General features: G+C 55.4%; 3 protein-coding genes and 1 pseudogene across 3 annotated transcripts; 2 read left to right on the plus strand and 2 right to left on the minus strand.

Annotated features, from left to right (window-relative positions):
- The first annotated feature begins 2353 nt into the window (after positions 1-2353).
- Positions 2354-3517, plus strand: LOC145339815 (actin-1 pseudogene; annotated as a pseudogene).
- Positions 3518-9717: 6200 nt separating this feature from the next.
- Positions 9718-23598, minus strand: rbm8a (RNA binding motif protein 8A). The gene is made up of 7 exons (XM_080184342.1): positions 23517-23598; positions 22686-22742; positions 20986-20988; positions 15342-15419; positions 14197-14333; positions 13055-13191; positions 9718-9846 (listed from the first exon to the last, which is right to left on the minus strand). The coding sequence occupies exons 1-7, from the start codon at positions 23581-23583 to the stop codon at positions 9801-9803; spliced, it is 525 nt and encodes a 174-aa protein (XP_080040468.1). The 5' UTR covers positions 23584-23598; the 3' UTR covers positions 9718-9800.
- Positions 23599-28637: 5039 nt separating this feature from the next.
- Positions 28638-45575, minus strand: LOC145339812 (LIX1-like protein). The gene is made up of 6 exons (XM_080184341.1): positions 45542-45575; positions 38956-39119; positions 38164-38304; positions 33059-33154; positions 31476-31553; positions 28638-29781 (listed from the first exon to the last, which is right to left on the minus strand). Exons 2-6 carry the CDS (start codon positions 39082-39084, stop codon positions 29539-29541), a joined length of 687 nt encoding a protein of 228 aa, XP_080040467.1. The 5' UTR covers positions 39085-39119; positions 45542-45575; the 3' UTR covers positions 28638-29538.
- Positions 45576-46175: 600 nt separating this feature from the next.
- LOC145339814 (DNA-directed RNA polymerase III subunit RPC7-like) lies at positions 46176-60167 on the plus strand. The gene is made up of 7 exons (XM_080184343.1): positions 46176-46435; positions 50640-50769; positions 51738-51806; positions 53446-53502; positions 56530-56603; positions 57397-57507; positions 60081-60167. Exons 1-7 carry the CDS (start codon positions 46313-46315, stop codon positions 60165-60167), a joined length of 651 nt encoding a protein of 216 aa, XP_080040469.1. The 5' UTR covers positions 46176-46312.
- The last annotated feature ends 3397 nt before the right edge of the window (positions 60168-63564 follow it).

A 63564-nucleotide genomic window follows, 5' to 3' on the forward strand; every position in this document is an offset into this window, starting at 1 on the left:
AGTCCTTCCTACCATTCTTCCTATCAAAGTGGACCACCTCACACTTGCCAACATTAAATTCCATTTGCCACTTCCTGGCCCATTCGCCTATCTAGATCCTTCTGCAGACTCTCCACACCCTCCGCACAATTTGCCATTCCACCAATCTTGGTGTCATCAGCAAATTTCGACACCCTGCACTCGAAATGGTGGCCCAGTTGACGACACCCGTGCCCCACTCGTGGATAATAAAAAAAAACTCAAACCAGATGCATGTCATAAAGTTATTCTGAGTCAGGGATCTGGTCTGGGAATTGTAGTCTGAAGCTTCCCGTCTTCACCAAATATGAGGGGGTTGTTTGCTTTCAAGTAGACGCAATGGCATTGTGCTTTAGGTGCTCCACGTGGGATACATACAATCTTCGCTGGCATCATTTAGCAGTCACTTCATTGTCTGTCCCAGCCGTGCAATCGGATTCTGCTTACGCCGTTGGCTAGATGCCAGGGAATCTTCCGATAGCCATCCAACAACTCAAGTTTGCTGATGACACCACCGGAGTGGGGCCGGATCTCAAACAACGACGAGACGGAGAACAGGAACGAGATCGGGAATCCAGTGGGGCGGCAATAATCTCTCCTTCCGTGTCGACAAGACGAAGGAGATCGACTTCAGGAAGGGTAAAGGGGAACCTGCCCCCGTCTACATCAACGGGGACCAAGGGTCGAGAGGCTTCAAGTTTTTAGGTGTCCAGATCCTGGTTCCCCCCCCCACGCCGACACTATACGCCCCACCAATGCCTCTACTTTCTCAGAAGACTAAAGGAAATTTGGCTACGACTCTCACCAACTTTTACAGATGCCCCCCCATAGAAAGCATTCTTTCTGGGTTGTATCACAGCTCGGTCTGGGCTCCTGCTCTGCCCAAGACCACAAGGAACTACAAAAGGGTGGTGAATGTAGCCCCCAATCCCATCACACAAACCCAGCCTCCCATCCATTGACTCCGTCTACACTTCCCACTGCCTCGGGGAAAAGCATAATCAAGGACCCCCCAAGCACCCCGGACATTCTCTCTTCCACCTTCTTCCATCGGGAAAAAGATACAGGCCCTGGGAGTGAGCATAGCCTACATCACAGGCCCTGGGAGTGAGCGAAGCCTGAATCACAGGCCTTGGGAGGGAGCACAGCCTCAATCACAGGCCTTGGGAGTGAGCACAGCCTGAATCACAGGCCCTGGGAGTGAGCACAGCCTGAATCACAGGCCCTGGGAGTGAGCGAAGCCTGAATCACAGGCCCTGGGAGTGAGCGAAGCCTGAATCACAGGCCCTGGGAGTGAGCCCAGCCTGAATCAACAGGCCCTGGGAGTGAGCCCAGCCTGAATCACAGGCCCTGGGAGTGAGCCCAGCCTGAATCACAGGCCCTGGGAGTGAGCCCAGCCTGAATCACAGGCCCTGGGAGTGAGCACAGCCTGAATCACAGGCCCTGGGAGGGAGCACAGCCCCAATCACAGGCCCTGGGAGGGAGCACAGCCCCAATCACAGGCCCTGGGAGTGAGCCCAGCCTGAATCACAGGCCCTGGGAATGAGCGAAGCCTGAATCACAGACCCTGGGAATGAGCGAAGCCTGAATCACAGACCCTGGGAGTGAGCCCAGCCTGAATCACAGGCCCTGGGAGTGAGCCCAGCCTGAATCACAGGCCCTGGGAGTGAGAACAGCCTGGATGCTAGGCGCTGGGAGTGAGCACAGCCTGAATCACAAGCCCTGGGAGTGAGCCCAGCCTGAATCACAGGCCCTGGGAGTGAGCCCAGCCTGAATCACAGGCCCTGGGAGTGAGCCCAGCCTGAATCACAGGCCCTGGGAATGAGCGAAGCCTGAATCACAGACCCTGGGAGTGTGCCCAGCCTGAATCACAGACCCTGGGAGTGAGCCCAGCCTGAATCACAGGCCCTGGGAGTGAGCCCAGCCTGAATCACAGACCCTGGGAGTGTGCCCAGCCTGAATCACAGACCCTGGGAGTGAGCCCAGCCTGAATCAACAGGCCCTGGGAGTGAGAACAGCCTGGATGCTAGGCGCTGGGAGTGAGCACAGCCTGAATCACAGGCCCTGGGAGTGAGCCCAGCCTGGATGCTAGGCCTCGAGTCGTCACTGAGGGCCGGTCTCTGTGACCTCATCGCCTGGGGGGGGGGGGGGGGGGGGGGAGCCGAGGTCAGCTGGGCCATTGTGAGGCGGGGCCGGTTGCCCCCGGCGATGGCCGGGGGTGAGCTGGAGGGGGGCGGCGGGGGGGGGGGCGTTGGGAGTCAGTCTCGGACGGGCTCGAGACAGAGGAGGCCGAGCGTTTGGCTGCCGACCGGAGATTGAGGAAGGCCGCTGGAACATGAGCAAGCCCAGCGCCACGATCCCCCAGGGGGCGCCGGCGTGCCAGGAGAGCTTCGGCGAGACGGCCGCCGTGGTGATCGACAACGGCACCGGCTACACCAAGGCCGGCTTCGCCGGCGACGACAAGCCCCGGGCGGTGGTGCGCTCCCTGGTGGGCGTCCCCAACCACGCCACCGACGAGTTCCACAAGGGGCCCGAGTACTACGCGGGCAACGCCATCCCCAGCGACCCCTGGGTGGTCAAGACGGCGGTGGTGACCAACGGGGTGGTGACGGACTGGGAGGCCCTGGAGATGCTGTGGCACCACGTCTTCTACCAGGAGCTGCGGGTGGCGCCGGAGGAGCACGCGGTGCTGCTCTCCGACGCCCCCCTCTCGCCCAGCACCAACCGGGAGAAGGCAGCCGAGCTCCTGTTTGAGGGTTTTGGCGTGCCCGCCATGTACGTCGCCCACCAGTCGCTGCTGTCGCTCTACTCCACAGGCCGGACCACCGGCCTAATCGTGGAGTCGGGCCTAGGCGTCTCGTACACGGCGCCCATCCACGCCGGCTACACCATGCCCCACGCCACCTTCCGGCTGGACCTGGCGGGGGGGGCGCTGACGGACTACATGGCCAAGCTGCTGGAGGAGTGCGGCAACCCCTTCAGCCCCGAGGAGATGCACATCGTAGGCAACATCAAGGAGATGTGCTGCTACGTGGCGCAGGACTTCAACGAGGAGATGTTGGCCAACGAGAGCGACTACCTGACGGACTACGAGCTCCCCGACGGCCACGTCATCACCATCGGCAACGAGCGCTTCCGCTGCCCCGAGGCCCTCTTCAAGCCTGAGGCGGTAGGCCTCACCGACCCGGGCCTCCACGCCCTGGCCATGAGGAGCCTGCACAAGTGCCAGGCCGACTACCAGGCCGAGCTCCTCAACAACGTGGTGCTGTCGGGCGGCTCCTCCATGTTCCCCGGCTTCGCCGAGCGCATCCAGCGGGAGATGGGCGAGCTGGCGCCCAGCCGGGCCAAGCTCAACGTCTACGCTTCGCCCCAGCGCAAGTTCGCCGTCTGGATCGGGGGCTCCATCACCGCCTGCCTCAGCACCTTCCAGTCCATGTGGGTCAGCCGGCGGGACTACGAGGACAAGGGACCCGCGATCGTCCACCGCAAGTGTTTCTGAGGGATGGCACCCCCTGCCCCGCCGGGGGAGCGGGCGGGAGGAGGGCGGAGAGACGGGGAGGGAGCGAGGGAGAGAGAGAGGGAGAGTGAGAGAGCATTCTAATAAATAAATCAAATTCCAAACCTCAAACCCCGTCCTCGATATCCTCCTTTTAGAAGTTTATTTATTTATTCATGTCACATTAACACCGCAATGAAGTTACTCCCCCACTCCGGTACCTGTTTGAGGGACAATTTAGCACGGCCAATCCACCCTAACCTACACATCTTTGGACACTAAGGGACAATTTAGCACGGCCAATCCACCCTAACCTACACATCTTTGGACACTAAGGGACAATTTAGCACGGCCAATCCACCCTAACCTACACATCTTTGGACACTAAGGGATAATTTAGCATGGCCAATCCACCCTAACCTACACATCTTTGGACACTAAGGGGCAATTTAGCATGGCCAATCCACCCTAACCTACACATCTTGGGACACTAAGGGACAATTTAGCACGGCCAATCCACCCTAACCTGCACATCTTTGGACACTACGGGACAATTTAGCACGGCCAATCCACCCTAACCTGCACATCTTTGGACACTAAGGGACAATTTAGCACGGCTAATCTAGATAATCTGCACATCTTTCAGACTGTGGGAGGAAACTGGAGCACCCGGAGGAAACCCATGTAGACACAGGGAGAATGTGCAGACTTCACACATACAGTGACCGAGCCAGGAATTGAACCCAGGTCCCTGGCGCTGTGAGGCAGCATTGCTAACCCACAGTGGGAGGAAACCGGAGCACCCAGAGGAAACCCACACAGACACGGGGATATTGCAAAGATGTGCAGGTTGGGTTGCATTGGCCATGCTAAATTGCCCTTTAGTGTCCAAAGATGTGCGGGTTAGGGTGGATTGGCCGTGCTAAATTGTCCCTTAGTGTCCAAAGATGTGTAGGTTAGGGTGGATTGGCCGTGCTAAATTGTCCCTTAGTGTCCAAAGATGTGTAGGTTAGGGTGGATTGGCCGTGCTAAATTGTCCCTTAGTGTCCAAAGATGTGTAGGTTAGGGTGGATTGGCCGTGCTAAATTGTCCCTTAGTGTCCAAAGATGTGTAGGTTAGGGTGGATTGGCCGTGCTAAATTGTCCCTTAGTGTCCAAAGATGTGTAGGTTAGGGTGGATTGGCCGTGCTAAATTGTCCCTTAGTGTCCAAAGATGTGTAGGTTAGGGTGGATTGGCCGTGCTAAATTGTCCCTTAGTGTCCAAAGATGTGCGGGTTAGGGTGGATTGGCCGTGCTAAATTGTCCCTTAGTGTCCAAAGATGTGTAGGTTAGGGTGGATTGGCCATGCTAAATTGTCCCTTAGTGTCCAAAGATGTGCAGGTTAGGGTGGATTGGCCGTGCTAAATTGTCCTTTAGTGTAACCCAAACAGGAGTGTGGCGACTCAGGGGTTTTCACAGTAACTTCATTGCAGTGTTAATGTCAGCCCACTTGCGACAATATTCTTTTTACTGTATGTTTTTCTTTAATTCATTAGTGGGACACGGGCATCGCTGGCTGGGTCCTGCATTTATTGCCCACCCCTAGTTGCCCCTTGGAGGGGCAGTTGAGAGCCAACCACACGCTCTCTGGAGTCCCGTGGAGGCCAGACCGGGGTAAGGACGGCAGATTTCCTTCCCTAAAGGAGGGGTTTTTCCCCACAATCCGTAGATTCTTAATCCCAGATATTTTGTATTGAATTCCCGTCTGCCGTGGCGGGATTCGAACCCGGGTCCCCCCGGAACATTAGCTGAGTTCAGAAGAGAAGATGCTGGAAAATCTCAGCGGGTCTGGCAGCATCTGTCAGGACAGCAAAGAGCTGACGTTTGCCCCTTTGTCAAGGCTGGTTTCGGATTCCAGCATCTGTAGTAATTTGCTTTTGTACATTCGCTGAGTTGCTGGGTTCATTCTCCAGCGATAATATCACTGAGCTCCCTCCCTCATACGTAAATCAAATCAAATCAAATTCTTCCAGCCGGGAGCTGGGATTTAGCCTCCGGGCAAGGATTTCGCCCAGGCCAGAGTTAGCTGCGGGGACAGTAACGTGAGCTGGTGTGTAATTTGGGACCAGAGGTTTCCTGTCTCTGAGTGACGTGAGTTGGGGTTTGGGAAGAATGCAGTGGTCTGTGGAGGGACAGTAATCATTACCAGTTTCCTGAACACAGCCTTTCAGGCTGGCAACGCAACCACAGAGAGAGAGAAAGAGAGAGGGACTGCGAACACTGCTCCAGGCACAGACACCGTCAGGGGGTGGGATCCGGGCAGTGGGAGATGGGCAGCAGGATGTGGGCAGTGGGATCCAGGCACAGGGAGCCGGGCACAAGAGATCTGGGCACAGGGATCCCTGCCAAGGGGCTCCTGCAGTGGGATCCAGGCACAGGGATCCAGGTAGGGGGAGCTGGGCACAGATACCCTGCCAAGAGGATCCTGCAGTGGGATCCAGGCACAAGAGATCCGGGTAGGGTGATCCTGCAGTGGGATCCAGGCACAAGAGATCCGGGTAGGGTGATCCTGCAGTGGGATCCAGGCACAAGAGATCCGGGTAGGGTGATCCTGCAGTGGGATCCAGGCACAAGAGATCCGGGTAGGGTGATCCTGCAGTGGGATCCAGGCACTGGGATCTGGATGGCGTGATCCAGGCTATGGGATCCAGGCACTGGGATCAGTTAGTCTGTTGGATCCAGTTAGTCCCGGGGATCAGGTTAGTTTTTGGATCTGGTGGGACCACGTCTGTGTTTGGGATCGGTGGGGGGGGGGGGTGGATTTACGAGTAGGTCAGTTTTGTGGATCCGGTGGGGATCCAGCTAGGTTTGTGTTTGGGGTTGTTGTGGGTAATCGGGTGGGATCAGTTCAGTTTGGATTGTGGGTTTGGGATGGATGGGGTGATGCCGACAGTCTCCCAGTGGGGAACGTGTTTGATCCAAGATCCCGATCACCCAGATCCCACAGCCTCTGGATCTATCCCCCGACCCCTCCCTCCCTCTCTCTCTCATCTACATGCTGCCCCTCGGAAATATCACCCAGTGGGTTAGCACTGCTGCCTCACAATGCCAGGGACCCAGGTTCGATTCCCAGCTCGGGTTCCGTCTGCACATTCTCCCCGTCTCTGCGTGGGTTTCCTCCAGGTTCCTCCCACAGTCTGAAAGATGTGCAGGTTAGGGTGGATTGGCCGTGCTAAATTCTCCCTCAATGTAACCCGAACAGGGGTGTGGTGACTACGGGATTTTCACAGTAACTTCATTGCAGTGTTAATGTAAGCTGACTTGTGACACTAATAAACTTCAACTTAAATACAAGTAACGCCTCCACCTCTGTCTCTGCTCATTGCTGTTACCTCAAAGGCCCTACACTCCCTATCTCTGCCCCCTCCTCCAGCCCCTACACCCCGTCCCTATCTCTGTAACCTCCTCCAGCCCCTACGCCCCCTCCCTATCTCTGTAACCTCCTCCAGCCCCCTACACCCCCTCCCTATCTCTGTAACCTCCTCCAGCCCCCTCCCTATCTCTGCCCCCTCCTCCAGCCCCTACACCCCCTCCCTATCTCTGCCCCCTCCTCCAGCCCCTCCCTATCTCTGCCCCCTCCTCCAGCCCCCTACACCCCCTCCCTATCTCTGCCCCCTCCTCATCTCTGTAACCTCCTCCAGCCCCCTACTCCCCCTCCCTATCTCTGTAACCTCCTCCAGCCCCCTATACCCCCTCCCTATCTCTGTAACTTCCTCCAGCCCCCTCCCTATCTCTGTAACCTCCTCCAGCCCCTACACCCTCTCCCTATCTCTGTAACCTCCTCCAGCCTCCTACACCCCCTCCCTATCTCTGTAACCTCCTCCAGCCCCCTATACCCCCTCCCTATCTCTGTAACTTCCTCCAGCCCCCTACACCCCCTCCCTATCTCTGTAACCTCCTCCAGCCCCTACACCCTCTCCCTATCTCTGTAACCTCCCCCAGCCCCTACACGCCCTCCCTATCTCTGTAACCCCCTCCAACCCCTCCCTATCTCTGTAACCTCCTCCAGTCCCCTACACCTCCTCCCTATCTCTGCACCCTCCTCTTGGCCCAACACCCTTTCCCTATCTCTGTAACCTCATTCAGCCCCTATACACCAGCCCTAACTCCACACCCTCTCCCAGTTCCTGTGGCCCCTTACCTGCCTCTATAACCTCCTCCAGCCCCCACACCCCCTCCCTATCTCTGCAACGTCCAGTTCCGTTTCTGGTCAATGGTAACCCCCAGGATGTTGATAGTGGGGGGGATTCAGCGATGGTCAATGGTAACCCCCAGGATAGTGGGAAGATTGCCTAATACTTGTGCAGATATTGGAGGGGCAGGGTTTTTCTGAATGTTGTACAGAGTGTAGATTGGGGCAGGATGAAGTTCGGAGCCTCCTATCCCTTAGCCTTTTTCAGTGTCTCCTGGTTGAGAGACCCTAACCGAGGGGAAAGTGTTATTTCTAGTCCAATCTATGCAGATCGCTCACCTGTATAACACATCAATTTAATCTCTTCTTGTCCCTCTCCTGTTCTGAAGAAAACAAGTCCACCTTTTGCCAGTCTTACCTCGTGTTTAAACTTCTACAGTCTGGTTCACACCTTTGCGAATCTCCTCTACACCCTCTCTGATGCAAACACATCACTGCTTGAGTGTGGTGACCAGAACTGTGCGTACCGCTCCACCTGATGGCCTGCTGCTTTATCCCACAGAACCTCATAAGAGCAGAATGAGGCCATTCAGCCCATTAAGCCTGCACCAACACTCCGACAGAGCGTCTTTCCATCCACAACCACCGCCCAAGCCCTGCCCTGTATTTAGCCATCCACCTAACCCGCAGATTTTTTTGGATTCTAAGGGGCAGTTTAGCACGACCAAACCACCTAACCTACACATCTCTGTGGGTTTCCTCCAGGTGCTTTGGTTTCTTTAGGTTAGGGGGATTGGCCATGCTAAATTGTCCCTTAGTGTCTAAAGATGTGCAGGTTAGGGTGGATTGGCTGCGCTAAATTGGCCCTTGGTATCCAAAGATGTGTAGGTTAGGGTGGATTGGCCGTGCTAAATTGTCCCTTAGTGTCCAAAGATGTGTAGGTTAGGTGGATTGGCCATGCTAAATTGTCCCTTAGTGTCCAAAGATGTGCAGGTTAGGTGGATTGGCCGTGCTAAATTGCCCCTTAGTGTCCAAAGATGTGTAGGTTAGGGTGGATTGGCTGTGCTAAATTGCCCCTTAGTGTCCAAAGATGTGTAGGTTAGGGTGGATTGGCCATGCTAAATTGTCCCTTAGTGTCCAAAGATGCGCAGGTTAGGGTGGATTGGCCATGCTAAATTGTCCCTTAGTGTCCAAAGATGTGTAGGTTAGGGTGGATTGGCCATGCTAAATTGTCCCTTAGTGTCTAAAGTTAAGTTTGTTTATTTATTAGTCACGAGTAAGGCTTACATTAACACTGCAATGAAGTTACTGTGGAAATCCCCTAGTTGCCACACTCTGGCACCTGTTTGGGTCAATGCACCCCAACCAGCACGACTTTCAGACTGTGGGAGGAAACCGGAGCACCCGGAGGAAACCCACGCAGAGACTGGGGGGGAGTGCACTAACTCCACACAGCCCAAGCCGGGAATCGAACCCGGGTCCCTGGCACTGTGAGGCAGTAGCGCTAACCCACTGTGCCAGCCAAAGATGTGCAGCTTAGATGGACTGGCCATTACACATCGACCCTCGTGTCAGGGGGAATTAGCGGGGTAAGTATGTGGGGGTTACGGGGATAGGACCGGGGTGGGATTGTTGCAGACTCGATGGACTGAATGGCCTCCTTTTGCACTTCGAGATTCTATCTGTGACTCTTCCTCAGGACAAGAGAGGGGGAAATGTGTTGGATATTACACTGTGGATCAGGGGTGGGTTTGCAAGAAAATACAGAATCGCAGAGAGTACCGTCAGCCCATCTAGTCTGCAAAATCTCCGCCAGCTCCTAATTTAATTCTCAAACCCCCCCCTCCCCGTGACTGTTATTGCTGCCCCCCCCTCCCTGGGGTCTATTCACCGTGAGACCAAGGGCAGAATCGGGGTTCCAAGGAGGACTGGGAGAGTTTTATTATTGACCAAAAACTCCATCAACGGGACAGCAAACACAACACACCCCAGAGACAAAACACGCAACCCCCCCCCGCCCCTCCCCAACACACACACACACACAGACAGACACACAGACACACACACACACACCGCCCCCAGTAACAGCTCCTTTCCAGCGGCTCTCTCCGGCAGATCAATGCCTCTTCCGATCCGGACTGCGACTCCTCCTGCGCCCACTCCTACAACGGGGAAAAGGAGGGAGTCAGCAGGTCGTTCACACCTCACTATCCCCCCCCCCACCCCCACACTGTGGGGAGGGGTTCAATCAGCCACCCCCCCCCCCCATCACCATCCTGTCTCTCCCCCCCTCCACATCCCCCGAGGATTCCTCTCCCTAATACACCTCTCTCCCCTTATCAACCCCCCAGGAGGAAACGGGGTCCAATCTACAGCCCCCAACCCACTTTTCTCCCCTGCGGGGGGCTCCAATCTGCCTCCCTCTCCCCCCCGCCGTCCCGGGGGACCCAATCTACCCCCAATCCCTCCCCCTGAATCCTACCTTTCCTCCCTCACCTTTCCCTGCAAGGTGAGGGGGTGGGGTCCAACCGGCCCCCACCCACCCCCCTCCCCAACCCCACTCCCCCTCAGGGGGCCCAATCCGCACCCCCAACCCAGTCTACCTGCCTCGCTGTCTCCCTCCTCCAGGGCCCCAATAAACCTCACTCCCAACACCCGCTTCCCTGAGGGGACCCCTGGCTGCCAATCCCACCCTCTCCCCGCTCTCTCAGCCCCCCTCACCCTCCTCCCCACTCTCTCTGTCCCCCTCACCCTCCTCCCCACTCTCTCAGCCCCCCTCACCCTCTCCCCCGCTCTCTCAGCCCCCCTCACCCTCCTCCCCGCTCTCTCAGCCCCCCTCACCCTCCTCCCCGCTCTCTCAGCCCCCCTCACCCTCCTCCCCACTCTCTCTGTCCCCCTCACCCTCCTCCCCACTCTCTCTGCCCCCCTCACCCTCCTCCCCGCTCTCTCAGCCCCCCTCACCCTCCTCCCCGCTCTCTCAGCCCCCCCTCACCCTCTCCCCCGCTCTCTCAGCCCCCCTCACCCTCTCCCCCACTCTCTCAGCCCCCCTCACCCTCTCCCCCACTCTCTCAGCCCCCCTCACCCTCCTCCCCGCTCTCTCAGCCCCCCTCACCCTCTCCCCACTCTCTCAGCCCCCCTCACCTCTCCCCCGCTCTCTCAGCCCCCCTCACCCTCCTCCCCACTCTCTCAGTCCCCCTCACCCTCCTCCCCGCTCTCTCAGTCCCCCTCACCCTCCTCCCCGCTCTCTCAGCCCCCCTCACCCTCCTCCCCGCTCTCTCAGCCCCCCTCACCCTCCTCCCCGCTCTCTCAGCCCCCCTCACCCTCTCCCCCACTCTCTCAGCCCCCCTCACCCTCCTCCCTGCTCTCTCAGCCCCCCTCACCCTCCTCCCCCGCTCTCTCAGCCCCCCTCACCCTCTCCCCCGCTCTCTCAGCCCCCCTCACCCTCCTCCCCGCTCTCTCAGCCCCCCTCACCCTCTCCCCCGCTCTCTCAGCCCCCCTCACCCTCCTCCCCCGCTCTCTCAGCCCCCCTCACCCTCTCCCCCGCTCTCTCAGCCCCCCTCACCCTCCTCCCCGCTCTCTCAGCCCCCCTCACCCTCCTCCCCGCTCTCTCAGCCCCCCTCACCCTCTCCCCCGCTCTCTCAGCCCCCCTCACCCTCCTCCCCCGCTCTCTCAGTCCCTCTCACCCTCTCCCCCGCTCTCTCAGTCCCCCTCACCCTCCTCCCCACTCTCTCAATCCCCCTCACCCTCCTCCCCACTCTCTCAGTCCCCCTCACCCTCCTCCCCACTCTCTCAGTCCCCCTCACCCTCTCCCCCGCTCTCTCTGTCCCCCTCACCCTCCTCCCCACTCTCTCAGTCCCCCTCACCCTCCTCCCCACTCTCTCAGTCCCCCTCACCCTCTCCCCCGCTCTCTCTGTCCCCCTCACCCTCCTCCCCACTCTCTCAATCCCCCTCACCCTCCTCCCCACTCTCTCAGCCCCCCTCACCCTCTCCCCCGCTCTCTCAGTCCCCCTCACCCTCTCCCCCGCTCTCTCAGCCCCCCTCACCCTCTCCCCCGCTCTCTCAGTCCCCCTCACCCTCTCCCCCGCTCTCTCTGTCCCCCTCACCCTCTCCCCCGCTCTCTCAGTCCCCCTCACCCTCTCCCCCGCTCTCTCTGTCCCCCTCACCCTCCTCCCCACTCTCTCAGTCCCCCTCACCCTCTCCCCCGCTCTCTCAGTCCCCCTCACCCTCCTCCCCGCTCTCTCAGCCCCCTCACCCTCTCCCCCACTCTCTCAGCCCCCCCTCTCCCCGCTCTCTCAGCCCCCCTCACCCTCCTCCCTGCTCTCTCAGCCCCCCTCACCCTCCTCCCCCGCTCTCTCAGCCCCCCTCACCCTCTCCCCCGCTCTCTCAGCCCCCCTCACCCTCCTCCCCGCTCTCTCAGCCCCCCTCACCCTCTCCCCCGCTCTCTCAGCCCCCTCACCCTCCTCCCCCGCTCTCTCAGCCCCCCTCACCCTCTCCCCCGCTCTCTCAGCCCCCCTCACCCTCCTCCCCGCTCTCTCAGCCCCCCTCACCCTCCTCCCCGCTCTCTCAGCCCCCCTCACCCTCCTCCCCGCTCTCTCAGCCCCCCTCACCCTCTCCCCCGCTCTCTCTGCCCCTCTCACCCTCCTCCCCACTCTCTCAGTCCCCCTCACCCTCCTCCCCACTCTCTCAGTCCCCCTCACCCTCCTACCCGCTCTCTCAGCCCCCTCATCCTCTCCCCCGCTCTCTCAGCCCCCCCTCACCCTCCTCCCCGCTCTCAGTCCCCCTCACCCTCCTCCCCACTCTCTCAGTCCCCCTCACCCTCTCCCCCGCTCTCTCAGTCCCCCTCACCCTCCTCCCCACTCTCTCAATCCCCCTCACCCTCCTCCCCACTCTCTCAGCCCCCCTCACCCTCCTCCCCACTCTCTCAGCCCCCCTCACCCTCTCCCCTGCTCTCTCAGTCCCCCTCACCCTCTCCCCCGCTCTCTCTGTCCCCCTCATCCTCTCCCCCGCTCTCTCTGTCCCCCTCACCCTCCTCCCCACTCTCTCAGTCCCCCTCACCCTCTCCCCCGCTCTCTCAGCCCCCCTCACCCTCTCCCCTGCTCTCTCTGTCCCCCTCACCCTCCTCCCCACTCTCTCTGTCCCCCTCACCCTCTCCCCCGCTCTCTCTGTCCCCCTCGCCCTCTCCCCCGCTCTCTCAGCCCCCCTCACCCTCCTCCCCGCTCTCTCAGCCCCCCTCATCCTCTCCCCCGCTCTCTCTGTCCCCCTCACCCTCCTCCCCACTCTCTCAGTCCCCCTCACCCTCCTCCCCACTCTCACCCCCCTCCCCCCACACCCAGCCCCACCCCCCGGTGGTGGTTGCCGTGGTGAACTCACCGCCTCTTGCTCTTGGGGGGCCCTCGGACGAAGCCCCAGTCGACGCTGATGGGCTGACCCGCCAGCTCCGAGCCGTTCAGCCCCTCCATGGCCGCCTGGGCCTCCTTGTAGGTCTCGTACTCCACCAGAGCGTAACCCTGCAGCACAGAGCGCGGCACACGGGCCGCTCGTCAGTCACAGAGAGGGCTGACATTAACACTGCAACGAAGTTACTGTGGAAAACCCCCTGGTCGCCCACACGCCGGCGCCTGCTCGGGCCAATCCCACCCCTAACCAGCACGTCTTTTGGGGACCGTGGGAGGAAACCGGAGCACCCGGAGGAAAACCCACGCAGACACGGGGAGAATGTGCACACAGACAGTGACCCCCCCCCGAGCCGGGAATCGAACCTGGGGTCCCTGGCGCTGAGAGGCAGCGGTGCTAACCCCACTGGGCCACCCAAAGATGTGCAGGTTAGGTGGATTGGCCATCTAACCTCCACCCCTCCTCTCCCGAATCCCATTTTCCTTCCACCACTTTTCCCTGGGAGGTCAGGTCCAACCTGCTCCCGCCCCCCCCCCCCATAATCTGCGGGAGACCTCGGAGCGTCCCCCTGCTGTGTAAGCAACCCCTTCCCCCCCCCGACCCCGAGTATGCAATGGCACGGACCAGCACGCAGAGCCCCCCCCCCTCCCCACCAGCACGCACTGCTCCCCCGGCGCGCACTGCCCCCACTCCCCTCGGCAAGCACTGCCCCCTCCCTGCCTCCCCCCACACACTGCCCCCCCTCTGCGCGCCCACCCCCCCCCTCCGCAATATACACTGCCCCCACTCCCCTCAGCAAGCACTGCCCCCTCCCTGCCTCCCCCCACACACTGCCCCCTCCTCTGCGCGCCCACCCCCCCCCCCCCCCCCCCGCAATATACACTGCCCCCACCCCCTGGCACACACTGCCCCCACTCCCCTCGGCAAGCACTGCCCCCTCCCTGCCTCCCCCCACACACTGCCCCCCCCCCGCAATATACACTGCCCCCGCCCCCAGGCACACACTGCCCCCTGTCATCACCCCCCCCCACCACCACAATAAGCACTGCCCCCCACCTCGACCCCTCCCCCACCCCGCACATGCGCAATGCCACCCCGCTACCCCCCCCCCCCCTCACCTTCAGGTATCCGGTGCGCCGGTCAAGGTTGAGGTGCAGGTTCTTTATTTCCCCGTACTCTGCAAACTTGTCGTGGATATCCTCCTCCGTGGCCTCCTCATGGACACCCGTCACAAACAGGATCCAACCCTCCACCGCTGCCAGGACACACACCCCAACGTTAGTGTGACTCAGAGAGGGCACCCCACCCACCCTGACGCACAGCTCAGCAACCCCGGCACCACACCCACACCCATACACACACACACACACAGCTGTCCCTCCTCATGTGCCACTCCTGGCTCTCACACGGGTGACACCAAATAATACAACCTGTAAACCTCGCAGTTATCCCAACAAGCGCCGAGCCCACCCAAGACACCGCCTGTACCTCACAGTCACCCCAAACCCCCGTCAATCCCAGCACAGACACCTCCTGTACCTCACAGTCACCCCAAAGCCCCACCAATCCCAGCCCAGACACCGCCTGTACCTCACAGTCACCCCAAAGCCCCACCAATCCCAGCCCAGACACCACCTGTACCCCACAGTCACCCCAAACCCCCGCCAATCCCAGCCCAGACACCGCCTGTACCTCACAGTCACTCCAATCCCCCGCCAATCCCAGCCCAGACCACAGTCACCCCAAACCCCCCGCCAATCCCAGCCCAGACACCGCCTGTACCTCACAGTCACCCCAAACCCCCGCCAATCACAGCCCAGACACCGCCTGTACCTCACAGTCACCCCAAAGCCCCACCAATCCCAGCCCAGACACCACCTGTACCTCACAGTCACCCCAAACCCCCCGCCAATCCCAGCCCAGACACCGCCTGTACCTCACAGTCACTCCAATCCCCCCGCCAATCCCAGCCAGACACCGCCTGTACCTCACAGTCACCCCAAACCCCCCGCCAATCCCAGCCCAGACACCACCTGTACTTCACAGTCACCACCAAACCCCGCCAATCCCAGCCCCAGACACCGCCTGTACTCCACAGTCACTCCAATCCCAGCCCAGAGACCATACCTCAGTCTTCCCCAACCCCTTCCAGTCCCAGCCCAGGCACCACCTGTACTTCACAATCACCCCAAACCCCAGACCGCCTGTATCTCACAGTCACCTCAATCGCCACATACTGCCCCTCTGAGGGTGGGGTACTTACAGCGCTGTGGTCCTGGCTCATCCCCATCCTGTTCCACAGAGTCATAATCCTCACGCAGTCTGGAGCGGGCACCTTCCTCTGCAGAACAGACAGTCAGTTAGCGGAACAGGAAGACTCCAGGTGACAATAAACACACCTTACCCACAGCAAGTGTTACTGAGAACGGAAAGCAGGAATTTAGCGAGTCGGGGAAGGATTGGGATGAGGTGAATGAAGTTCAGTATAGTCTAGCAACCAGTGGAAAGTCAATAAAATATATCACCAAAGTAAAATCTATTATACAACTAAACAGTTAATTACAACACACTCAGGGTGGGTGAGGTATTGCAGCAGCAGTATGTAGGGCAGTGTGCTGTCACAGTGGGTTAACACTGCTGCCTCACAGGGACCCGGGTTCGATTCCTGGCTCGGGTCATTGTCTGTGCGGAGTCTGCACATTCTCCCTGTGTCTGCGTGGGATTCCTCCCACAGTCCAAAAGATGTGCAGGTTAGGGTGGATTGGCCATGCTAAATTGTCCCTTAGTGTCCAAAGATGTGTAGGTTAGGGTGGATTGGCCGTGCTAAATTGTCCCTTAGTGTCCAAAGATGTGTAGGTTAGGGTGGATTGGCCGTGCTAAATTGCCCCTTAGTGTCCAAAGATGTGTAGGTTAGGGTGGATTGGCCGTGCTAAATTGCCCCTTAGTGTCCAAAGATGTGTAGGTTAGGGTGGATTGGCCATGCTAAGTTGCCCCTTAGTGTCCAAAGATGCGCAAGTTAAGGAAGGGGGTTAGTGGGGTAAATGCATGGCGTTATGGGGATAGGGCTGTGGGGGGCGGAGGTGGGGAGCCTGGGTTAAGATGTTCTGTCGGAGAGTCAGCGCAGACTGGATGGGCCAAACGGCCTTCTGCTCTGTGGGGATTCTATGATTCACACTCCCAATCCGAGTAGTCAGGGGGTGAGTTACTCAACTTAGCACGGCCAATCCACCCCACCCTAACCTACACATCTTTGGACACTAAGGGACAATTTAGCATGGCCAATCCACCCTAACCTACACATCTTTGGACACTAAGGGGCAATTTAGCATGGCCAATCCACCCTAACCTACACATCTTTGGACACTAAGGGACAATTTAGCATGGCCAATCCACCCTAACCCGCACATCTTTGGACACTAAGGGACAATTTAGCACGGCCAATCCACCCTAACCTACACATCTTTGGACACTAAGGGGCAATTTAGCACGGCCAATCCACCCTAACCTACACATCTTTGGACACTAAGGGGCAATTTAGCACGGCCAATCCACCCTAACCTACACATCTTTGGACACTAAGGGGCAATTTAGCACGGAAGCCCGAGAGAGACACTCAGTGCAAGGGGCAATTAGGGATGGGCAATAAATGCTGGCCAGCCAGTGATGCCCACAATAAGTAACAGAAAAACAGGGGGATCGGGCCATTCGGCCCCTCGGGGCTGTCCCACCATCTCTCACAATCATGGCTGATTTTCTACACTAATTCCCACACTTCCTCCATCAGTGGGTTAGCACTGCTGCCTCACAGCGCCGGGGATCCGGGTTGGATTCCCGGCTCGGGTCACTGCCTATGTGGAGTCTGCGCATTCTCCCCGTGTCTGCGTGGGTTTCCTCCGGGTGCTCCGGTTTCCTCTCACAGTCCGAAAGACGTGCTGGTTAGGCTGCTAAATTCTCCCTCAGTGTAGCCCGAACAGGAGTGTGGGCGACTAGGGGGATTTCACAATAACTTCATTGCAGTGTTAATGTAAACCTAACTAATAAATAAACTTTACAGAAATAAATTCCAGCTCTTCAACACCGTCAAACCCCTCGGGGCAAGGAATTCCAAAGATTCATAGTTCTCGGAATGAATACATTGCTCCTGGTCTCAGTCTACAGCAGCCCACCCCCTCTCCCAGGGCAGTATCATTGTGCTAACTCTCTGTTCCATCTGTCCAAGGACAGCCAGATACTGCGGCTACATTATGTTAACTTATTTATCATCCTAAATTATTTTGTCTTCCAAATGACTACAACACATCCTACACTCGGTGCTGAGGGAGCGCCGCACTGTGGGGAGGGTCGGTGCTGAGGGAGCGCCGCACTGTGGGGAGGGTCGGTGCTGAGGGAGCGCCGCACTGTGGGGAGGGTCGGTGCTGAGGGAGCGCCGCACTGTGGGGAGGGTCGGTGCTGAGGGAGCGCCGCACTGTGGGGAGGGTCGGTGCTGAGGGAGCGCCGCACTGTGGGGAGGGTCGGTGCTGAGGGAGCGCCGCACTGTGGGGAGGGTCGGTGCTGAGGGAGCGCCGCACTGTGGGGAGGGTCGGTGCTGAGGGAGCGCCGCACTGTGGGGAGGGTCGGTGCTGAGGGAGCGCCGCACTGTGGGGAGGGTCGGTGCTGAGGGAGCGCCGCACTGTGGGGAGGGTCGGTGCTGAGGGAGCGCCGCACTGTGGGGAGGGTCGGTGCTGAGGGAGCGCCGCACTGTGGGGAGGGTCGGTACTGAGGGAGCGCCGCACTGTGGGGAGGGTCGGTGCTGAGGGAGCGCCGCACTGTGGGGAGGGTCGGTGCTGAGGGAGCGCCGCAGTGTTAGAAGCTGAGGTGTGATATTTGCATGATGTTTCAAATGAGGAACGCACGGGGGGGGGGCATACCAGCTACAACACTGAAATACTTGTGTACCAAAGAACAAGCGATAGACAGAACATAACGATCCCACAACCAACAGATCAGATCGAAGTTCTGCAGTCCTCGAGGTTTACAGCATGGAAACAGGCCCTTCAGCCCAACTTGTCCATGCTGCCCCCTTTTTTTAAAACCCCTAAGCTAATCCCAATTGCCCGCATTTGGTCCCATATCCCTCTACACCCATCGTACCCATGTAACTGTCTAAATGCTTTTTTAAAAGATAAAATTGTACTCGCCTCTACTACTGCCTCTGGCAGCTTGTTCCAGACACTCACCACCCTCTGTGTGAAAAAATTACCCCTCTGGACCCTCTCCCCTTAAACCGACACCCTCTAGTTTTAGACTCCCCTACCTTTGGGGGAAAAGATATTGACCATCTCGCTGATCTGTGCCCCTCATTATTTTATAGATCTCTATAAGATCACCCCTCAGCCTCCTAGAGAAAAAAAGTCCCAGCCTATCCAGCCTCAAACCATCAAGTCCCAGTAGCATCCTAGTAAATCTTTTCTGCACTCTTTCTAGTTTAATAATATCCTTTCTATAACAGGGTGACCAGAACTGTACACAAGTGTGGCCTTCCCAATGTCTTGTACAACTTCAACATGACACGTCAGTCCTGCCACATCCCGTGGTGGACAATTAAACAAGTTACGGGAGGACGAGGCTCCACAAATATTCCCCCCTCCTCACTGGTGACAGAGCTCAGCACAACAGTGCAAAATATAATATTCGCAATAATCCTCAACCAGAGGTGCTGAGGGGGTGATGTATGTCGGCCTCTGCTGGAGGCCCCCAGCATTGCAGGCGCCCAATCTCCAGCCAATCTGATCCACATCGGAGCAGCATTAGACCATTCGGCCCATCGAGTCTGCCCTGCCTTGGCTGATACGTTTTCCAGCAACCCCCCCCACTGTCCCACCTTTTCCCTTGGTGGCACAATGGTTAGCACCGCTGCCTCACAGCACCAGGGACCCAGGTTCGATTCCCAGCTCGGGTCACTGTCTGTGCGGAGTCTGCAGGTTCTCCCCATGTCTGCGTGGGTTTCCTCCCTCACTCCAAAGATGTGTAGGTTAGGATGGATTGGCCGTGCTAAATTGTCCCTTAGTGTCCAAAGATGTGTGGGTTAGGGTGGATTGGCCATGCTAAATTGCCCCTTAGTGTCCAAAGATGTGTAGGTTAGGGTGGATTGGCCGTGCTAAATTGTCCCTTAGTGTCCAAAGATGTGTAGGTTAGGGTGGATTGGCCATGCTAAATTGTCCCTTAGTGTCAGAGAGACCAGCTGGGTCCATCCCCTTCATTATTTTATACGTCTCTATACGATCCCCCCTCATCCTTCTAAACTCCAACCAGCGCAGACCCAGTCTATTTAGTCTGTCTTCATAGGCTAACCCCCTCAGAGGCTAGCGCACCCAGAGAGTTCAGTCCCAGCCCTGCTAATGAAATCTAAGTTCACATTAAGACTGGAGATGTGTGTGGAGGGTGTAATTCAGATAATCAGATTAATCCAGTTAAATGCAAGCTGATGCATTTTGGAAGAAGTAATGTCGGGGGGAGTTACACAACATATGGCAGGGCCATGAACAGGATAGAAACACAGAGGAACCTGGGTGTGCAAGTCCACAAATCCTTGAAGGTGGCAGCACAGGTGGAGAAGGTGGTGAAGAAGGCATATGGCATGCTTGCCTTTATAGGGTGGGGTATAAAGCATAAAAATTGGAGTCCGATGTTGCAGCTGTATAGAACGTTGGTTAGGCCACATTTGGAGTACTGCGTCCAGTTCTGGTTGCCGCACTACCAGAAGGACGTGGAGGCTTTAGAGAGAGTGCAGAGAAGGTTTACCAGGATGTTGCCTGGTTTGGAGGGTCTTAGCTATGAGGAGAGATTTAAGACTTATCTGGATAGCCACATGAGCAGCCTGGGAATAGAGGGATATAAACAAATGTCTAGTTGGGCCAATGAACGGCACAGGCTTGGAGGGCCGAAGGGCCTGTTTCCTGTGCTGTGTTGTTCTCTGTTCTTTTCTTTCTTTGTGTGACACCCAGTGGAAAGCCCGCAACACGGTCTTCGTTTGAGTCCTGACTTGCTGAGCTGCAAGGACAGTGCAGTGGTCTGGGAGAATTGCCCCCAAGATGTTTGACTCCAATTTGATTCTGGTCACCCACTGGGAAGCTTTTATCAAAATGTAGCTTAATTTAAAAAAAAATTAGCTTAACTTTTCCCAGTTGAGATACGTAAACATCGCAAGGTACAATTTTCAACTGCTAACCTATGTCTACGAGTTCCAATTTAAGCAATATTCCTCGTAAACTCCTCTTCAAAAATCAATTAGCAAACTACACAGGGTTACTGGTTTTGTACCTAGAACACCCCTGGGGACAGATGCAGAGAAACACGTCTTCCAACGCTCAAACAGCAGAGAGAGAGACACACACAGAGACACATCTCGCATTTCTTGCAAACCCAAGTAAAATCTGCCGGCGAGTCTCTGTAAGCCTAGCTCCACCCATTCACTTCACCCTGTCTCTTGTCAATCAACCGAATTAAACCCTACTCTGAAACCACCCCCAGGACAAACCAAAAATTGCACTAGCTCAAATCAAAACATGACCCCACTATCTCGGATCAATTATTCCCTGACATTCTCAAGTGTGGAGCTGCCCAGGTGCAGACAGATTGGTACCAGGTAATCCAGGTCAGAATTTAAACATACCCTCTCAAGAAACATGATATATTTCATAAGGTGCAGTATCATCACGGACTGAAGACTTGTGCTCCACAACTTGCCCTAGCCAAGCTGTTTCAGTTCAGCTACAACACTGATATCTATCCAGAAAATTGCCCAGGTTTCTCCTGTACACAAACAGTTGGACAAATCCAGCCCGGCCAATTACCACCCCATCAGTCTACTCTCGATCATCAGTAAAGTGATGGAAGGGGGTCATCGACAGCACTTACTCGGCAATAACCTGCTCAGTGATGCCCAGTTTGAGTTCCGCCAGGGTCACTCATCTCCTGACCTCGTTACAGACTTGGTTCAAACATGGACACAAGAGCTGAATTCCAGAGGTGAGGTGAGACATCAAGGAGCCCTGGGAAGATTTAAGTTAATGGGGGTTAATACGTGGCGGGTGACAGTGATATCAGCTAAGTGCCAGGCAACGACCACTCCTAACAGGACAGAATTTATCCCTCACCAAAACAGCACATGATATTCAAAAGCATTTCCATCACCGAATTTCTTCATACCCCCTGCCATCATCAACACCCTGGGGGTTACCATTGACCAAGAACTGAACCTCACCCCCCCCACGACTATCAACATCCTGGGGGTTACCATTGACCAAGAACTGAACCTCACCCCCCCCACGACTATCAACATCCTGGGGGTTTCCATTGACCAAGAACTGAACCTCACCCCCCCCCGACTATCAACATCCTGGGGGTTACCATTGACCAGAAACTGAACTTGACCCAGCCATATCAATACTGGGGCTCCCAGTGCAAGTCAGAGGCTGGGAATCCTGCAGAGAGGAACTCACCTCCTGACTCCCCCTAACAAGCCTGGAACTCCCTCCCTAACAGCACTGTGGGTGTACCTACCCCACACACACGGGGACTGACTGATGTTCAATAACAATCCCGGAACTCCCTCCCTAACAGCACTGTGGGTGTACCTACCCCACACACACGGGGACTGACTGATATCCAATAACAATCCCGGAACCCCCTCCCTAACAGCGCTGTGGGTGTACCTACCCCACACACACGGGGACTGACTGATATCCCATAACAATCCCGGAACTCCCTCCCTAACAGCACTGTGGGTGTACCTACCCCACACACTGACTGATGTCCAATAACAATCCCCGGAACTCCCTCCCTAACAGCACTGTGGGTGTACCTACCCCACACACCAGGACTGACTGATGTCCAAGAACAATCCCAGAACCCCTCCCTAACAGCACTGGGGTGTACCTACCCCACACGCACGGGGACTGACTGATGTCCAATAACAATCCCGGAACCCCCTCCCTAACAGCGCTGTGGGTGTACCTACCCCACACGCACGGGGACTGACTGATGTCCAATAACAATCCCGGAACTCCCTCCCTAACAGCACTGTGGGTGTACCTACCCCACACACGGGACTGACTGATGTCCAATAACAATCCCGGAACTCCCTCCTAACAGCACTGTGGGTGTACCTACCCCACACACGGGACTGCAGTGGGTTGAAGATGGCGGCCCATCCAACCCCCTTCTCAGGGAGAGATTAGGGATGGGGAAACGAATGCTGGGTCTAAACAGCGACAATTATATTGCAAAGATGTCTCCGGCGAATGATACCAGTCAGTGTCACTACTGGAACCAAAACAGATGAACCTTTCCCCATCTCAGGGGAAATAATCATCCCTCAAATAACGTAACTGCAAACAGATTCTCTGCCCGTTATTCTACTGCTGCTTGCTACATGTGAACGAGATCCAATTCCAGCTCTGGGAGGAAGCCACCAGACCCTCCTTCACATCTCCAAGAGGCTTTGATCGCCAAGCCTCTCTAACCGCAACCCACCCCCCCACCTGCAACCCTGGGACCGCCTGCTGCCCTGAACCTCCGCTGTAATCGGGGCCACGAGCAAGCGCACAGAAGATCCAACGCTACTCACCAGAGCCGAACCCGGCCCTTCCGTTTCTGGCTTTCTCCTTCAGTTTGTGGATGCTTTCTGCAGGAAAGGAAAAAAAAATGAGTCAGTGTGAGGAGGAGGAGGAGGAGGAGGAGGAGGAGGAGGGGGGTGGAAATAGGGGCAGGGATCACACTAGCTGGTGAGGGGGGGGTAAGGGTGAAGTTAGGGGTGAGGCTGAGGGGGTTAGGGGTCAAGCTGAAGGCAGTTAAGGGTCAGGCTGAGGGGTTAGGGGTCAAGTAGTGGGATGTCAGGGTGAGAGGTTAGGGGTCAGGGTGAGGGGTTAGGGTCAGGGTGAGGGGTGGAGGTTAAGGGTCAGGGGTTAAAGGTGAGAGGTTAGTGGTCAGGCTGAGGGGGGGTTAAGGGTCAGGCTGGGGGGGGGGTTAAAGGTCAGGCTGAGGGGGGTCAGGGTTAAGGGTCAGGCTGAGGGGGGTCAGGGTTAAGGGTCAGGCTGAGGGGGGGGTTAAGGGTCAGGCTGAGGGGGGGGTGTTTAAGGGTCAGGCTGAGGGGGGGGTTAAGGGTCAGGCTGAGGGGGTGTTAAGGGTCAGGCTGAGGGGGGTTAAGGGTCAGGCTGAGGGGGGGTTAAGGGTCAGGGTGAAGGGGGGTTTAAGGGTCAGGCTGAGGGGGGGTTAAGGGTCAGGCTGAGGGGGGTTAAGGGTCAGGCTGAGGGGGGGGTTAAGGGTCAGGCTGAGGGGGGGTTAAGGGTCAGGCTGAGGGGGGGGTTAAGGGTCAGGCTGGGGGGGGTTAAGGGTCAGGCTGAGGGGGGTCAGGGTTAAGGGTCAGGGTGGGTGTGTTGAGTGTGCGGCTCTCTCTCACCGTCCCCCTCATCATCCATGGCGAAATCCTCGCCTCCCGCCTCATGGAGATCCAGCACGTCCGCCATCTTGCCGCCGCCGGAAGTGAGTGAGGACCCGGTGGAGGAAGAGAGAAGGCCGGGGGACAGCCACTTCCGGTGAGGGCAGCGCGCAGGCGCAGAGGTGGCAAGCCGGCACTAGCGGAGGGCCGGGGGTGCGCAAGCGCAGAGCCAGCTGCCGGCCGCTCGAAGCCCGGGGCGGATGAGACGCAGGCGCACAACCGGCAGCCGGCACCGCGGAGTCTGCGCAGTGAGACAGAGTGCAATCAGGATGAAATCACTGTGATAATCTAAATTCAGTGTGTGTGTGGGGAATCAGGATGAAATCACTGAGAATCTAAATTCACTGTGATAATTTAAATTCAGCGTGTGTGTGGGGAATCAGGATTAAATCACTGAGAATCTAAATTCATTGTGATAATTTAAATTCAATGTGTGTGGAGTCAGGATTAAATCACTGAGAATCTAAATTCATTGTGATAATTTAAATTCAATGTGTGTGGAGTCAGGATTAAATCACTGAGAATCTAAATTCATTGTGATAATTTAAATTCAATGTGTGTGGAGTCAGGATTAAATCACTGAGAATCTAAATTCACTGTGATAATTTAAATTCAGTGTGTGTGGGGGGGAATCAGGATTAATTCACTGTGAGAATCTAAATCACTGCAAGAACCTAAATTCACTGTGCATGAAATCAGGATTAAATCATTGATAATCTAAATTCACCAACATAATTTAATTTGTGTGCATGGAATCAGGATTAAATCACTGAATTTGATGGGGGAGTGAAGCAGCTTAAAATGGACGCGGGGCGATCCCAGTGAGCACTTCCTTACACAACGGAATGACCAAAACTCAGCACGCAAGACAAACATGCATTGGCCTAGTGGCATTATCACTCGCGTTGTAAAGCAGAAATTGATTCCTCCTCTCTGAGAACTAACACCCAAAGAGGAACACCTCGCCCTATAATCTGTAAAAAGTGTGTGCGAAATAGCGTGACCTGCTCTTCAGCAACCCCCTCCTGGTTAAATACAAAATAAATCCCTGACACACACTCTGCAAAATCAACACCTAACAATTTATTATCTAACAGCGAGCAAGCTATTAAACTGAATAAATCCCTTCTATTAACTATTCCTGAATAAAACAAGATTCTAGGGGTCTGCTCCTCAATAAGTACAGCTCCCACTCGTCAACAAAATGCAAGTGAGTCACATTACAACCAGGTTTTGTCTCTTCTAGAATATTCTGGGTTTTCTCTGTTGATTCTTCTCTCTGGAACGTCTTTGGTACCTTTGCTGTTAGATAGTTCCATCTATGTCTTAGAGAAAGCACTATGAGAGCCAGTGATTCTCTCTCGAGAGTTGAGAGCTGTAAGCTGTGGCAGTTGCTCTCTTTGTCCCACTGCCCCCTTCTTTTATACCTCTGATGACGTATCAATTTTTCCCACAATAGGATTGGACCTAGGTTGGTGAAAGTCACCAGATTTATTTTTTTATATAGGATTTTGGTATCTAAGTACCTGATTCAAATGGGTTGGCTAAATTCAAAAGCCTGTTGTCTTGGAAATACTGCTGCTTGGCCTTTCGATATAAATGTTTCAGTCTGGGCTCTCTGTGTACTTGCATTTTAAATGTGTAAGCACAGAAAAGGCACCACCTTTTAAAGGCTCCTTCCCCCCGCAAGCATTTTACAATCTGACGAACACTAAATTCTAACTTCCTACCTCCCCAATCTACAATTACTGTACCCAACACTAGGCTATTAATCCAGAAACTCAGCTCACGTTCTAGGGGACCAGGATTCGAATCCCACCATGGCAGATGGTGAAATTTTAATTCACCCTAAAAAAAATCTGGGATTACCCATTGTCGGAAAAACCCATCCGGTTCCCTTTAGGGAAGGAAATCTGCCATCCTTACCCCGGTCTGGCCTACAGGTGACTCCAGAGAGCCACAGCAATGTGGTTGATTCTCAACTGCCCCCCCCCAAGGGGCAACTAGGGATGGGCAATAAATACTGGCCCAGCCAGCGAGGCCCATGTCCCACAAATGAATGAAGAAAAAAGTCACTGCCTGCCAATCGGAAAAAGACCGATTTATTCCCACTCTGTTTGAATCATAGAACCCCACAGTGCAGAGAGAGGCCCCTCGGCCCATCGAGTCTGCACCGAACACAATCCCACCCAGGCCCCACCCCTACATCCCCACATATCATACCCACTAATCCCTCTAGCTTACACATCCCTGGACACTAAGGGGCAATTTCTCAGCATGGCCAATCAACCTAACCCGCACATCTTTGAACTGTGGGAGGAAACCGGAGCACCCGGAGGAAACCCACGCAGACACGGGGAGAATGTGCGAACTCCACACAGACAGCGACGCGAGCCGGGAATCAAACCCGTGACCCTGGGGCTGCGAACGGCTTCCTGTTTCTTATCTCCACGTGTCTTACCCGATGTTGTTGGTCGAGACGCCTTTGGAGAGCGAGTGGAAGGCCGCTCGGCCCCTCTGGGACCCCAGCCGGGAGAAGAGCGGCGATCGGGGGAGGTTCTCTGATGGGTGCGTGACGGAGTTGGGGGCTGGGATGAAGAATCTGCCGATTCGGAAAAACCCACCCCGTTCCCTTTAGGGGAGGAAATCTGCCGTCCTTACCCCGGTCTGGCCTACAGGTGACACAGTAAAAAGTCTGACAACACCAGGTTTTAGTCCAACCTATTTATTTGATAATATACTGAGTATACTGAGTGAGTATATTATCAAATAAATAGGTTGGACTAAAACCTGGTGTTGTCAGACTTTTTACTGTGTTTACGCCAGTCCAACGCCGGCATACCCACATCATGACTACAGGTGACTCCAGAGAGCTACACAGTGATGCGGTTGACTGTCAACTGGCTTTGGGCAACGAGGGACGGGTAATAAATGCTGGTTCAGCCATCGACGCACGTGTCCCACGGACAAATAAGAAAACTTGCACGTCATGGCAAAGCTTTATTGGAAGAAACGGATACACAGCAGCGAGCCACTGCTCGCCACGTATCAAATATATAATACTGACTTTGAATCAAAAACTTAATACTGCGTTAAAAAACACTGACCTCTGCAAAACGTGTGCGGAATATAAAATACAGTCAAGAGGGAAATGGATCGGAGTGTTAAAATTACTGACGCTGTCCTGATTGAGAGATGGGTGAGGATAGGTTGACGCGGTGGGGGACCATCTGGACACTGGGTGTACGTTGGGGTGGGTGACAGTGTAACTGAGAGGGGTGCTAAACAGGCAAAACCACGGAGTTGATCCCTCCACCGGTGACAGCTGAGTGCCCCGTTTTAATGCTCTTTGATGCAAGTTTTAAAGCTTGTTTATTTAGTGTCACAACGCAAGAATTAGCAGCAGGCCCCTCGATCCTGCCCCAGCACTCAATAAGATCAGGGCTGATCTGAAGTGGATTTAACCGGCCGCTCCCCGTCATTCCTTCACTGTTCAAAAATCCTTGTCCCAAAAACATTCAACTGGGCAGGGGGAATTCCACACATTCACAACCCTTTGGGTGAAGAAGTTCCTCCTCAACTCAGTCCGAAATCTGCTCCCCTTTATTTTGAGGCCATGCCCCCTAGTTCTGGTTTCACCCCCCCCCCAGTGGAAACAACTTCCCTGCTTCTATCTTATCCATTCCCGTCATCTTATATCTTTCTGTAAGATTCGCCCCCATCTTACATTAACACTGCAAACTGTGAAAGTTCCCTAGCTGCCTCACTCTGGCGCTTGTTTGGGTACACTAAGGGACAATTTAGCACGGCCAATCCACCCTAACCTACACATCTTTGGACACTAAGGGGCAATTTAGCACGGCCAATCCACCCTAACCTACACATCTTTGGACACTAAGGGGCAATTTAGCACGGCCAATCCACCCTAACCTGCACATCTTTGGACACTAAGGGACAATTTAGCACGGCCAATCCACCCTAACCTACACATCTTTGGACACTAAGGGACAATTTAGCACGGCCAATCCACCCTAACCTACACATCTTTGGACACTAAGGGGCAATTTAGCACGGCCAATCCACCCTAACCTACACATCTTTGGACACTAAGGGACAATTTAGCACGGCCAATCCACCCTAACCTACACATCTTTGGACACTAAGGGGCAATTTAGCATGGCCAATCCACCCTAACCTACACATCTTTGGACACTAAGGGGCAATTTAGCACGGCCAATCCACCCTAACCTACACATCTTTGGACACTAAGGGGCAATTTAGCACGGCCAATCCACCCTAACCTACACATCTTTGGACACTAAGGGGCAATTTAGCACGGCCAATCCACCCTAACCTACACATCTTTGGACACTAAGGGACAATTTAGCACGGCCAATCCACCCTAACCTGCACATCTTTGGACGCTAAGGGACAATTTAGCATGGCCAATCCACCCTAACCTACACATCTTTGGACACTAAGGGACAATTTAGCATGGCCAATCCACCCTAACCTACACATCTTTGGACACTAAGGGGCAATTTAGCACGGCCAATCCACCCTAACCTACACATCTTTGGACACTAAGGGACAATTTAGCACGGCCAATCCACCCTAACCTGCACATCTTTGGACACTAAGGGACAATTTAGCACGGCCAATCCACCCTAACCTGCACATCTTTGGACACTAAGGGACAATTTAGCATGGCCAATCCACCCTAACCTACACATCTTTGGACACTAAGGGACAATTTAGCACGGCCAATCCACCCTAACCTGCACATCTTTGGACACTAAGGGACAATTTAGCACAGCCAATCCACCCTAACCTACACATCTTTGGACACTAAGGGACAATTTAGCACGGCCAATCCATCCTAACCTGCACATCTTTGGACACTAAGGGGCAATATAGCACGGCCAATCCACCCTAACCTACACATCTTTGGACACTAAGGGACAATTTAGCACGGCCAATCCACCCTAACCTACACATCTTTGGACACTAAGGGACAATTTAGCACGGCCAATCCATCCTAACCTGCACATCTTTGGACACTAAGGGGCAATATAGCACGGCCAATCCACCCTAACCTACACATCTTTGGACACTAAGGGACAATTTAGCACGGCCAATCCACCCTAACCTACACATCTTTGGACACTAAGGGACAATTTAGCACGGCCAATCCACCCTAACCTACACATCTTGGGACTGTGGGAGGAACGTGCAGACTCCGCACAGACAGTGACCTGAGCCAGGAATCGAACCCGGGTCCCTGGCGCCGTGAGGCAGCAGCGCTAACCCACTGTGCCACCCACTTTTGGGACTGTTACGTCTATTGGGACACAGCGAAAAGTATTGCTCCTTGCGCGCTATACAGGCGAAGCATACCATTCATAGAGTACAAAGTATTGCTTCTTGTGCACTATGCATACTGTTCATAGAGTACATAAGGGAGAAAGTGTGCAGAATGTAGTGTTACAGTCACAGCGAGGGTGTAGAGAAAGATCGGCTTAATGCGAGGTAGGTCCGTTCAAAAGTCTGACGGCAGCAGGGAAGAAGCTGTTCTTGAGTCGGTCGGTACGGGACCTCAGACTTTTGTATTTTTTTTACCCCCATGGAAGAAGGTGGAAGAGAGAATGTCCGGGGTGCGTCGGGGGGGGGGGGGGTCCTTGATTGTGCTGTGATATTATTGCTGCTGTGATGTGTTTACTGACGCGTGCAATGCAATTCCCAGAGGAGTGGCCCTCGATTTTCCGAGGAAGGGAATCCCTTTCTCTGGAGCCCACTGTATGGGAGTCAGAAGACAGGTGAGTCTCTTAGCAGGGATAACAGGTCGGGAAGAGAAGGATAGATGGGCGGACAGCGGGTAAAGTACCGCGAGAGTGCCATTGAGTATAAAAAGGGTACAAAATATTCCTGCCAGCCTCCGGCAGCTGGTGCCCAGGCCCCTGCCTCCGTCAGAGGGTCCCAGACCTCAACAGCTGGTGGTGTGTTTCGGGCCCAGCTGGCCCAGCGCGAGGACCAGGATATCCTTCTTCTCCTTGTGGAAGCGCAGCTCCTTGCCGGCCAGCCGCGCCTCCTCCAGCTCCTGCTCAGCCGTGGCCAGCTCCCGGCTGATCACGCCCGGCATCAGGTGCTCCCGGTTCACCCAGTCCATCGCCATGTGGGTGCGCATGTCGTCGTCCAGGGCCCGGTGCGAGTAGTGAGCCAGCACTTCCTGGAGGGGGAACATGGAAAATCCAGGAAGTGTATCAACAACGGGATCATACTGTGCCTTTAAGGAGTCTATTTGTGTCACGTTTCTCCTGCGGGATTTGCTTTAGGACTCAGTCTGTAACTGGCAGCCCCTGGCGATACTGCAGCAATATAATTGATCTTAATTGCTAAGATGTTTGCTTACGCTGTTGTTATTTTAGTGTTCCCCCCTGGGGTTTTTCAGAGCAGGGCAGCCCCTGCCGATACTGCAGCAATATAATTGATCTTAATTGCTAAGATGTTTGCTTACGCAGTTGTTATTTTAGTGCTCCCCCTGGGGTTTTTCAGAGCAGGGCAGCCCCTGGCGATACTGCAGCAATATAATTGATCTTAATTGCTAAGATGTTTGCTTACGCTGTTGTTATTTTAGTGTTCCCCCCTGGGGTTTTTCAGAGCAGGGCAGCCCCTGGCGATACTGCAGCAATATAATTGATCTTAATTGCTAAAATGTTTGCTTACGCTGTTGTTATTTTAGTGTTCCCCCCTGGGGTTTTTCAGAGCAGGGCAGCCCCTGGCGATACTGCAGCAACATAATTGATCTTAATTGCTAAGATGTTTGCTTACGCTGTTGTTATTTTAGTGTTCCCCCCTGGGGTTTTTCAGAGCGGGGCATCCCCTGGCGATGCTGCAGCAACATAATTGATCTTAATTGCTAAAATGTTTGCTTATGCTTTCGTTATTTTAGTGTTCCCCCCTGGGGTTTTTCAGAGCGGGGCATCCCCTGGCGATGCTGCAGCAACATAATTGATCGTAATTGCTAAAATGTTTGCTTATGCTTTTGTTATTTTAGTGTTCCCCCCTGGGGCTTTTCAGAGCAGGGTTTGATTAGGTTGATTGACAGGGGAAAAAATGATCACGTGACCAGGCTGACACAGAGAAATGAAGTCAGTTGCTGCTGGGTATCTTCTAGGGAGAGGGAGTTCTCTGGAGTTGGAGACTGGAATCTGCTAGGAAATGGGTCCCTTTCTCTGGAGGCTGCTGTGTGGGGGTCAGAAGACAGGTAAATCTGTCCAGAGGGGTTAAAAAGGCAGGAAATCCAGCATCCACATAAGCCTACACTTTTCTTTGTGCGAACTGAAATTTGAAGTTTATTTATTAGTGTCACAAGTAGGCTCACATTAACACCGCAATGAAGTTACTGTGAAAATCCCCGAGTCGCCACACTCCTGTTCGGGTTACAGTGAGGGAGAATTTAGCACGGCCGATCCCACCCTAACCAGCACGTCTTTCAGACTGTGGGAGGAAAGCAGAGCACCCGGAGGAAACCCACGCAGACACGGGGAGAATGTGCAGACTGCACACGGACAGTGACCCGAGCCGGGAATCGAACCCGGGTCCCTGGCGCCGTGAGGCAGCAGTGCTAACCCCCACTGTGCAGCCCTAGAATATACCTTGGGGTTTCTGATTGGGTCCCTCATACACCGTTATCCTCGGACAGAGGCCCAGACGAACGTGTGCGCGCGCGCACACACACACACTTCTCCACCCCTCCTTCACCACGCACACATCCGGGGAAAGGGTGTCAATCTCAGCCCTCGTTTCTCGGGAAACTAACCGCGAGGAGAAGGTGCGTCCGAGAGCACGGAGGGGCGGAGGGGCCGGGGGGGGAAGGGCCTTGGGCCAGGCACGCTCTGGAAGCTGGGGGTGGGGGCTTACCTGCCGTGAGCACTGCCGCTCCCGCATCGCCTTCAGGCTCCCGTTCCAGTGTAGAAGCTGGAACACAGTCATCAGCTCCTGAAACACAGAGACAACCACCACAGTGCAGCCGGTCTGGGAGGGAAAATCCGCCCCCCCGTCACGGACCCTCCCCCCCTCCGACCCACCCACACACCCCTCCCCCCTGCCTCCACTCCTCCCTTCCCAACCAGACCCCCCCCACACCCTCTCCCTCCCAGTGACTCCAGAACCCCCCCCAAATCCTCTCCCTCCCCATGACTCCAGCCACCCCCCCCTCCCCCACCCGCGACTCCAGCCCCCCCCCTCCCCCACGACTCCAGCCCCCCACTCCCAGTGACTCCAGTTGTCCCTCTCTTCTCCCCTCTCCAGCCCCCCACCTCTCCCTCCCAGTGACTCTAACCCCCCCCCCTCCCATCCAGCACCCCCCCCACCCTCTCCCTCCCATCCAGCACCCCCCCCACCCCCACCCTCCCATCCAGCACCACCCCCCACCCTCTCCCTCCCATCCAGCACCACCCCCCACCCTCTCCCTCCCATCCAGCACCACCCCCCACCCTCTCCCTCCCATCCAGCACCACCCCCCCACCCTCTCCCTCCCATCCAGCACCACCCCCCACCCTCTCCCTCCCATCCAGCACCCACCCCCCACCCTCTCCCTCCCATCCAGCACCACCCCCCACCCTCTCCCTCCCATCCAGCACCACCCCCCCACCCTCTCATCCAGCACCACCCCCCCACCCTCTCCCTCCCATCCAGCACCACCCCCCACCCTCTCCCTCCCATCCAGCACCCCCCCCACCCTCTCCCTCCCATCCAGCACCACCCCCCACCCTCTCATCCAGCACCCCCCCCACCCTCTCCCTCCCATCCAGCACCCCCCCACCCTCTCCCTCCCATCCAGCACCCCCCCCCTCCCTCCCATCCAGCACCCCCCCACCCTCTCCCTCCCATCCAGCACCCACCCCCACCCTCTCCCTCCCATCCAGCACACCCCCCACCCTCTCCCTCCCATCCAGCACCACCCCCCACCCTCTCCCTCCCATCCAGCACCACCCCCCACCCTCTCCCTCCCATCCAGCACCACCCCCCACCCTCTCCCTCCCATCCAGCACCACCCCCCACCCTCTCCCTCCCATCCAGCACCACCCCCCACCCTCTCCCTCCCATCCAGCACCACCCCCCACCCTCTCCCTCCCATCCAGCACCCCGCCCCACCCTCTCCCTGCCCGCGCCTCCACCCCCCCCTCCCATCCAGACCCCGCTACCCCCTCCCTTCCTGTCACACCAGCGCGCGCCCCCCCCCCCAATCCCCGCCAACCCTCTCCTTCCCAGTGACTCCAGAACCACCCCCCCCCCCCCCCGAACCTTCTCCCTCCTGGCGACTCCAGCCCCCACCCCCTTCCCCCCAATGACTCCAGCCCCTCTCCCTCCCCGCAACTCCAGCACCCCCCCACTCCCCCCCCAACCGTCTCGGTGACACCAGTCCCCTCCCCGTCCCCTGCCCCCTCCCTCCTGGCAACTCCAGTCCCCCCCCCCCCCCCCCGCCACCCCCTCCGCGTTACCTGAAACTCCAGCATGGACTTCCCCTTGTTGGATTCCAGCATGAACCGGAAGGCTCCGATGCCCGTGTTCGGAATGTCGGCCTCCTCCCGGTTGCCCTGTAGGGGTTCGGAGAGGCGGAGAAGGGTGTTCAGTCACGCGAGCTCCCATCAGCGAGGGGGCAAAGGCGAAACGTTCCACTAACTCGTAACAGGAGCGGGGGCTCGTTACTCCTGTGGTTCTTCCCCCCGTTACCTAGGGAAACCTCGTGTCCAGCGGAGGTTGGGGTGGAGGGAAAGAGAGCTTAGTGGGGAGTGGGAGGACAGCAGGGAGCGAGCCTAACATCAGAAATAGGAGCAGGAGTCGGCCATCTAGCCCCTCGAGCCTGCCCCGCCATTCAATAAAATCATGGCTGATCTGAAGTGGATCAGTTCCACTTTCCCGCTGTCTCCCCATAACCCTTAATTCCCCTAACTGGACTGGACTGTCACCGATGGTGAGGGCTGAATGGCCTCCTCCATGATTGATGGAGGATCGTATAGAATTCTTAGTATAGAGGAGGTCCTTATAGGGACTTACAAGATAATGAAGGGGATGGATAGGATAGAGGTAGAGAGATTCTTCCCCCTTAGAAAGGACAGCAGGACTAGAGGGCACAGCCTCAAGATAAGGGGGGGCGGTTTAGAACGGAGTTGAGGAGGAACTTCTTCACTCAAAGGGTGGTGAATCTCTGGAATTCTCTGCCCGTTGAAGTGGTGGGGGCTGCCTCGCTAAATATATTGAAGTCACGGGTAGATAGGTTTCTGATAGACAAGGGAATTAAGGGGAGAGGGCGGGAAAGTGGAACTGAGCCACGACAGATCAGCCATGATCTTATTGAATGGCAGGGCAGGCTCGAAGGGCTAGGTGGCCGACTCCTGCTCCTATTTCTTACATCCTTCATTTTAGCTTTACTATCATGAGTAGACTAGGTTGAAGTAATTATAAAATACCTTGTACATATATAAATATAAATTACAATGTGGCTGGAACAAAATATACAGAGGTACAGCAAAGCTCATAAACCGTAGAACCATAAGTTAATGAGTCGCAAAAACCCAGCCTGCAAGTGCAGCAGGTGGTCAGGAAGGCGAATGGGATGCTGGCCTTCATAGCGAGGGGGATTGAATATAAAAGTAGGGAGGTCTTGCTGCAGCTGTATAGGGCATTGGTGAGGCCGCAGCTGGAGTACTGTGTGCAGTTTTGGGCGCCGCACCTGCGCAAGGATATTTTGGCCCTGGAGGGAGTGCAGAGGAGGTTTACTAGGCTGATACCGGAGTTGAGGGGGTTGAGCTATGAGGAGAGGCTGAATAAACTAGGCTTGTACTCGTTAGAGTTTAGAAGAATGAGGGGAGATCTCATTGAGACGTATAAGATGATGAATGGGATGGATAGGATAGAGGTGGAAAGACTCTTCCCGCTCAAAAAAGACAGTAGGACTAGGGGGCACAGCCTCAAGATAAAGGGGGGGCGGTTCAGAACGGAGTTGAGGAGGAACTTCTTCACTCAAAGGGTGGTGAATCTCTGGAATTCTCTGCCCGTTGAAGTGGTGGAGGCTGCCTCGCTAAATATTTTTAAGAAGCGGGTTGATGGGTTTTTGATAAGAGAGGGGATTAAGGGTTATGGGGAGAGGGCGGGAAAGTGGAACTGAGCCACGACAGATCAGCCATGATCTTATTGAATGGCGGGGCAGGCTCGAAGGGCCAGATGGCCTACTCCTGCTCCTATTTCTTATGTTCTTATGTTCTTATTTTCAATGTAGATGTACTGTGTGACTTGGCCAACTTTGTTCTGAATGCAGCATGCTGGGAAACACAGCGGTGGTCGTGGTGTGGAGATGCCGGTGTTGGACTGGGGGTAAAACAAAAATCTCCCAACACCAGCTTAAAAGTCCAACAAATAAGTGTGTTGGACTTTTAAGCTGGTATTGGGAGATTTCTTTCTGTTGAACACAGTGGCAGACAGACTTAATACAGCGGAGCACAGAAAAGCTTATCTGCTGTCGGATATGAGAATGGCATGTTTAATAAGGTACGTGAGGGGGTAGACTTAGAACATAGAAAAACTACAGCACAAACAGGCCCTTCGGCCCACAAGTTGCGCTGATCATATCCCTACCTACTAGGCCTACCTATAACCCTCAATCCTATTAAATCCTGTGTACTTATCCAGAAGTCTTTTAAAAGACCCCAGCGAGTTCGCCTCTACCACCACTGACGGCAGCCGATTCCACTCACTCACCACCCTCTGAGTGAAAAACTTACCTCTAACATCTCCTCTGTACCCCCCCCACCCCACACCTGAAACCTGTGTCCTCTCGTAGCGACCATTTCAGCCCTGGGAAATAGCCTCCGAGAATCCACCCTATCTATAACTCTCAACATCTTATAAACCTCTATCAGGTCGCCTCTCAACCTTCGTCTCTCCAGGGAGAAGAGACCGAGCTCCCTCAACCTATCTTCAGAAGGCATGCCTCCCAATCCAGGCAACATCCTTGTAAATCTCCTCTGCACCCTCTCAATAGCTTCCACATCCTTCCTGTAGTGAGGCGACCAGAACTGCGCACAGTACTCCAAGTGGGGTCTGACAAGGGTCTTATAAAGCTGCAGCATTACCTCCCGACTCCTAAACTCAATCCCTCGATTAATGAAGGCCAGTACACCATACGCCTTCTTGACCACATCCTCCACCTGCGAGGCCGATTTAAGAGTCCTGTGGACCCGGACCCCAGGATCCCTCTGCTCCCCAACACAGCTAAGACTCCTACCCTTGATATTGTACTCCTTCATCCCATTGGACCTGCCAAAATGGACGACTACACATTTATCCGCGATGAAGTCCATCTGCCACTTCTCCGCCCAGTCTTGCATCCTATCTATGTCCCGCTGCAACTTCTGACATCCCTCCAGACTATCCACAACACCACCAACCTTCGTGTCATAGGTAGCAAGGCTGAAGAAGCCAATATCGCAAGGAGAAACAAAAGGGTGGTGAATGTAGCCCAATTCATCACACAAACCAGCCTCCCATCCATTGACTCCGTCTACACTTCCCGCTGCCTCGGGGAAAAGCAGCCGGCATAATCAAGAACCCTCCCCACACACACACCCCGGACATTCTCTCTTCCACCTTCTTCCGTCGGGGAAAAAGATACAAAAGTCTGAGGTCCCGTACCGACCGACTCAAGAACAGCTTCTTCCCTGCTGCTGTCAGACTTTTGAATGGACCTACCTCGCATTAAGCTGATCTTTCTCTACACCCTCGCTGTGACTGTAACACTACACTGCACACACTTGTTTCCTTCTCTATGAACAGTATGCTTTGTCCATATAACGTGCAAAAAACAATACTTTTCACTGTTTCCCAATACATGCCACAATAATAAATCAAATCTGTGTACTCTATGAATGGTATGCTTTGTCTGTATAGCACGCAAGAAACAATACTTTTCACTGTATCCCAATAATAAATCAAGTCTCTAAGCTGATAAGGTGGGGCCAGACTCAGGCAGAGAATGATTCCTTTTAACAATTAAAACTCACAGGAGTTAGCTGTGGTCTTGGTTACTGGAATTGACACGGGGTAAGTTTGCTTGGGGAGGAACTTACAGAGGCAATGAGCCAACGAGCTATTCCTGTTGAGAGGTGGAACGTTATTGGCCAAGGTAATAACGTGTAATATTGTATTTGGACCCTCCAGTCCGATTGAGGAGGTTGGACGGATAGTGAATAACACCATTTTATAATTCCGAGGTGAGCTCAGAGGGGACAGTCGCCCCCTCATTGACTGCGTCCCCCCTCCCGATGCGTGCATTAGTGCATTCCTTTCCATTCTGAATCTGAACACTGCCTTTCACCGTCTGTTTATTAGTTTAGCCAGGTCAGCTAAATACAGGACACCCCGGGGGACACCTTAGAACATTCCTCTTGCAATCATATCTGGGACAGAGCTCCCCCTCAGATCTGGGGCAGGCTTGCCCGCTGCAGTTTTCAGGACAGGGGTCAGGTGAAGCCCCGAGGGCACTATTTACCCCTCGGTTATCAGCCCTCTCCTCAGGTGCTCAAGCTGGACGATGCCAGCACCTCCTTAATGATGAAAACCTTCGCCCTGGCCCCTTTATACTAACCATCTCCATGAATAACTGCAGCCGTGTAAAAATAACAGCACAACGGATTATTATTTAAATGGTATAAAATGAAAGCAGGCTGCTGTGCAGAGGGATCTGGGTGTCCTGGTACATGAAAGTTGGTTTGCAGATGCAGCAGCTATTTCAAATGGCAAACGGAATTTTGTCCGTCATTGCCAGAGGGATGGAGTTTAAAAACAGCGAGGTTACGTATAAGGTGCTGGTGAGGCCACGCCTGGAGCGCTGTGTACAGTTTTGGTCTCCTTACTGGAGAAAGGATATACTGGCACTGGAGGGGGTGCAGAGGAGATTCACTAGGGTTGATTCTGGAGTTGAGAGGGTTGGCTTTTGAGGGGAGATTGGGGCTATACTCACTGGAATTCAGAAGAATGAGGAGGGGGGGGAGAACTTATAGAAACAGATAAGGGAATAGATAAAATAGAAGTAGAGAGGTTGTTTCCACTGGTGGGTGAAACTAGAACTAGGGGGCAAAGCCTCAAAAGAAGGGGGGAATGGCCTCAAAAGAAGGGGGAGCAGATTTAGGACTGAGTTGAGGAGGAACTTCTTCACCCAAAGGGTTGTGAATCTGTGGAATTCCCTGCCCAGTTGAGGCTCCCTCATTGAATGATTTTTAAGGTGAGGATAGATAGATTTTTGAACAGTAAAGGAATTAAGGTGAGCGGGCGGGTAAGTGGAGCGGAGTCCATGAGAAGATCAGCCGTGATCTTACTGAATGGCGGAGCAGGCTCGAGGGGCCAGATGGCCCACTCCTGCTCCTGGTTCTTATGTTCCGCACACCTCACCCTGACCCGCTCCCTCCCCGCCTCGGGCTCTGACCTGCTCCCCACTGGGCCCCGACCTGCTCCCCCCGCCCCGGGGCCCCGACCCGCTCCCTGCCCCCCTCCTCGGGCTCTGACCCGCTCCCCCCCAGGCCCTGACCCCCTCCCCCACCCCGGTACTCACGTTGAAGGATGCCAGGGCCTCGGAGACACTCTTCTCGATGAAGCCGTCGTTTATCCTCCGGGACGGGTGCTCGTTGAAGACGGAATTCATCAGGGCGATCTTGGCAGCGCTGCGCCTCCCCTCTGCCTTGGTCGGACACAACTGGGGGAACCCAAACCCCAGCTTAGCACCTTGGCCTGATCCCGAACCCCCCACCCCGACCTCTCCCCCTCCCTCCCCACCGACCCCCTCCCCTGACTGTGTGCCCCCGCCTCGCTCCCCTGACCGTGCACCTCCCAACGTCCCCCCCCACCCTGCCTGTGTGTCCCACCCTCTCCCCTGCCCCCTCCATTGACCGTGCCCCCGCCTCTGCCCCCTCCCCTCGCCTGCCCTGCCCCCGTCCCCTGACCGTTTACCCCCCCCCCCCCCCCAAATCACCCTCCTCCCCTGACCACGCACCCACCTGCCCCCATCCCCTGGCGGCGCACCCCCTGTCCCCCAAACACTGCCCCCAAACTCCTCACCCCCCTCACCTTATTCCTCCCCTCGACCCCTTTGCTCTCAACCTTGACCCCTCACCCCTGACCCCATCCCTCCCCCTTGACCCCTTGCCCCCAATCCCCCGCTCCTGACGCCTCCGACCACGACCCCTTGTCCCCCCCCCTCCCCGACCCCTCACCCGCATCAACCTCGCCCCTCTCGCCGACCCTCCCACGTATCACCCTCATCCTCACCCTTGCTCTGACCTCTCCCCTCACGCCCCTCCCTCCCTCGCCCACGTCAGCCGCGCCCGGACGTGTTCCGCGCCCGTACCTGAAAGCTGCCAAAGCAGCTGCCTCCCGGCAGGGTGACGTAGCAGACGTAGGGGGGGCTACTGGAGGGCACCATCTCGTACACCACCAGGGCCCCGTTCCTCAGCTCAGCTCCCCGGGACAGCTTCATCTGCCAGAACTCCTGGAGAGCTTCCACCACGTTCACTGGGGGGGGCGGGAGAGACAAGACAGGGTTAGCAACAAGACACCCCCCTCATGGAGACCCAGGGCCACCACAGTGGGAGGAGGTGGGGAGCACTCTGAACTGCTTACGCTTGTGGCAAATAAGGTCTATAAAATAATGAGGGGCGCAGATCAGCGAGGTAGTCAATACCTTTTCCCCAAAGGTAGGGGAGTCTAAAACTAAGGGGGGGGGGGGCGTAGGTTTAAGATGAACATAAGAAATAGGAGCAGGAGTAGGCCATCTAGCCCCTCGAGCCTGCCCCGCCATTCAATAAGATCATGGCTGATCTGTCGTGGCTCAGTTCCACTTTCCCGCTCTCTCCCCATAACCCTTAATCCCCTCGCTTATCAAAAACCCATCAACCCGCGTCTTAAAAATATTGAGCGAGGCAGCCTCCACCACTTCAACGGGCAGAGAATTCCAGAGATTCACCACCCTTTGAGTGAAGAAGTTCCTCCTCGACTCCATTCTAAACCGCTCCCCCCTTTTATCTTGAGGCTGTGCCCCCTAGTCCTTTCTGAGCGGGAAGAGTCTCTCCACCTCTATCCTTACCATCCCATTCATCATCTTATACGTCTCAATGAGATCTCCCCTCATTCTTCCAAACTCTAACGAGTACAAGCCTAGTTTATTCAGCCTCTCCTCATAGCTCAACCCCCTCAACTCCGGCATCAGCCTAGTAAACCTCCTCTGCACTCCCTCCAAGGCCAAAATATCCTTGCGTAAGTGCGGCGACCAAAACTGCACACAGTACTCCAGCTGCGGCCTCACCAATGCCCTATGTAGCCAATAGATAGTCAATATCTTTTCCCCAAAGGTAGGGGAGTCTAAAACTAGAGGGCAGAGATACAAAAGATTTGGTAGATCGAACCGGGGCCGCTGTTACTCAGTTAATGGTCGAGGAGAGTTACAGAACGGAGAGATCTAGGGGGGACAGGTTCGTAGCTCCTTGAAAGTGGGGTCACAGAGTGGTAAAGGCAGCATTCGGCAAGCTTGGTTTCATCGGCCAGAATACAGGAGTTGGGACGTCTTGTTGAAGTTGTACAAGACATTGGGAAGGCCGCACTTGTGTACAGTTCTGGTCACCCTATTATAGAAAGGATCTTATTAAACTAGAAAGAGGGCGGAAAAGATTTACTAGGATGGTACCGGGACTTGATGGATTGGCGAGAGGCTGGATAGACTGGGACTTTTTTCTCTGGAGGGGTGATCTTATAGAGGTCTATAAAATAATGAGGGGCACAGATCAGCGAGATAGTCAATATCTTTTCCCCAAAGGTAGGGGAGTCTAAAACTAGAGGGTGTAGGCTTAAGGTGAGAGGGGAGAGGGTCCAGAGGGGCAATTTTTTCACACAGTGTGTCTGGAACGAGCTGCCAGAGATAAGTAGTAGAGGCGGGTACAATGCTGTCTTTTGAAAAGCATTTAGACAGTTACATGGGTACGATGGGTATAGAGGGATATGGGGCAAATGTGGGCAGTTGGGATTAGCTTAAAAAAAAGGTGGTATGGACAAGTTTTCCGTGTTGTAAAACTCAATGATTCTATCATTCACACAAGGATAAAATATCGGAATGCCGACTGCGGAGGGGAGCATTAGCTACGAGGGGAGGTTGGAGAAGCTTGGTTTGTTCTCACTGGAGGTTGAGGGGGTGACCCTGATACATTATGAGGGATAGAGTGGATAGTGAGAAACTTTTTTCCCCCCAGGGTGGAAGTGTTGGGGGGGGCACGGGTTTAAAGGAGATGTACGAGGCAAGTTTTTTTTTTACACAGGGGGAGCCTGGAACTCGCTGCCGGGGAAGGGAAGCGGATACGATAGTGAGTTTTAAGGGGCGTCTGGACAAATCCATGAATAGGATGGGAATAGAGGCGTATGGTCCCCGGGAGGGTTTTAGTTCAGAGGGGGGGGCAGCATGGGTCGGTGCAGGAGGGCCTGTTCCTGTGCTGTAACTTTCTTCGTTCTTTACCTCAAGGCCGTTCGGCCCATCGAGTCTGCGCTGGCTCTCCGACAGAGAATCTCAACCAGGCCACAATTATGCCCGGAACAAAATGTGCAGAAGGTGTAACAAAACCGCAAATTAACCCGATATTATCAGCTCAGACCGTACTTTCAGTCCACAATTGCATCGCGCGCCTTGGTCAAATTTGTTCCGAATGCAGCACGGTGGGAAACAGGTTGGATAATATGTTTATACCGAAAGTACAGTTTAAGCTTATAATCCTTGGTTAATTTGCGGTTACGCAGTTTCTAAAACCACTGCATGTGTTGTCACCCAGGCCACAAGGGACGGGGAGAGGGGCAGAATAATTCATCATCCTTTCAGCACTCTGCAAATTTCAGTGAGGTTCCACACCCTCCCCCATCCTTCTAAACTCCACCGAGTGCAGACCCAGAGTCCTCAGACGCTCCTTGTACACAAGTCTTTCATTCCCAGTCCCCTCCTCGCGAACCTTCTCTGGCCCGTTTCCAAGGCCAGCACATCCTCCCTTAGACACAGAGCCAAGAACAGTTCGCAATACTCCAAACATGGTCTTATAAGGCCTCATCAGTAGGTTTATTTACTTATTAGAGTCGCAAGTCGCCTCACATTAACTCTACGATGAAGTTACTGTGAAAATCCCCCCCCGAGCCGCCACATTCCTGCTCGGGTTACGCCGAGGGAGGATTTAGCACGGCCGATCCCACCCTAACCCGCACGTCTTTCGGACTGTGGGGGGAAACCCACACAGACACGAGGAGGACGTGCAGGTAATGCACAGACAGTGACCCGAGCCGGGATTCGAACCCGGGTCCCTGGTGCTGAGAGACAACAGTGCTAACCACTCTACTGATTTACACAATCCACCCTAACCCGCACATCTTTGGACACTAAGGGACAATTTAGCACGGCCAATCCACCTAACCTACACATCTTTGGACACTAAGGGACAATTTAGCACGGCCAATCCACCCTAACCTACACATCTTTGGACACTAAGGGGCAATTTAGCATGGCCAATCCACCCTAACCTACACATCTTTGGACACTAAGGGGCAATTTAGCACGGCCAATCCACCCTAACCTGCACATCTTTGGACACTAAGGGGCAATTTAGCACGGCCAATCCACCCTAACCTACACATCTTTGGACACTAAGGGACAATTTAGCATGGCCAATCCACCCTAACCTACACATCTTTGGACACTAAGGGGCAATTTAGCACGGCCAATCCACCCTAACCTACACATCTTTGGACACTAAGGGGCAATTTAGCACGGCCAATCCACCCTAACCTACACATCTTTGGACACTAAGGGACAATTTAGCACGGCCAATCCACCCTAACCTACACATCTTTGGACACTAAGGGACAACTTAGCATGGCCAATCCACCCTAACCTGCACATCTTTGGACTGTGGGAGGAAACGGAAGGAAACCCACGCAGACACGGGGAGAATGTGCAGACTCCACACAGATAGTGGCCCAAGGCTGGAATCGAAGCCAGGTCGCTGGCGCTGCGAGGGAGCAGTGCTCACCACTGTGCCACCCCTTGTTTGGAGAGCCTGACCCCGCCACCCTCCCAACCCGAACGGAGAAACGGTGCTGGGGCATTGCGGGTAACTACCGAATCGCTAGGGAAACGTGAGGAAAATTCTAGAAACTGATCATTGTTTGGGTGGGGGGGGGGGGGGGGGTGGGGAGATGTCAGTCACTGGGAAAGTGTGAAATGAGAGCTGGCATGGATTTGTAAAAAGCAGATGTGTGTTTGAGTAATGTAATTAAATTTTTATCGAATGAGGTAACAGAGAATAAACTCAAATTACTGCAGATGCTGGAATCTGAAACGTAAAGAGAAAGCTGCTGGAAAATCTCAGCGGGTCTGGCGGCATCTGTAAGGAGATAAAAGAGCTGACGTTTCGAGTCCAGATGACTCTTTGTCAAAGCTGGAAACAGAACTTGAACAGAGAAGATTGTCAAAGGCATTGTGGTGGGTCCAGGGTTATAGAATCACAGAGTCTGTGCAGTGCAGAAGGAGGCAATTCGGCCCATCGAATTTACACTGACAACAATCCCATCCAGACCCTGTAATCCCCCCTGACAAGGGGCAATTTATCACATCTTTGGACACTAAGGGGCAATTTAGCATGGCCAATCCACCTAACATAAGACCATAAGAAATAGGAGCAGGAGTCGGCCATCTAGCCCCTCGAGCCTGCCCCGCCATTCAATAAGATCATGGCTGATCTGTCGTGGCTCAGTTCCACATTCCCGCCCTCTCCCCATAGCCCTTAATCCCCTCTCTTATCAAAAACCCATCAACCCGCGTCTTAAATATATTTAGTGAGGCAGCCTCCACCACTTCAACGGGCAGAGAATTCCAGAGATTCACCACCCTTTGAGTGAAGAAGTTCCTCCTCAACTCCGTTCTAAACCGCCTCCCCCTTGATCTTGAGGCTGTGCCCCCTAGTCCTACTGTCTTTTTTGAGCGGGAAGAGTCTCTCCACCTCTATCCTATCCATCCCATTCATCATCTTATATGTCTCAATGAGATCTCCCCTCATTCTTCTAAACTCTAACGAGTACAATAATTTATTCAGCCTCTCCTCATAGCTCAACCCCCTCAACTCCGGCATCAGCCTAGTAAACCTCCTCTGCACTCCCTCCAAGGCCAAAATATCCTTGTGTAAGTACGGCGCCCAAAACTGCACACAGTACTCCAGCTGCGGCCTCACCAATGCCCTATACAGCCGCAGCAAGACCTCCCTACTTTTATATTCAATCCCCCTCGCTAACCCGCACATCTTTGGACACTGAGGGGGTAGTTTAGCATGGCCAATGCCCCATCCCACACATTGGGACACTCAGGGATAGTTGAGCATACCCAGTGCCCCTGTGGGAACGGTAAAGGCTAGTTTAGCACTCCCAATGCCACACTTTGGGACACTGCAGTGCCACACTCTGGGCTGGTTCAGCGTGGCCCTGTACCCACAGGGCCCCAGCCTCTTTCACCTGTGCCCACTTTGGGACACACCTGTCTCACACTCAGGGCTGGTTCACGTGGCCTGTGCCTACTGCTCCACTCTGGGACACTCCAATGCCACACTCTGGGCTGGTTTAGCATGGCCCTGTGCCCACTCTGGGGTGCTCCTGAACCCCCTGTGCCCCCAGGCCTCTCTTCTCTTACCCCTGTGCCCTATGTCCCACACTGGGCTGGTTCAGCAGGGCCCTGTGCCAGATTCTGGGACATTCTGTGCCCTGTACCCCCAATGCCCCTGGGCCTCTCTTACCCCTGTGCCCCACTCTGGGACACTCCAGTACCCCCTGTACTCTGTCCCAGAGCCTTTCCTCTCTTACCCCTATGCCCCCAGTATCCCACTCTGAGCCCTGCATCCCCCTAATCCCTCTGTTCCCGAGCCTCTTTCTTACCTCTGTACCCTGTGTTATACTCTGAGTCCTGTGCCCCACTCTGTGCCCAGTACCCCCTTGTACTCTGTCCCAGAGCCTCTCCTCTCTTACCCGTGTCCCCAGTACCCCCACTATCCCACTCTGGAACACTCTGACCCCTGTACCCCCAGTACCCTCTGTGTACCCCAGGCCTCTCTCTCTCTTACCATCCTGTGCCCTGTGTTACACTCTGGCCTGGTTCCCCCCCACCACCCACCCATCCCCCCTCTATCCCCCCCCTGCCCCAGGCCTCTCTCTCTCTCTTATCCCCTCTTTACCCTGTACCCCACACAAGGACACTCCTGTCCCTGCATCCCCCCCGAGGCCCCTCTCTCTTCTTACCCCTCTGTCCCACTCTGGCCTGGTTCACTGTGCCCCCAGGCCCCCCCTCCAGGCCCCTCTCTCTCCCCCACAGGCGCCCCTTCCCAGGCCCCCCATCTCTCTCCCCCCTCCAGGCCCCCCCTCTCTCCCCACCCCCCCCAGGCCCCCCACTCTCTCCCCCCCACTACAGGCACCCCCCCCTCTCTCTTCCCCCCTCTCTCCCACCCCCCCCCTCTCTCCCCCCACCCCCCTCTCTCTTCCCCCCACCCCCCCTCTCTCTTCCCCCCACCCCCCCTCTCTCTCACCCCCCCTCTCTCTTCCCCCACCCCCTCTCCCCCCAGGCCCCCCCTCTCTCCTCCCCCCCCATCTCTCTCCCCCCCCCTCTCTCCCTCTCCCCCCCCCACTCTCCCCCCTCTCTCTCTCTCCCCCAGGCCCCCCCCTCTCTCTCTTCCCCCCTCTCTCTTTCCCCCCTCTCTCTCTTTCCCCCCCTCCCTCTCTCTCTTTCCCCCCCTCCCCCTCTCTCCCTCCTCCCCCCCTCCCTCTCCCTCCCCCCCCCTCCCTCCCCCCCCTCTCCCTCTCTCCCTCTCCCCTCCCCCTCCCCCTCTCCCCTCCCTCTCCCCTCCCCCCCCCCCCTCCCCCTCCTCCTCTCTCACCTCTGCCGTATCCCTGGGTGTGTTTGGCGAAACTCTTCCCTCTCTCAGCACGGCCCGGCTGCGCTCATCCGGGGCTGCGGGCCGGGGAGGGGACAGGCTCCCGGTGCGGAGGGAGATCCCGGGGCCCCGGGGGGCAGCAGGGAGCGGAAATTCCCCCCGGGAGAGGGCTGAGCGGCCCGGACAGCCTCCATAGGGAGAGAGCAGAGAGCGCCTGCGCACGGTCAGCCCCGCCCACCGAAACACGGCCCCGCCCCAATCCCCGCCCACTAAAACACAGCCCCGCCCCGCGGCCTGGAGCGCCTCCATGGGGAGAGAGCAGAGAGCGCCTGCGCACAGTCAGCCCCGCCCACCGAAACACGGCCCCGCCCCGCGGCCTGGAGCGCCTCCGTGGGGAGAGAGCAGAGCGCCTGCGCGGTGTGTTCCCCCGCACTGAAACACAGCCCCGCCCCCAGCCCCGCCTACTGAAATCCAACCCCGCCCTCCCGCGGCCCGACGAGGAGAGCACAGAGAGCATGCGCGGCGTGAGCCCCGGTCCTGACTCCGCCCCCGTTGCCCGGAGAGACAGCGAAGGAGAAGGAGAGCGCATGCTCAGAGTGGGCCCTCCTTTCCCCCCCGGCTGTCAATCAGAGGGGGGGCGGGGTTTGTGAGGCGCTCGAGCGGCGGCGCCGGGACGGAGAGAGACCCGGTTCCAGCCCCGGGCCGGCCTGTGTGTGTGTGAGGGAGCCCCGGGCCCGGAGACTGAGAGAATCACAGGGATCCCCGGCCCCCGGGATGCTGGGTTCCCGGGCCCGGCCTCAGGGCCAGGCCGCGCTCTCCCTCAATGTGGAGCTGATGGCCATGGGGAAGGGGGAGACTCTACCGCCGCCCACCCTGCAACCCGGACCGCTCTACCCGGTAAGAGAGTCAACACTGACCCCCTGACCCCTTCACTCTGACCCCCTGACCCCTTCACTCTGACCCCCTGACCCCTTCACTCTGACCCCCTGACCCCTTCACTCTGACCCCCTGACCCCTTCACTCTGACCCCCTGACCCCTTCACTCTGACCCCCGACCCCTTCACTCTGCCCCCCGACCCCTTCACTCTGCCCCCCGACCCCTTCACTCTGACCCCCCGACCCCTTCACTCTGACCCCCTGACCCCTTCACTCTGACCCCCTGACCCCTTCACTCTGACCCCCTGACCCCTTCACTCTGACCCCCTGACCCCTTCACTCTGACCCCCTGACCCCTTCACTCTGACCCCCTGACCCCTTCGCTCTGACCCCCTGACCCCTTCGCTCTGACCCCCGACCCCTTCGCTCTGACCCCCTGACCCCTTCGCTCTGACCCCCGACCCCTTCGCTCTGACCCCGACCCCTTCGCTCTGCCCCCCGACCCCTTCGCTCTGCCCCCCGACCCCTTCGCTCTGCCCCCCGACCCCTTCGCTCTGCCCCCCGACCCCTTCGCTCTGCCCCCCGACCCCTTCGCTCTGCCCCCCGACCCCTTCGCTCTGCCCCCCGACCCCTTCGCTCTGCCCCCCGACCCCTTCGCTCTGCCCCCCGACCCCTTCGCTCTGCCCCCCGACCCCTTCGCTCTGCCCCCCGACCCCTTCGCTCTGCCCCCCGACCCCTTCGCTCTGCCCCCCGACCCCTTCGCTCTGCCCCCCGACCCCTTCGCTCTGCCCCCCGACCCCTTCGCTCTGCCCCCCGACCCCTTCGCTCTGCCCCCCGACCCCTTCGCTCTGCCCCCCGAACCCCGACCCCTCGCTCTGCCCCCCGAACCCCGACCCCTCGCTCTGCCCCCCGAACCCCGACCCCTCGCTCTGCCCCCCGAACCCCGACCCCTCGCTCTGCCCCCCGAACCCCGACCCCTCGCTCTGCCCCCCGAACCCCGACCCCTCGCTCTGCCCCCCGAACCCCGACCCCTCAACTCTCACCCACTGGCACATCATCACCCCCCCCCGTCCCCAACCCTGATCCCTCACCCCTGACTTCAGCCACAGCCCTTCCCCCTGACCCTGACTTTGCCCACCCCCAACCCCTGATACCTACCCTTCCAAAGATGTGTAGGTTAGATGGATTGACCCTGGTAAGTGTGTGGGGTTAGGGGATGGGGCCTGGGTAAGACACTCTTTCGGAGAGTCGGTACTGACTCGATGGGCAGAACGACCTCCTTCTGGACGCTTCACCCCCTCATCCTGACCCCTCGCCACCCCCTGTCGCTGCGATGACCCCTGAGACCCTCCCCCACCCCATCCCCCAGCCTAGTTCAAGTTTAAATGTTCTGCCCTTTTGATCTGGACCCTTCCCCCCGCCCCAGAGAGTCCATCCGGAAAACACGCCATCAAATCCGTTCAAACTCCTCAACCTGGTGTTGATCCGGGTTAGATTCCCGGCTTGGGTTACTGTCTGTGTGGAGTCTAAAACAGAAAGAAATCTCACAACGCCAGCTTAAAAGTCCAACAAATTTATTTGTAGCAAAGGCCCCAAGCTTTCGGAACACATTGTTCCTTCTTCAGGTGGATGGGAGTTCTGCTGCAAATAAATCCGTTGGACTTTGAGCTGGTGTTGTGAGATTTCTTTCTGTTTTACCCCCAGTCCAAGGCAGGCACCTCCACATCATGTGTGGAGTCTGCACATCCTCCCCGTGTGTGCGTGGGTTTCCTCCCACAGTCTGAAGGACGTGCCGGTTCGGGGCGCATTGACCCGAACAGGCGCCGGAGCGTGGCGACTAGAGGCATTGCACAGTAACTTCATTGCAGTGTTAATGTTTGCCTTACTTATGACTAATGAATAAACTTTCACTTCACTAGGAGCCCGTCACACCCGGAAATATTTGGTTTATCCATAACTGACCAACCGTTAATCGATGTAACACCGTTAGTTATCAGATCAGGAGCTCCAAGGTATATTCAGAATCCTACAGTGCAGATGAGGCCCTTCAGCCCATCGTGTCTGCACCAACGTATGAAAGGCCCTGAGCTGCCCACCTAACCCCACTTGCCAGCACTCGGCCCGTAGCCCTGAGTGTTACAGCGTGCCAAGTGCTCATCCAGGCACTTTGTAAAAAGACGCAAGCCATCCCACCTCCACCAATCTCCCAGGCAGCGCGTTCCCGGACCGTCACCACCTCCTGGGTTTAAAAAAAAAGTTCTCTCAAATCCGCTCCCCCCCACCCCCCTCCCAAACCTCCCACCCCTCACTTTTAACTTGTGTCCCCCTCGTAACTGACCCTCCTAAGGGGAACAGCTGCTCCCTATCCACCCCCCTCATCATCTTGTACACCTCGATCAGGTCGCCCCCTCAGTCTTCTCTGCTCCAGGGTAAACAACCCAAGCCTCTCTTTGTCACTCAAATGTTCCATCCCAGGCAGCACCCTGGTGAAACTCCTCCGCACCCCCTCCAGTGCATTCACATCCTTCCTAGAATGTGGTGACCAGAACTGCACACGGTGCTCCAGCTGTGGCCTCGCTAAAGTTCTATATAACTCCACCACGACCTCTCTATTTTTGTAACCTACACCCCGATTGATACAGGCGAGAGTGCCGTACACCTTTTTCACCACCCCATTAACCTGCCTCTCCTATTCTGAAGTTCGATTAGACCCCAAACTTTGTTTGACTTTGGCATTAGTGTGAGTATGAGGTGTTTCACTCTGGGTATGATTCGCATTAGGAAGCTTTTATTAAAACAAATTTTCTTGTTGTTGTGAAATAATATTATTAAATAATGAAAAAGAACAATACAGCACAGGAACAGGTCCTTCAGCGCTGCGCTGATCGTGATGTCCCAACTAAACTTAAAAAAACCTTCTACCCTTTTTCAGTCCGTATCTCTCTCTCCCCTCCCTATGCATGTACCCACCCAGATGCCTCTTAAGTGTTGCTAATGTGCCTGTTTCCTCCATCACCTCTGGCGTTCCAGGCACCCACCACTCTGAAAAACTTTCCCCGCACGTCTCCCTTAATCTCTCCCCCCCCACTTTGAACCTGAGCCCCCTTGTAAGTAAACTTTTAAAAAGTAGTGCTAATTTATTAGTGTCACAAGTAAGGCTTACATTCACACTGCAATGAAGTTACTGCGAAAATCCCCGAGTCGCCACATTCCGGCGCCTGCTCAGGTACACAATGAGAATTTAGCACGGCCCAATGCACCCTAACCAGCACAGTCTTTCAGCCTGTGGGAGGAAACCGGAGGAAACCCACGCAGACACCGGGAGAATGTGCAGACTCCACACAGACGGTGGCCCCGAGCCGGGAATCGAACCCGGGTCCCTGGCGCCGAGAGGCAGCAGCGCTAACCCACTGTGCCACCCAATTGAAATACTTAACCTTGACAAGGGATAATTTTTAAATGCTAACTATTCTCTAGTTCCAATTTAAGGATTATCTATAGTAACGTAGGAATTAGGAGCAGAAGTTGGCAATTTAGCCCTTCGAGCCTGTTCCGCCGTTCAAACAGATCATGGCTGATCTCTCCCTGGTCTCAAATCCACCTGGCCCCCTATTCCCCACTTCCCTTTCACCCATCTCCAAAGGGTCTGCTTTGTCTGTGTAGTGCGCAAGAAACAATACTTTTCACTGCGTCCCAATACATGTGACAATAATAAATCAAGACTTTTGTATCTTTTCCCCAATGGAAGAAGGTGGAAGAGAGAATGTCTGGGGTGTGTGGGGGGGGGTCCTTGATTATGCCGGCTCTTTTCCCCCGAGGCAGCGGGAAGTGTAGACAGAGTCAATGGATGGGAGGCTGGTTTGCGTGATGGGATTGGGGCTACATTCACCACCCTTTTGTAGTTCCTTGCGGTCTTGGGCAGAGCAGGAGCCCAGACCGAGCTGTGATACACCCAGAAAGAATGCTTTCTATGGGGGCATCTGTAAAAGTTGGTGAGAGTTGGACATGCCAAATTTGACACACGTAGGGAGGGTCGGGGGGAGTTTTGCGTGTGTTGGGAGGGTCAGGGGAGGTTGTGTGTTGGGAGGGTCAGGGGAGGTTGTGTGTTGGGAAGGGTCAGGGGGTAATGGTGTCCAGTGTGTGTTGAGGACTGTTCTGAGTGTTGGGGTGATGCTGCAGTGATCTGAACCTCAATCCTCTCTCTGATGGTTTGTGTGTGTCTCAGTCTCTAGAGTTCAAGGCCGTTCCCTTACATGTGGGAGAGGAAGCTGAGTACATGCTGGCTCTGAAACAGGAGCTGCGTGGGGCCATGAGGACCCTGCCCTATTACGTCAAGCCTGCAGCTCCCAAGAAAGGTAACAGAGTGGGACGCCATTCAGGAGCGTGTCGCCTCTCCGCTTCCCTGTCCACCCTCCGCCCCCACCACCAACATCGGCCTCTTCTCTTTTCCCGCCCCCCCCCCCCATCACCCTCTCTTCCCCACCCACATCCCCCCCATCGCCCCCTCTTTCCTCCTTCCCCCAGCCAATCCCCCATGCCCCCTCCCCCAATGTTGCAACCCCTCGCTCCTCCCAAAACTCCGTCTCAGCGCCCCCTACTTAATGTGTGCTCTTCCGTCATTCCCTCCGCCCCTACTTTTGGGAGCTCTGTGCCCGCCTGCGCCTGTGGGGCAGGGGGTTATGGTTGGGTGACGGTGGTCACAGGCTGTGTCTTGTATTTTTTCCACAGTGCAGAAAGAGACCATTCGGTCCCTTGAGTCTGCACCAACCACAATCCCACCCAGGCCCTCTCCCAATAACTCAACGCATTTACCCTGCTAATCCCCCCCCGACACTGAGGGGCAATTTAACACGGCCAGTCAACCTAAACCGCACGTCTTTGGAGTGTGGGAGGAAACGGGAGAGCCGCAGGAAACCCACGCAGACACGGGGAGAATGTGCAGATCCACACACAGACAGTGACCTGAGCCAGGAATCAAACCCGGGTCCCTGGCGCTGTGAGGCAGCAGCGCTAACCCCACTGTGCCACCCCATTACCGTGCTTGAGTAATCTATCAGAGATGTTTACAGCATGGAAACAGGCCCTTCGGCCCAACTTGTCCATGCTGCCAGTTTTGACCACTGAGTTAATCCCAATTACCCGCGTTTGGCCCACGTCCCTCTATACCCATGTAATAGCCTAAACGTTTTTTAATAACTCCTACTAACACCCTGCTGAACTGATCTCTCTGTCCAGCCACCTATCTCTCAGTTTGGCTCTGATGTCTTTCTGTTTGATGTCTGCTTTGCGACGTGACGCAGTGCCGCTGTTCTGTTTTCCCCAGATATCGAGCGTTACTCTGATAAGTACCAATCCTCAGGACCCACCGACAACACCATCGAGTGGAACCCCGGTGAGTGAGCGGGAACGCAGCTGGAGTACTGTGTGCAGTTTTGGGCGCCGCACTTACGCAAGGATATTTTGGCCTTGGAGGGAGTGCAGAGGAGGTTTACTAGGCTGATACCGGAGTTGAGGGGGTTGAGCTATGAGGAGAGGCTGAATAAACTAGGCTTGTACTCGTTAGAGTTTAGAAGAATGAGGGGAGATCTCATTGAGACGTATAAGATGATGAATGGGATGGATAGAGGTGGAGAGATTCTTCCCGCTCAGAAAGGATAGTAGGACTAGAGGGCACAGCCTCAAGATAAAGGGGGGGGCGGTTTAGAACGGAGTTGAGGAGGAACTTCTTCACTCAAAGGGTGGTGAATCTCTGGAATTCTCTGCCTGTTGAAGTGGTGGAGGCTGCCTCGCTCAATATTTTTAAGACGCGGGTTGATGGGTTCTTGATAAGCGAGGGGATTAAGGGTTATGGGGAGAGGGTGGGAATGTGGAACTGAGACACGACAGATCAGCCATGATCTTATTGAATGGCGGGGCAGGCTCAAAGGGCTAGATGGCCTACTCCTGCTCCTATTTCTTATGTTCTTATGTTTACTCCCTCGGTTTGGTCGGAGGCCTGGGCTGCCCCTCGCAGCCGGGGCTGTTTGCACTCTCTGCTGCCTGGGGATGGGTCTCTGCCACTGTCTCCACCATCTACCTACCTGGTTAGGGTGGATCGGCCATGCTAAAATTGGCCCTTGGTGTCCTACGATGCATAGATTTGAGGGATTAGTGGGTAAATATATGGGGGTAGGGCCTGGGTGGGATTGTGGTCAGTGCAGACTCGATGGGCCGAATGGCCTCTTTCTGTACTGTAGGGTTCTATGATTCTACATCAGGAAGATTGCCAGGATTTCTTTATTCAATCCTGGGACACGGGTGTCGCTGGCTGGGTCCAGCATTTATTACCCAACCCTAGTTACCCCTTGGAGGGGCAGTTGAGAGTCAACCCCATTGCTGTTGCTCTCTGCGTCACACGTAGGCCAGACCGGGGTAAGGAGGGCGGATCTCCTTCCCGAAAGGACGGGTTTTCCCGACAATCAGTAGCTTCTTAATCCCAGATATTTTTTATTGAATTCAAATTCCACCGTCTGCCGCGGGCGGGATTCGAACCCGGGTCCCCCAGAACGTTCGCTGATTAATAGTCCAGCGATAATACCACCAGGCCGTCGCCTCCCCTTGTGGAAGGTATTTAATACCTACTAATTTCTCAATGGTTTCACTGCGAGTGCTTGGTGTGCCATCACCCTGCCCGCCTGTAACAAACCATTCCCCATTCCCAGTTGCGTTTTCCAGTGGTCAGTTACATAGGATCCCTGCAGTGCAGAAGGAGAATGTTCGGCCCATCAAACCTGCACTGACAACAGTCCTATCCCCCTAACCCCACGTATTTACTCTGCTAATTCCCCTGACACTAAGGGGCATTTTATCATGGTTAGATACGTTGGCCGTGCTCAGTTCTCCCACAGTGTACCCGAACAGGCGCCAGATTCTGGCGATTTTCACAGTAACTTTTGCCCCCTTGTGCAGCTAGTTGTGTTTTCTCCACTTTAACCTTTGACACGCGGCCTCTCCCTCCGCACGTCCCAGCCAATCCGTCTCTCTCGTTTCAGATTGGCGCCGGTTACCGCGGGAACTGAAGATCCGCATTCGAAAACCAGCAAAGGACAGTGAGTATGCAAGGCCCAGGGGGATTCCCACACCGTCCCGACACAGCCGGACTACAGGCAGACACCACACCGTCCCGACACAGCCAGACTACAGGCAGACACAACACCGTCCTGATATAGACAGACACCGTACCGTCCCGACACACAGCCGGACTACAGACAGACACCGCACTGTCCCGACACAGCCTGACTACAGGCAGACACCACAGCATCCCGACACACAGCCAGACTACAGACAGACACCGCCCTGTCCCGACATAGCCAGACTACAGGTGGGCACCACACTGTCCTGATGCAGCCAGACTACAGGTGGACACCGCACTGTCCCGACACAGCCAGACTACAGGTGGACACCGCACTGTCCCGACACAGCCAGACTACAGACAGACACCGCACCATCCTGACACAGTCAGTCTACAGACAGACGGTTACACCCTCCAGCACTGTTTTGATATTTTGCACAGTCCCGACACACAGGCAGACTACAGACAGACACAGCCAGACTACAGACAGACACCACCCTGTCCCGACACACAGCCAGACTACAGGCAGACACCGCCCTGTCCCGACACAGCCGGACTACAGGCAGACGCCACACTGTCCTGATGCAGACAGACGGTTACACCCTCCAGCACCGTTTTGATATTTTGCTTGGTGCTGGTACCTGTCCTGTGACCTGTACAGCCAGGCCGCCGTGTCTGCCTGTGCTTTCCCGATGGTGATTTGGGTTTTTCTGGGGGGCGGTTTACGGCGTAACAGGTGAATCTGGGCTGGGGTAACTACACGGGATGATGTTTATTGACTTTCCCAGAGAATTTCACATAACATCACAGATGGAGACATGTTCGCAGACGCAAGGCCAGTCAGGGACTAAACTATCAACCGTGAGTCTGGACAGGCACAGCAGGAGCAACAGAGTACTCTCCAGCACAGGAACAGGCCCTTCAGGCCCTCCTGCTCCGACCATGAATCCTAAACTAAAACCGTACGTGCTTACAGAGTCCGTACCCTCCCATTCCCATCCTATTCATGGGTTTGTCCAGTTGCCCCTTAAATCCCACTATCGTTCCCGCTCCCACCCCCTCCCCGGGCGTCCCAGACACTCACCATCCTCTGTGTAAAAAAAAAACTTACCCCTCGCATCTCTTCCAAACTTTTCCCCTCGCACCTTAAACCTTGACTCTTCCACCCTGGGGGGAGAAAGCTTCTGACTATCCACTCTGCCCCTCATAACCTTGTAAACCTCTATCAGGGTCACATTGTGGGCGGCACGGTAGCACAGTGGGGTTAGTGCTGCTGCCTCACAGCTCCAGGGACCCGGGTTCGATTCCCGGCTCGGGTCACTGTCTGTCACTGTGTGGAGTCTGCACATTCTCCCCGTGTCTGCGTGGGTTTCCTCCGGGTGCTCCGGTTTCCTCCCACACTCCAAAGACGTGCTGGTTAGGTTGATTGGCCGTGCTAAGAAACTGCCCCTTAGTGTCCAGGGATGTGTAGGTTAGGGGGATTAGTGGATAAATGTGTAGGGATATGGGGGTAGGGCCTGGGTGGGATTGTGGTCGGTGCAGACCCGATGGGCCAAATGGCCTCTTTCTGTACTGTAGGGTTCTATGAGACCCCCTCAACCTCTGTCATCCCCGTGAGGACAAACCGAGTTTATCCGGGAATAAACAGAGTGATCCAGAGTGACCAGATGTGTCTGGTACTGATGGTTCTGGGCACACTTCTTTTCACAGTAACTTCACTGCAGTGTTAATGGAAACCTTTTTTGTGACACTAATAAAGTTTTGAAGACTTGAATCCCTCCATCCGATCACCAGTGTTGGCCACTACTCAGTGCTTTCCGACCTCCAGACACTGGTGAATGCACGATACCGCTCCCACATACCCCCCCGCGGGCTTCGATATGGCTGAACTGTCTGCTGTGCGACAATCAGGCACCTCGGGAAAGTCCAAATACAGACAGTATCCACTGCACTCACACTGACAAACTTGGCACAGTGGGTCAGCACTGCGGCCTCATAGCTCCAGGGACCCGGGTTCGATTCCCGGCTCGGGTCACTGTCTGTGTGCAGTCTGCACGTTCTCCCCTTCTCTGTGTAGATTTCCCCCGGGTGCTCCGGTTTCTTTCCACAGTCCGAAAGATGTGCGGGTTAGGGGGGATTGGCCGTGCTAAATTGCCCCTTAGTGCCCAAAGATGTGTAGGTTAGGCTGGATTGGCCATGCTAAATTGCCCCTTAGTGTCCAAAGATGTGTAGGTTAGGCTGGATTGGCCATGCTAAATTGTCCCTTAGTGTCCAAAGATGTGTAGGTTAGGCTGGATTGGCCATGCTAAATTGTCCCTTAGTGTCCAAAGATGTGTAGGTTAGGGTGGATTGGCCGTGCTAAATTGTCCCTTAGCGTCCAAAGATGTGTAGGTTAGGGTGGATTGGCCGTGCTAAATTGCCCCTTAGCGTCCAAAGATGTGTAGGTTAGGGTGGATTGGCCGTGCTAAATTGTCCCTTAGCGTCCAAAGATGTGTAGGTTAGGGTGGATTGGCCGTGCTAAATTGCCCCTTAGTGCCCAAAGATGTGTAGGTTAGGCTGGATTGGCCATGCTAAATTGCCCCTTAGTGTCCAAAGATGTGTAGGTTAGGCTGGATTGGCCATGCTAAATTGTCCCTTAGTGTCCAAAGATGTGTAGGTTAGGCTGGATTGGCCATGCTAAATTGTCCCTTAGTGTCCAAAGATGTGTAGGTTAGGGTGGATTGGCCGTGCTAAATTGTCCCTTAGCGTCCAAAGATGTGTAGGTTAGGGTGGATTGGCCGTGCTAAATTGCCCCTTAGTCTACCTAATACGAGTGTGGCAACTCTGGGATTTTCACAGTAACTTCATTGCAGTGTTAATGTAAGCCTACTTGTGACATTAATAAATAAATGAAAGAAGCTAAATATAAACAGAATGAGGTTGGTCACACACTACCTTCTCTCTCTCTCAATCTGGATGAATCTGTGCGATGACTGACCTGCTGTCGTGTCGATTGTGTTTACAGAGACCCCACTCTGCACCAGGAAGATCGGACCCAGAACAACGGTGGAGAAAGAGGAAATCATCAAAAAACTGGAGGTAAACTGGCAAAGCGCAGCGAGGAGTTACCGAGAGTGTCCCCGTGAGGGGGAGTGCAGGGGGTCAGTGTGTGTCAGTGTGGGGAGAGAGAGGGGGGTCAGTGTGGGGAGAGAGAGGGGGGTCAGTGTGGGGAGAGAGAGGGGGGTCAGTGTGGGGAGAGAGAGGGGGGTCAGTGTGGGGAGAGAGAGGGGGGTCAGTGTGGGGAGAGAGAGGGGGGTCAGTGTGGGGAGAGAGAGGGGGGTCAGTGTGGGGAGAGAGAGGGGGGTCAGTGTGGGGAGGGAGAGGGGGGTCAGTGTGGGGAGAGAGAGGGGGGTCAGTGTGGGGAGAGAGAGGGGGGTCAGTGTGGGGAGAGAGAGGGGGATCAGTGTGGGGAGAGAGAGGGGGATCAGTGTGGGGAGAGAGAGGGGGGTCAGTGTGGGGAGAGAGAGGGGGGTCAGTGTGGGGAGAGAGAGGGGGGTCAGTGTGGGGAGAGAGAGGGGGGTCAGTGTGGGGAGAGAGAGGGGGGTCAGTGTGGGGAGAGAGAGGGAGCGCGGGGTCGGTGTGTTGACGGAGGGAGGGAGCGCGGGGTCGGAGGGAGGGAGCGCGGGGTCGGAGGGAGGGAGCGCGGGGTCGGAGGGAGGGAGCGTGGGGTCGGTGTGTTGACGGAGGGAGGGAGCGTGGGGCCGGAGGGACGGAGCGTGGGGTCGGAGGGAGGGAGCGTGGGGCCGGAGGGAGGGAGCGCGGGGTCGGCGTGTTGACGGACAGAGTGGGCCCTGAACACTCTCCGCTCTGTAACCGTGTCGATCCTTTCCAGACGTTGGAACAGAAGGAAGAGGCTCACAGCTCTGACGAGGAGGAGGATCAGGAGAAGGAGGAGGAGGAGAAGGAGAATGAGGAGGAATATGACGAGGAGGAGTTGAGGAGGGTGAGTACGGTGTGTTGTGGTGTTTTCCGATGGCTGTACCTCGGAGACAGCCGGACCTGCCACAACAAGGCTGCTGTCTCCGATCTGTAATCCCCTTTCTACCCAGCCTGTCCGCTCACCCTGAGATCTCAGCAAAATCACTGCATCCTCTATCCAATTAGTACCCCCCACCACCCCCTCTCCCCTCGCCCTGTACGAGTTCCTATTGAATCTGCTTCCAGTGTCCTTCCAGATCACAGCAACTCGATCCTTTCCGTCAGAATTCTCCCCGTCTCTCTCCCCTCCCTCCACTCCGGTTCCTTTCCCGATTCTCTCCATGCCTCCTCGATTAAATCCACCCCTTCTCCGCTCGGAGTTGGGGTTTGGGGGGGGGTGGTGACCTCAGCTTCTCCCAGTCTCTCCCTCCCCCTCATCCCAGCTCCCGTTCTGGAGGGAATCCCAGTCCCGCCCTCTCTCTCTCCCAGGGGTTTGGAATGGGACACAATATCCAGCGGGGAATACTTATCAATCTTTGTAACTCTGGCTCCATTTTCAATTCAAGCATCCTGGAAGTGTTTGAAACCTTGGTGTACGTTTATTACCCATCCCTAGTTGCCCCTTGGAGGGGCAGTTGAGAGTCACCCACATTGGCTGTGTGGCTCTCTGGAGTCACGTGTAGGCCAGACCGGGGTAAGGACGGCAGATTTCCTTCCCTGAAGGGGAACCAGATGGGTTTTCCCGACAGTCAGTAGATTCTTGAAGCGAAATTTAATTCCTTCCTGAAATCACACAGCGTTTGGCCTCGACTACTTTCTGTGGCAGTGAATTCGCCCACCCTCTGGGGGGAAGAAATTTCCCCTCCCCCTCCGTCCGAAAAGGTTTACCCCTTATCCTCAAACTCTGACCCCCCCCCGCACTAGTTCTGGACTCCCCCCCCCCCCCCCCCCCCACCCCCCCCCCGCCATTGGGAACACTGTCTCAGCTGACACCCTGTCTGGAACGCGACTGGAAGCTCTCGCTGCTTCTCTGAGGGCTACTGTCTCTCCTCACCTCTCTGGAGGGGGAGTGAGTGACTTATGTTCCTCTTCGCTTTGGCTGCTTCACAATAACCGCCCCCCCCCCCCCCACCGGCAACCCCGGATATCACCGCTGACCCTCGCCATCCCACCCCAGGCACTGAGCTGTAACTCCTCTCTGTCCGTGTGTGATTACAGTCAGTATTGAATGTAATTGGTCCAGTTACAGCGCTCGCTCGCGCGCACGCGCGCACACACACACACACACACACACACACACACACACACACACAAACACACACACAGACTCTCAGTCTCACACACACACACACACACACACAGACTCTCAGTCACACACACACACAGACTCTCAGTCTCACACACACACAGAGACTCTCAGTCTCACACACACACAGAGACTCTCAGTCTCACACACACACAGAGACTCTCAGTCTCACACACACACAGAGACTCTCAGTCTCACACACACACAGAGACTCTCAGTCTCACACACCCACAGAGACTCTCAGTCTCACACACACACAGAGACTCTCAGTCTCACACACACACAGAGACTCTCAGTCTCACACACACACAGAGACTCTCAGTCTCACACACACACAGAGACTCTCAGTCTCACACACACGCAGAGACTCTCAGTCTCACACACACGCAGAGACTCTCAGTCTCACACACACGCAGAGACTCTCAGTCTCACACACACGCAGAGACTCTCAGTCTCACACACACGCAGAGACTCTCAGTCTCACACACACGCAGAGACTCTCAGTCTCACACACACGCAGAGACTCTCAGTCTCACACACACGCAGAGACTCTCAGTCTCACACACACGCAGAGACTCTCAGTCTCACACACACGCAGAGACTCTCAGTCTCACACACACGCAGAGACTCTCAGTCTCACACACACACACAGACTCTCAGTCTCACACACACACACAGACTCTCAGTCTCACACACACACACAGACTCTCAGTCTCACACACACAGAGACTCTCAGAGACACACACACACACTCTCAGACACAGTCACACACTCAGACTCAGACACACACACACACACACACAGACACACCTGCCCCAGGTCTCTGGTGTGAGATTTGGGTAAAGGTTCTGAAACTAAATAAACCACACTGGTTAGATTTCCCCAGGCACCGTATTGGTCAGTAGGGAACGGGATATCGAAAACATTTCCCTTGTAGAAACGGCTCCTATTGGTGATCGTTGGGTGACACAGCGGGTTAGCGCTGCTGCCTCTGAGTGCCAAGGGACACGGCTTCGACTCCCGGCTCGGGTCTGTGTGGAGTCTGCACATTCTCCCCGTGTCTGCATGGGTTTCCTCCGGGTGCTCCGGTTTCCTCCCACAGTCCGAAAGACTGTGCTGGTTAGGGTGGGATCGGCCGGGCTAAAATTCTCCCTCAGTGCAACCCGGACAGGAGTGTGGGGGATTTTCACAGTAACTTCATTGCGGCGTTAATGTGACACTGATAAAATAAACTTTAGCCTGGCTGCAAAGCGGAGTTATTCTAATTCCTTCCGGTTTGAATCTCTGAACAGGAGACGGACTACGTCATGTCGTACTTTGACAACGGTGAGCAGTTTGGGGGAGACAGTGACGACAACATGGATGAGGCAATCTACTGAGAGCGACGGGGGGTTGGTGGGGGGGTGGGGGGGGGGGCTGTGGGGAGGGGGCTCCGGCTCCCCCCTCCCAACACCCAGCCAGTCCCTGACGGACAGAATCCCCCCCCTCGCAGGTCAAAAGTGCCGCCAATCCCGCGACCCCAGGCGAGAGATTGCCCAGGAACCCCGGAGCTGGCTCCACTTTCCCCCTGTTTGGATCCTCAGACAAGACTGAGAGTGTGGGTTCGGTTCCTGTGCGTGGGGGGAGGAGGGGGGTGGGGGGGGGGGGTCAGATTCAGGCCTCGTGCAGCCTGAGCTGTCTCTGGGAATGTCTTGTGTCTGCGTCCCTCTGTGTTGGTTAATGAAGGTCCCCATTTGTTCGCACTGTGTTTGGGTGCAAGGCTGGGGTGGTCTCGGTCTCTGTGAGTTCTCTGCCCCGAGCGCCAGCGGATCTCTGGCGTGGGTGAGTCATCGGGAATGGGTGAGGGATCTGCTGGCGACATTTCTCCCACTGTCTAACCCCTCTTGCTAATCAGTACAGGGGTTTAACCCACACTTCATTCATCCATCAGGACTTAGACAACTGGATAACCACTTAGAGATTTACAGCACAGAAACAGGCCCTCCGGCTCATCTCCCTCATGCCAACCAGGTTTCCCAAACTGAACTAATGCCATTTTATGATTTATTATTGTCACGCGTATTGGGATACAGTGAAAAGAATTGTTTATTGTGCGCAATACAAAGCACACCTTTCATAGAGTACATAGATTTGATTTATTATTGTCACGTGTATTGGGACGCAGTGAAAAGTATTGTTTCTTGCACTCTATACAGACAAAGCATACCGTTCATGGAGAAGGAAAGGAGAGGGTGCAGAATGTAGTGTTACAGTCACAGCGAGGGTGTAGAGAAGGATCAGCTTAATGCGAGGTGGGTCCATTCAAAAGTCTGACAGCAGCAGGGAAGAAGCTGTTCTTGAGTCGGTCGGTACGGGACCTCAGACTTTTGTACCTTTTTCCTGATGGAAGAAGGCAGAAGAGAGAATGTCCGGGGTGTGTGTGGGGGGGGTCCTTGATTATGCTGGCTGCTTTGCCGAGACAGTGGGAAGTGTAGACGGAGTCAATGGATGGGAGGCTGGTTTGCGTGATGGGATTGGGGCTACATTCAGCACCCTTTTGTAGTTCCTTGCGGTCTTGGGCAGAGCAGGAGCCCAGACCGAGCTGTGATACAACCAGAAAGGATGCTTTCTATGGGGCATCTGTAAAGTTGGTGAGAGTCGCAGCCAATTTCCTTTAGTCTTCTGAGGAAAGTGGAGGCGTTGGTGGGGCTGTGTGTGGTCCGTATCCCTCTAAACCTTTCCCATCCATGCGCCTGTCTAAATGTCTTCGAAATGTTGTCATCGTAGCCACCTCTACCACCACCTCTGGCAGCTCATCGCACTCACACACCACCCTCTGTGTGACAGATTTATTCTCTGGGGTCCCCTTTCCCCTCCAATAACAATCCTGGAACCCCCTCTCTAACAGCGCCGTGGGTGTACCTAGCCCACACACACAGGGACTGACTGATGTCCAATAACAATCCCGGAACTCTCTCCCTAACAGCGCTGTGGGTGTACCTACCCCACACACAGGGGGACTGACTGATGTCCAATAACAATCCCGGAACTCCCTCCCTAACAGCGCTGTGGGTGTACCTACCCCACACACACGGGGACTGACTGATGTCCAACAACAATCCTGGAACTCCCTCCCTAACAGCACTGTGGGTGTACCTACCCCACACACAGTGGTGGGTTCAAGATGACGGCTCATCCACCACCACCTCGAGGGGACAATTAGGGATAAGATCATAAGAAATAGGAGCAGGAGTAGGCCATCTAGCCCTTCGAGCCTGCCCCGCCATTCTTAAGATCATGGCTGATCTGAAGTGGATCAGTTCCACTTTCCCGCTTTCTCCCCTTAATTCCCCTGTCTATCAGAACCTATCTACCCGTGACTTAAATATATTCAGCGAGGCAGCCCCCACCACTTCAACGGGCAGAGAATTCCAGAGATTCACCACCCTGTGAGTGAAGAAGTTCCTCCTCAACTCCGATCTAAACTGCCCCCTCCCCTTATCTTGAGGCTGTGCCCTCTAGTCCTGCTGTCCTTTCTAAGCGGGAAGAATCTCTCTACCTCTACCCTATCCATCCCCTTCATTATCTTACACGTCTCTGTAAGATCCCCCCTCATCCTTCTAAACTCCAACGAGCACAGACCCAGTCTATTCAGTCTCTCTTCATAGTCCAACCCCCTCATGGGGAATCAATGCTGGGGGGCTACACCAGCGACAGGGTAACTGTTTTGAAAAGCCGCACTGCTGCTCTGAGTTGGAAATGAGGGGAGATTGGGAATTAGCAGCTTGTTGTCCTGGCTCTGTGGGAGGGGGGGGTGGCGCCACGTTCGTTCTGCGCACACGCCAACCAGACAGTGAGGTGACTTGGGCAATGTTGATTGGAGAAGCCAGGCTTGTCCAGTCGAGTGTTTACTCACCCTGAGGGTTCACTGCGCTCACTCAGAGGGGGCAGGAGGTGAGTTTAAACCCAATGAGTGAGTGGTCCCTCCCCCTCACTCCCTCACCTTTGACTGCAGAGGGGCTGGACAGCCCTCCCCACCACAGTCAGCCTCCCGTCCATTGACTCCGTCTACACTTCCCGCTGCCTCGGGGGAAAAGCAGCCGGGATAATCAAGGACCCCCACCCCACACACACCCCGGACATTCTCTCTTCCACCTTCTTCCGTCGGGGAAAAAGGTACAAAAGTCTGAGGTCCCGTACCGACCGACTCAAGAACAGCTTCTTCCCTGCTGCTGTCAGACTTTTGAATGGACCTACCTCGCATTAAGCTGATCTTTCTCTACACTCTCGCTGTGACTGTAACACTACATTCTGCACCCTCTCCTTTCCTTCTCTGTGAACGGTATGCTTTGTCTGTATAGCGCGCAAGAAACAATACTTTTCACTGTGTCCCAGTGACAATAATAAATCAAATATTAAGCTGGAGGCTTCCTCTCCAGCCTCCTCCTCACCCCTCCCTCCCTCCCTCCATCACTCAGGCAGCTGACTGGGTAAGGGGAGGGTTGTGAGGGATGGTGGGGGGGGGGGTGCAGGATGTGAGGGTGCTGGGTTGACGTTGTACACAGGGCTTTGTGCTCAGTGTGAGAGAGGCTGGCCAGCCCGACCCCAGGGCTGAGTGTCACTGGCTTCACGTTCCCCACCCACGTCCATCCCCCATTTGTCTCGCTCGTGCCCTGGTGTTGCTGTCTTAACCCCAGTATCCTGCTGCCCCTCCCAGGTCCCTGGCAGTGTCTGCTCTGTCCCTGGCGCTGCCCCCGGGTCCCTGGCAGGAATGGTCTTGTGTTGTACAAAGTGTTT

The sequence above is a fragment of the Carcharhinus amblyrhynchos genome, unplaced genomic scaffold (genome assembly GCF_965287045.1).
Source record: "Carcharhinus amblyrhynchos unplaced genomic scaffold, sCarAmb.v2.hapA scaffold_686, whole genome shotgun sequence".
In the NCBI taxonomy this organism is placed as follows: domain Eukaryota; kingdom Metazoa; phylum Chordata; class Chondrichthyes; order Carcharhiniformes; family Carcharhinidae; genus Carcharhinus; species Carcharhinus amblyrhynchos.

What these genes read in the sequence shown, in the direction of transcription:
- rbm8a (XM_080184342.1), bottom strand. Translation starts at nt 23,583, where the DNA reads ATGGCGGACGTGCTGGATCTCCATGAGGCGGGAGGCGAGGATTTCGCC. An exon ending in TGAGCCAGGACCACAGCGCT is followed by an intron (nt 14,334 to 15,341) that starts GTAAGTACCCCA and finishes GTGTCCTGGCAG; the next exon opens with CGGTGGAGGGTTGGATCCTG. An exon ending in GGCGCACCGGATACCTGAAG is followed by an intron (nt 13,192 to 14,196) that starts GTGAGGGGGGGG and finishes TCTGTGCTGCAG; the next exon opens with GGTTACGCTCTGGTGGAGTA.
- LOC145339812 (XM_080184341.1), bottom strand. Translation starts at nt 39,084, where the DNA reads ATGAAGCTGTCCCGGGGAGCTGAGCTGAGGAACGGGGCCCTGGTGGTG. An exon ending in AGGCCCTGGCATCCTTCAAC is followed by an intron (nt 33,155 to 38,163) that starts GTGAGTACCGGG and finishes GAACCCCTACAG; the next exon opens with GGCAACCGGGAGGAGGCCGA. An exon ending in AGTCCATGCTGGAGTTTCAG is followed by an intron (nt 31,554 to 33,058) that starts GTAACGCGGAGG and finishes TCTGTGTTTCAG; the next exon opens with GAGCTGATGACTGTGTTCCA.
- LOC145339814 (XM_080184343.1), top strand. Translation starts at nt 46,313, where the DNA reads ATGCTGGGTTCCCGGGCCCGGCCTCAGGGCCAGGCCGCGCTCTCCCTC. An exon ending in TCGAAAACCAGCAAAGGACA is followed by an intron (nt 53,503 to 56,529) that starts GTGAGTATGCAA and finishes TTGTGTTTACAG; the next exon opens with AGACCCCACTCTGCACCAGG. An exon ending in ACGAGGAGGAGTTGAGGAGG is followed by an intron (nt 57,508 to 60,080) that starts GTGAGTACGGTG and finishes ATCTCTGAACAG; the next exon opens with GAGACGGACTACGTCATGTC.